Source organism: Gadus macrocephalus, chromosome 18 (assembly GCF_031168955.1).
Source record: "Gadus macrocephalus chromosome 18, ASM3116895v1".
Lineage (NCBI taxonomy): Eukaryota > Metazoa > Chordata > Actinopteri > Gadiformes > Gadidae > Gadus > Gadus macrocephalus.
In genome coordinates, this window is record NC_082399.1 from 18430481 (window position 1) to 18502569 (window position 72089).

The window sequence follows — 72089 nt, forward strand, 5'->3', positions numbered from 1 at the left end:
TATCGTACCCCAAATGGCCCGCCATTGGGTTATAATGCGCCGCCTGGAAAACCATTTCCCGGCGGCTCCTGGGTACCAGCAACTGGGTGACAACCTCCTCACTCTGGGCGTCACGACTCACCCGATAAAGCCTATCCCTAACCACTATAAAGTGTGGGTAAGTCAGCGCTGCGTCTGGCCGGACCTTACTCCCATCAATATCTATCACCTGGTCGTAGGCTGAGCTCAGTGTGGCGTCACGAGACTGCTCGAGGGGGAAATCCTCCACCGGCGGGAACCTCGGCGCTGGGACCTCGGGTTGGGGATCCCCCGCCTCCCCCGATTCCTGAGCAGTGTCGTCCGCCCCCGCCTCGGCGCAGAACACAGCACATGACCTACATGTCCCTACCGGTCGTGCACGCACCCCAATAGTCCCCCTAACAGCCTGTGGAAACCCAGCCCAATCCAACCCAAGAATCAAGGGATGCGTGAGGCTCGAACTAACCGCCGCCTTAACCCTATGCTTTTTCCCCCCACAACGAATTTCGATAGGGACCAAAGGATACTCGTGCACATCCCCGTGTATACATTTCACCAAAACGCTCGACGCCTCCACCAATGCCTCGGACCGCACCAGACGCTGGTGGATCATGGTCTGCATGCAGCCCGAGTCCAACAGCGCCTGGTGCGTACCCCGCTGTATCCTCACCGGGATACGGTACGCCTCGCCGGGACCGTGGGGAGGAGACGGGGCACTGGTGACGCGGACGACCTGGCCCACCTCCATTAGAGGGCAATCCCGCCGGAAGTGACCAGACCTCCCGCACCTCCAGCACCCCTCCCCTGCCATTTGAGCGCCCGTCTGTGGAGTGGGAGGTGATTCACATGCCCGCTCCGGAACGGGGACCCCCCCTCTTGCCCTCGGCGCCGGGCTTGGCCTGTCCCGTAGTAGGGCAGCTGCACCGGTGCGTGGGACCGGTGTTGGTGGTCGCTGGGCCGTTGGTGGGGGCTGCAGGTGGCTCTCCGCCAGGTCGACTGCAGCGGAGAGGCTCTCGGGCCGGTGGTACCGGACCCAGGCAGAGGGTCCGGGCGTTTGTAACATTCAGGCTGCATCTGAATACTCATACTTGCATACTATATAGTATGCATTTTGTAGTACGCAAAAAATATAGCGCGTCCGAATACTCAGTATGCATTCTGTAGTACGGAAGACGTTTCCGAATGCGTACTACCGCCAAAGTAAACCACGGACTTCACTACGCTATCCCACAATGCAACAGGAGTCTAGTAACGAACGAAGAAGAGATGGCTGACTCGTCACCACCAGAAAGACGTCGTAGAAAGCGGCGAAAAAAAGAGACATTAAAAAGAGTAAAATAGTAAAGTAAGTAATTAAGTAAAAAGAGACATTTTTAATTTAATAGCAACGATGACAAGACGGAAAACAGGTAACTTATCAAGGTAATTTTGCCGGCATCTGAGGGGAGATACGTCATCTCCAAACTTCCGGTGGAGTTTCGGCGATGTTCGGAAGCGTTCGGAGGCGTTCTACGCATAGCTGTAGACGTACTACACAGTCAAGTGTAGTATGGTCAAGTAGTAGACACTGGACAGAAATAGTATGTACTAAGTATTCGGATGCAGCCTCAGACTTTGGAACGACTTGGTAGTGTGGAAGCGCTTCCGCTTTTTAATACTGCGTGTCCGCTTGTAGACACATGTGGGCTTATGAATAAAACATGGCAGCAATCAAGCTGATCGATATTTATTTGACTTTTGTCTGTTATGAATGCGGTCATGTCTCCTTCGCATGGAGCCTCTTTGGGGAAGTCACAAAAGCTTTGTTGCGGTTGATCGAATCGTCTTTATTAAAAGGAAAATCCATTTAATTTTTATAAAACTAAGTGAAATTGTCTGAGAACTTAATTCATGCATCACATTTACAGTACGGTTGATTACTATTATGCAGGGGGGAAAAGACAAAGAAAGAGATGATAAACATGTATTTATTTGGATATATTATTTAACTGATCTGATTCATTCATTCATATATGCCTACAATCTACCAGTGCTTTGAACACATAAGTATATCATATAAAATACAATTATATACGTTCATTCAAAATTACAAACATTGCAAATGATAGGTTGTGCATTAATTTTACAACATTGGATAGTGGCACTATCCCTTCCACCGGTAAACAAATGTTTGTGCGCCACCCTAAGGCGCACAAAAGCCTCAGTTTGCTGGGCTGACCCTAAAAAAACCATTCAACACAAACAGGTATACCTAAATAATGTAATCTTGTGAGCGAGTAAATTGACATTGGTGACAGTGGTGTTTAACACCAGCTACGTCCATGCAAAATATAGCAACGTAACGTTTGAAAAGTGGCACAGGTCTTTAGGCTTGATTATTTGCATTAACATGATGAATCTATAAAAAGCAATACGGCACAAAATATTTCTGAAAGCTAATATAACTTCACTTCATTTGAACGTGTACTGCTCTGCCATTTTCAAGAACCCGCCCAGTGAACGCAGAGGATTGTGGGTAGTTTTGGCTCGTCTAGGATGCAGCGATGCATCCTTGAAAAATCTCGGAATTCTCAAAAACAAAGGACGCAAAAATGGCGCGGGTTTCGAGTGTCCTCAACATTGGAACAGTGCTTGTCGGCGTTCTATGACTTAGCGTCCTTAAAAGGGCGGCCGTTGAGCATGCTTCCTTGACATTGGGAAACAGCCTCGCGCTCACACATGTGCTCGCTGTTGCCTCGTTTAACCGGTGAACGGATACGAGTGGCTTGGCGCTTTGCGCAGAAATAGTTTCACAAACACCCGCGAAAGGAGATATACAATAATAAAAGCGTGTAATACAGCGATATGCATCGATGTTTGGGCGTTGCATCGATGCAGTTGGATCGTTCGCCAATTACGTTAAACCCCTAGTGTTTATGTATGTATAATAACTGGGTAGGTTATATTATGACTAAAAGCAGCACCAGAAAGTCGAAAAGGCCTTGAAATGTTTCAAATATGGATTGAATTGAACAGCTAATATTACTAATAGTACTTGGAAGGAAAAAAGTAAAGGAAGAGGGCTATGATAAGACACCCCAGACAAGATGCAACAGACAATATTTTCTATGACGTTCAAATCTAGGCTAAAACCTACTTATTTAGGATGGATTTTAGTACCCGGTAGTATGATAATACTTTTATTTTATCTTACATGCTACATTTATTTTGAAGAACTGTTGGAAGGTAAAGTTAAGTAAAGTTAATTCACACTGTGTGACTTACCTTTTATTGTGTATCTTATTGATGCCTTCCGAATCACTGCCTTTCTGCTCTCTGGTTTCGGGCTAGTGTTGGTTAAAGTGTGGTAAACACTCGTTTCTAGGAAATGCTTAATTTCTGCATAAAAGCTCTCCATAGCTGCTGCCATCTCCGGGGAAAAAAAAACTCTCCGACGTACAGCATCTAGTTACGTGGTTGCTATGACTACAGCCAGAGCTACAGCACAAAACAGCCAATCACAACTGTCCGACGTACAGCCAATCACAATGTACGCCCATTCAAGCGTACAGCCAATGATATTGTGTGACGTAATCAGCACACGACGGACCCCGAGCTGATCTGGAAGCCGAGCCGATATGGTACTTACACCCAACCCGGGCAGTGTTCCAATACCCGTACTGTCCGTACTGCGTACTCAAAATTTGAGTACGCAGTACGTTCCAATTCAGATCCGGCGAAAAGAAGTATACTTCAAGGACCCGGATGCCGTACTCAAAATGGGCTAATCGTGAAGTGTGGATCGAAGGACACTCTCCGTACTCAACGGCAGCCATCTTAGCTACGTAGCGGAAGAGGCGGAGCCAGGCTGAGCCAAAGTCGGCGCATTTTCCACATAGCCTGCATTAATAGTCATTTTGTAGTTTTTATAGCTTTTTATAGCTGCTAGGCGTAAAGAGTTCACCGTTCAAAGCGGGATGTTTATTGCGGGGGAGGAGCCGCGGCGGCAGTCGTGATCGTCATTTCCGGTAAGTGCACCACAGAGTACTCAATTTGGAACAGCACTCACATCTGAAAAATTAGCGTACTCAAGTGAGTACGGATAGTGCAGATGGTGTACTTCCTTTAAGTGTACTCATGGAAGTACGGGTATTGGAACACGGGTCTCACGAAAATACGTGACACTGTCACGTTATATAATCTATTGAAACGTGATCAGGGACACGTATTTTCAAAAATTTCGTGTCAAAAAGCACCAATTTCAAACCCATGTATTTCAATTGGAAGTATTTGTCGTGTCCCTAAGCACGACTTCCAAACTAAGGTTCTGTCCGGGAGCGTTCTCTCTAATGTCCCTTAAGGAGCTCCGTACAGAACATTTATTGTTAAAAATTGTCTGTGATTACTAACAATATGACAGCTTTTGATCACCCGTTTCTACTTAAACTTGTCTGTGAACAATATGACAGCTTTAGGCCACCCGTCTCTACTTTCACCTTTGATTCTGAGAAATTGTGACAATTCACGGATACATTAAATGCAGGTGCGCTTCTCTGTAGGCAAACCGCGAAGGAAAAAAGGGTAGCTGCTTCATCTGTTATTTTTAGAATTGTATGTCTTGATGTTTTGATGTAGCCATAGATCTATTGTCTTGTTTTTGGCTACATGAATGGAAGTCTGCGTCGATGCCTCGCAAGTCCAGTGTCGCGAGCGGACGTTGCCATGACATCTAGAAATCATACCGTATTTAATGGGTATCATTAATATTGATGTGTAGGGCTTGATTATAACTCGTGAATAATATTGCTTTTACCACAGTCTGGGGTAATACTCGTATTCTGATTGGCTGCAGGGTGTGTATTAACTCCTGATATAGGCCTACAGACACCTGCTAAGTAGTTCCAGTCAGTGTTTAGATTCTCTGCCCGAGCCCGACCCGATCCGACCCGCGGGCCGGGTCGGGCCGATATTTCCCACCACTATCCTCGGGCCTTTGATCGAGCGTTTTTATTTTTATTTTATCATTGGTTTATTGGCCTAATCTGAGGAGAATTAAAAAAAAAATTGGGTTGAAATCGGGCTCGGGCTCATAATTACAGTAAATCTGTCGGGGCGGGCCGGGCTCGGACAGAACGTGCACGGGCTCAGGCTTGATTTTCTTTATTAATCGAATGGGAAATGCAATGGGCCTATTTTAGGACCGAATCACCGTTAAACTTGTTTCTAATAACATTTCTAGCGAGAAATATACTTTTTACTTGCATAATCTTTAGTCAGTGATTGCGTCTGATCTTTAGTTTTATAGTTATTAGAAAGATTGTATCGGCTCGCTCGCATGTTTCAACGACGTCAGGTTGCTAGGGACGCTGCTTTCGCTAAACTAGCAGCTCTGTTTCGTTTGTGTTATTAAACCGTTACTGTTTCTAACAATGATATCATCTTGTTAGAAACACGTATATCTGGGAGCCAACCTAGTCGCCTGAAGCATACGTTGAGTACGTTTTTGTGAACACTGGATTACGTCGCATTTCAACATAAAATAGCGTGTTATACACACACACACACACACACACACACGCACACACACACACACACACACACACACACACACACACACACACACACACACACACACACAATGCATTTCGCTGCTAAAACAACAGCAACAGATATTCCCTCAATTATTATTACTTTCAAAACGTTGGCCAAAGTGGAATTACTTTTTTATTTGGGCTGCTTCTAGGACATTTTGGGTGGATTTTGAACGGTATGTGGGCAGGACGCTTTTTGCAGGACCTGGCAACCCTGTGCTGGTGCTGAAATGCTCTGGAACAGATCTGGATCCACTATGGCCAAAATACTTGTATGCCCCCCCCCCCCCCCTTAAATAAATACTATGGCAGAACAAAGAATAAATTCATGCATTATCATTCAACTTGAACATGTGTTTTTACAGTATTAGCGTGGTGGAGGGATGACGTATGTTGGCCAACCCGGAAGTGAGCGTCGCCCTGGTTTCCCTTGACAAAAAGCCAACGGGTTTTTCCATTGGATTTTGGATTATTGCAGAAAAATTTGCATCTTTGAAGCACCTCCTCAAAAACTGAAAATAAATAAATAAATAAAAATATCTGTGCTCCAAAGAACGACATGTAAACCAATGCATTTTGAATGGGAGTGTTTTTTCTGATTTTTCCATGCTACACAGAAAGAAATGTAAACCCATGCAAATAAAGACTTCATGTTCATAATAATTTAAATATCATTAATCTCCTGTGTATAGGGTGGTATTCGATTTTTTTCAACGGTGCTGCATCCAGTCACTCGACCGTCATGGTTGCTATGGTGGTTGCTATCGACCGCCCCCTCTAATCCTTACATGGTTCTAAAAACCACGCGGCAAAGGAGCTGCCTTCAATTGTGTTGTTTTTGTCGTAAACTAGGGTCCGATGGTTAAAAAATAGACAGATATTCCAAGGTATCCTTAAAAGGCAGCTTGGATGTTTTTATTTTCTGCAGTTTAGACTTCTTCTATAACCTATTTTTGAAAGCAAAACACCAAGCTCATTGATTTAACGAGGCAGGGTTATTTGAAACAATTTATTGAATAAATATTTATGAGAGGTCATTCCTTCTCCTGAGTTTGCTTCCTATTTATGTCTAGTGTACAACCCTACTGTCCACAAGCATCACCCCCCCCCCCCTCCCCATATGGATTTGGAGAATTGTTGCCACGTCCCAGTGGTGGAGGTATCATATATATGAAAGAGGGCATTCAATTATCCTACAATGATCAATTAGGAGGCCGAAGCCCTAAAGGAAGTGATGCAATAGGTGACTGCGTCAACAACATTAAAGTAAGCTGGGGTCTCTTATATACCAAAGGGGGTCTCAAAGGACGCATACGCTTCAACCTGTGGCTCCAGCCCTACAGGAAATGACTCAGCAAGTGATCCATCTCGTTGCACCTCACCCAGCGGCTCGCTTGCAAGATTTTGGCCTGAAGTTCTTCCCAGACCTACACCGTAGCCATCCAACCTGCATATCTGAGAATCAAGCCTCTCTTTAATAATGACAAAAAGTTATGAGAGAAATACACATTAACTTTTTTTGCCTCATAAGCGGCGTGGTGCCGGCTCCTTTTGACCCCAGACTTCTGGGGGAATAGCTGAATCAGTTCATTAGTCAATCAGAAGTATGTAAATATCTTCCCGGTGGCGTAAGAGGGCGAACAAGGTGTCATTCAACATCTACGCTTCCAGGCGATTGCAACGGTGCCATACATGAGCATATTCGAACATGTTTAATGGTAGTAATTAGCTGTCGAAATTGGAGGCCTTAATCAATAATGAGCAGCTATTGATTTGCTTCCCGATAGAAATTTGTGACAAATGACATGTTATTTAGCATCTAAACGTTGAGCTGAGTCCAATGACACCAAGCATGACACTCTAGCAAATGGTAACATGTATTTTACATGGTACACCTATGGTCTAGGACAGTGGTTTTCAAACTGTGGGGCGCCAGAGTTCTTCAGGGGGGGCGCGACGTGAGAAAAAAATAAACCCGAAAAAACCACTGAAAGTCGATGATTCAAATCATCAGTCGTACTTCAACTGTAGAAGTAAAATAACTAAATAAATTTTCAACCGTTTATCTTCGTGCAAACCATTTAACAAATCTACACACTTGTATCTTCAATAATATCTAAACAGAATTTCGATATCATTTAAAATTTCTTCAGAATCACAGTTTTAGTTTCATACCGCTTCGTTTACAGCTGTTTTCATTGAAGACGTCAGCCCATTCTGATACACCTACTTCTAGACATCGTAACTCATTCATTTGTCAACCGTTTACGATCGTTCAAACCATTAAACAAATCTACACACTTGTATCTTCAATACTATCTAAACTGAATTTTGATAGCATTTATACTTTTTTCAGAATCACAGTTTTAGTTTCAAACCGGCATCGTTTTCAGTTGCTTATCATAATTTAGGTCACCATAGCAACGCCGGTAAACAAACCCCGCCGAATAGTCGAATCTCTGGACTGAAAAGGCAGATCTGATTCGACTCAGAAAATTCAGAGTCGGGGACCCTGAATGAATCTGTGTAAACTGGCAGTTTACACAGATTAAGATGTTCAAATGTATTTAAAAAAGGTTAAGCTAAAACAGGCTTCGATAAAGTTGTCAAATTGTGTTAAGAAATGTGTTTAAAAACGCACAAAGATGTTGTAATGTTTCAAAAATATGTTTAAAAAATATGTTTCAAAGATATGTTACAAATGTTTTAAAATTATGATCAGAGATGGGGGGGGGGGGAGGGCTCAGCTGAATTTTTTTCTCTGAGGGGGGGCTCACTCTCTCACACTTTGAAAACCCCTGGTCTTGGACATGATCTCGGTGTGGCAAGAGGGCGAGCTTGATCTCATTGGGCAGCTTAACGTGTAGATGCTAAATAACATGTAATTTGTCAAAAATCTCCATTGGGAAGCAAATCTATAGCTGGTCATTATTGATAAAGGCCTCCAAAATCGACAGCTAATTACTACCCCGAAACATATTCAAATATGATCATGTGTGGCACTGTTGCAATCGCCTCGAAACGTAGATGTCAAAGGACACTTTGTTTGCCCCGTTACGCCACCGGGAAGATATTTTCATACTTCTAATGGATTGATTCATATTTTAAGGTTCTCGGAGTGAGACTTTAAGCGGCTGCAACAGAAGTGTTGTGACGAAAGATGATATCAAGACATTTATAGAATATTCCCATTCACATTATGATTCTTCATCACCCCAAAACTTGTCCCGGTCAGACCACGAGTGTAGGCCCCCCCTTCCTGCCCTCGGGGTCCGACCGGGCCATGTTTCGGTGCGGGCGTCCCAGTTAGGCCCAAGAATAAGGCATTCAAATTTCAGGGCGGTAGGACCTTCCTATCTCAAAAACAGTTTTTCCACCACATTCTGAACCATTAGGTCTTGAAGGCAACACTTCTGAGGGGCTTTGTCCAAATGACAGTCCATTTCTCTAAGGGCTAGAACTCCGAATATCGGATATGTTGTTCTCAGGGCCCTGGGAAATGTGTGTAAACATTTTAGCATCCCTAGCTATCTCGAAAAGGCCGGAAAAGAGACGTGACCTCCAACAGTAGAGTCAATGTACATAAGACAGAGGTTAGTTTTTAGTCCCCATTTTTTGTGGGATGGAGGTGTACATTTGTGGCTTAAGGTGTGTAGACAGTGACACAGCTGGCCTGTGGCCACGTTTTTGAAGTCTGGGGTCAAAAGGTCAAAAGGAGCCGGCACCACGCCCCTTATGAGATAACAAAAAGTTAATGTGTATTTCTCTCATAACTTTTTGTCATACTTAAAGAGAGGCCTGATTTTCAGATATGCATGTTGGATGGCTAGGGTGTAGGTCTGGGAAGAACTTCAGGCCAAAATCTTGCAAGCGAGCCGCTGGGTGAGGTGCAACGAGATGGAGCACTTGCTGAGACATTTCGTGTAGGGCTGGAGCCACAGGTTGAAATGTATGCCTCCTTTGAGACCCCCTTTGATATATAAGAGACCCCAAGGTACAACGTACTTCAAGGTTCTCGACTCAGTCACCTATTGCATCACTTCCTTTAGGGCTTCGGCCTCCTAATTGATCAATGTAGTATAATTGAATGGGCTCATATATATGATACCTCCACCACTGGGACGTTGCAACAATTCTCCAAATACATATGGGGAGGGGGGGGGGATGCTTGTGGACAGTAGGGGTGTACACTAGACATAAATAGGAAGCAAACTCAGGAGAAGGAATGACCTCTCACAAATATCAGTGACATATTAATAAAAAAACTGGAACGTTACGGCATCAAGGGTATAGTGGGCAACTGGGTGAGGAGTTATTTGAGTGACAGATATCAATTTGTGACACTTGGTGATTGTTCCTCTGCGTGTTTGGCCATTGCTTGCGGTGTCCCACAGGGGTCAGTGTTGGGCCCAAAATTGTTTATTCATTACATAAATGATATATGTAATGTATCGAATGTGTTGAAGCTTGTTCTGTTTGCTGACGATACAAATATATTTTTTTCAGGTGATTTATATCAATTAGTAGAGGCGATCAATTTTGAAATTAGTAAATTAAAATGATGGTTAGATAATAATAAATTATCGTTAAACTTGAGCAAAACAAAATTTATGTTATTTGGAAACTGCAGAACAAATGAACAAATAAAGATACAGATTAATGGCGTAGACATTGAACGAGTTAGTCAAATAAAATTCCTTGGTGTAACAATTGATGAGAAATTAAACTAGAAATCTCACATAAAACATATACACTCGAAGTTGTCAAGAAGTATTGCAGTATTATATAAAGCTAAACAGGTTCTGGATCATAAGTCATTACACATCCTCTATTGTTCACTGGTTTCACCTTATTTAAGTTACTGTGCAGAGGTTTGGGGCAATAATTACAAAAGTACATTACATTCACTTTTTATTCTGCAGAAAAGAGCTACACAGACCATTTTCAATGTTGGGTATAGGGATCATTCAAACTCATTATTCATGCAGTCAAAAATACTCAAATTACCAGATCTGGTTGAACTTCAAACAGCACAGTTAATGTTTAAAGCAAAAAATAACAAACTACCGGCAAATATTCAAAAGAAATACACACAAAGAGAAGGGAGTTATTTTTTACGGGGATTGTTTAATTTTAAAATGAAAAAGGTGCGTACAACCAGAAAAAGTTTTTGTATTTCTGTCTGTGGAGTAAAATTGTGGAATGGGTTAAAAGAAGAGCTCAAACAATGTCCTAACATAAAACTATTCAAAACAAGGTTAAAGGAAATGATTCCCACAGGGTACAAGGATGAAGGTGTTTGATTTTCTTTGGGTGTTAATTGTTTAGTTATTTAGTTTGTTATTTATTCTTCATTTTTTTGTATTTAATTTCTTCTTTTTTTTTTTTTTTTTCGCTCTCGGGTTACAACCGCCACCGTCTTACAACACCCGCGAGGGCCCGCGCCGGATGACCGATCTCTTCCAGGAGATCATGGGTGAGGCGGCGGCCCTCAAAGGGATTCCCATGCCGGCCCCGCCTCTCGCCCCCGTATCTGACGATATGCAGGGCGAGTGCTTTCGCACCCCATCATCTTCCCGGCGGGTTACCCAGTGCCCCTTGTTCCCGCCTGTGCAGCACTTGTTTACTGCTGCAGGTGGGGACCCTTCGACCCTGAAGGCTCCGGTAAGATCCTACACGGATTTCACCAACGAGGAGGGGTGGGCCGATACTCAGGCGAGGGGGATCCCTCGCCTGGAGCCTCCCCAGGCAGCGCTTCTCTGTTCGGGCGCCAGATGGCGCCCTAACGAAAAGCCGCTGCCCCCCGGCCGCCTCCAGAAGCAGATTGTCGGCCTAACGGACAGGGTGTTCGTTTGTGCCTCTCAATCCGCGGCGGCGGTCAACAACATCGCCCTGCTCTCCTCTGCCATGGTCTCCTTGCCGGCTGAAAGGGAGGCCTACGGCCCGGAGGAAGCCGCGAGATGGCTGGCGGTTTCCCGCTTTTCCAGCGCCATCCTCCAGCTATGCCAGCCGATAGCCGTTTCTGCCGGCATATGACGTGGGCTACCATGATTCAAAGGGTCATATGGCTCTCCCACACTGCGGTGCCGGAACGAGAGCGAGCCAGCCTCGTCCAGGGTCCGCTAGCGCCGGATGGCCTATTTGGTCCCCGGTTCTCCGAGGTGCTCGCGCACCAGCAGTCAGTCCGTGAGAATCGTTCCCGGTTCGGGGCGATTCTCACGGGCTCCTCCCGCCAGCAGGCCGGGAGGAAGCGGTGTCCAGGCCGGTCCCAGTGTTCCAGGGGGCCGCCTCCGACTCCAGCCCCGGTGCAGCAGCAGCAGCAGCCGCCGCAGACGGGGAGAGCAGCGCTACGGACTGGGAAGTTCCGGAAGCTTGCTCCTACTTTTTCTTTCCCTATTAAAGAAAAAAGTAATGACTGTTCGCCGGAACGGCAGTACATGGTACCTAAAGAGCGTTATTCCTCAGGCCACCTGCGGCCTACGCTTGTGGTGCGTTCCCCCATGTTGCCTCTTTCCCCCTCTCAGCCCGGTGGCTGTAGGGTGGCGGTCGGATGGCGTGTTCACATGGCCTCTGGTTCACCTGCTTCTAAGAAGCGGCGTCCCTTGGAGCCTCGTGGACGGATCAGAGACTCGTTGCACGAGCCCGTGGATACGGCCGCTTGTACCGGTCTCCTGGTTCCCCCCATTATCCCCTCTACACGGTGGCCGGGCGGCTCGCTCCCTGTTCAGCGGGCACGAGCGCGACGTCTAGACAGCTCGTTGTTTTTACTGCGGCTGGTTCTGGTACGTCTCCTACGCTCGCTGAGCCTCCTCCCCTTCATGGGAAGCCCCCCTTGGTTCACACGCAGTGTGGAGGCGGTAGGGGTAGAGGAATACGTGTTATTCCTGGACGGTCTTCCTCAGCTGTCGGCTCGGCCTCTCCGACCGCTATGTGTGTTTGCAAGAGCGGTGCGTTCTGCCATCGTGGTTGGACACCACGTTGAGATGGGGCCATCCCATACAGTTCAAGCGTCGTCCCCCACCCTTTATGGGGTTGGTGGAGACCACGCTACGGGAACCGGCTGCGAGCACGGCTCTGGCAGCAGAGGTGGCACGTCTCTTGGTAAAGGGGGCCATCATTGTCGTTCCCCCCCACAAGTCTCACCTAGGGTTGTATTTCCGCTACTTCCTGGTTTCCAAGAAGTCAGGGGAAAAGAGACCTATTCTGGATCTTCGCGTGTTCAACAGATTCGTTGCCACAAGGAAGTTCAGAATGCTCACTGTCGGAGCGTTGTTCCGGTGTGTGAGAGAGGGCGATTGGTTCACATCCCTGGATCTCAAGGATGCTTACTTCCACGTCCCTGTTCGGCAGGCGCACAGGAAGTTTCTCCGCTTTAACTTTATGGGGATGGCGTACGAGTACCAGTGTCTGCCGTTCGGCTATTCCCTGGCTCCGCGCACCTTGTGTGTGGAGACGGCGTTGGAACCGCTCAGGCGTTAGGGAAAGAGGATTCTCTTCTACCTAGACGACCTGCTTATTCTGAGCAACTCAGAAGAGACTGCGAGAAGGGACACCATGTTGGTGATAAACCATCTCTCCTTCCTGGGTTTTGCCATCAACTGGGAGAAGAGCTCCCCGCTCCCCAGCCGGCAGACAGTCTACTTGGGGCTTTGCCTAGACTCAGCCACCATGACTGCGATGCTTTCGCCTCCTCGGCGAGACGCTATCCTGTCGGCGCTCTCCCGTTTTCGTGTTCGCACAAACGTGACCGCGCTGTCCACCATGCGCCTGTTAGGGCTGATGGCAGCTGCCCACCCCGTGGTCCCCCTGGGTCTGCTTTTTATGCGCAGACTCCAGCGGTGGTTTGCTCGCCAACGGTTGGACCCCAGGCGACACAAGCTCAGGGTGCTCCTCGTCCCTCGTTCGGTGTCGCCAGACCTGGAATATTGGAAAAGACCCTCCGCCCTTCTCAGGGGTGTTCCCCTGGGCAGGGTGGCGTCCTACGTAGTGGTCTTCACGGACGCCTCGTTGACGGGTTGGGGAGGAACGTGCCTCTCTCACTCGGTCGGAGACGAGTGGCGCACGCCCCCTACAGCACACATAAATGTGTTGGAGCTCGACGCTGTGAGGAAAGTGCTGTTGCATTTCTTTCACCGGGTGCGCGGCCGCCACGTTCTGATCAGGACAGACAGCGTGTCGGCGGCGGCGTACATCAGCAGACAGGGGGGAGTCCGCTCCCCACCGCTCTCCACCGAAAGGCGGTCGAGCTCTGGCTTTGGGCTCATCAGTATCTCCTCAGTCTGAGAGCCCTGCATTTCGCGGGCGCCCAGAACTTTGGGGCGGACCTCATGTCTCGAGGCGGTCCCCGCCGAGACGAGTGGCGGTTACATCCCGACATTGTCAGACTGATCTGGCAGAGGTTCGGGACAGCGCAGGTGGACCTCTTCGCGTCCAGGGAGAACACGCACTGCAGGTGGTGGTTCTCCCTCAGCCCTCGGGATCTTCCCCCGATGGGGGTAGATGCGTTGGCACACACACCTTGGCCGCGGGCTCTCTTGTATGCGTTTCCCCCGCTCCAGTTGATCCTTCCTCTTCTGGAACGGGTCAGACAGGAGAGACTGTCCCTGATATTAGTGGCCCCGGAGAACCGTTCAGCTCTGTGGTTTCCAGAGCTGGCCGCGCTCTCGCGGTCGGTGCCGTGGCCAGTAGCGTTCAGGCCGGATGCGCTTTCACAGGCCCACGGGACGGTGCACCACCCGCCCGATGTCTCGGGACGGCTGTTGGTTTGGCTCCTGAGAGGTTGATCCTGCAGGGCAAAGGTTTGCCTGAGACGGTTATCAACACTATTCAGAGTGCTCGTGCGCCTTCTACTTCTTCCCTCTATGCGGCGAAGTGGTGCGCCTTCTCTAATTGGTGTGAGAGGAACCACGCTGTCCCATCTCAATGCGAGGTGGGAAGCGTGCTTTCGTTTCTGCAAAACCTATTGGAAAAAGGTTTGGCCTTCTCCACTATCACCCACCTTTTTTCAAATGAAAAACAGGCTAGGGGGGTTTTCTATTGGCTCGCCAATTGTCAGGTGGTTTTGTTTGCCAGTGTGGTACTCCCGCCGTTTTCTTCTAATAAGAAACGGCCGAGAGAGTCCCATTATTGGAGAGCCGGATTCCGTAGCTCCGCCCCCGGTAGTAGCGGACCTAATGGAAACCGTGTTGCTCTGGTTTTTCTTTTCCTTTTCATGGGTTCCATGAAGCACGGATTAGAGCCGGAGTCTTTACAGACTCACTTTTTTTTCCCTTGATCATTGCCTTGCTTGATCTAGGAGGAATTCGTTTTTTATTAAGCTGTTGTGTTTTACACTTCCTTGGCTTTTTTGAGTCTTAATGTGCTCTGGTGACTTAGGTCGTTTTTTGACTGGGGTCCAGCAGGAGTACATTGATCGGGCTCCGCTCGCAGCTTCACCTTAGCCCATAAGGCGAAGCCTAGACGGCGTAGCCTACATGAAATAGAACGATAGTTATGTTATTATAACTCTAGTTCTATGATTGTAGGCGTAGCCGTCTAGTTTCCCACCTGCTGTACCCTCCAAATGCTGAAAGAAAAGCGTGGAGGATGAGCGACGGTATACACCGCGTTATATAGACACGATACCGTGGGGAAATGTGGGCGGTGCCCACGCTGATAGGTGCATAATTAGAATTTTCAGGGCCCTAGCCCATAAGGCGAAGCCTAGACGGCTACGCCTAAAATCATAGAACTAGAGTTATAATAACATAACTATCGTTTCTAACAAGATGATTTCATTGTTAGAAACAGTAACGGTTTAATAACACAAACGCAGGAAACACGTGAGCTGCTAGTTTAGCGAAAGCAGCGTCCCTAGCAACATGACGTCGTTGAAACATGCGAGCGAGCCGATAAAATCTTCCTAATAACTATAAAACTAAAGATGAGACGTAATCACTGACTAAAGATTGTGCAAGTAAAAAGTATATTTCTCGCTAGAAATGTTATTAGAAACAAGTTTAACGGTGATTCGGTCCTAAAATAGGCCCATTGCATTTTCCATTCGATTAATAAAGAAAATCAAGCCCGAGCCCGTGCACGTTCTGTCCGAGCCCGGCCCGCCCCGACAGATTTACTGTAATTATGAGCCCGAGCCCGATTTCAACCCAACATTTTTTTTAATTCTCCTCAGATTAGGCCAATAAACCAATGATAAAATAAAAATAAAAACGCTCGATCAAAGGCCCGGCCCGAGGATAGTGGTGGGAAATATCGGCCCGACCCGGCCCGTGGGTCGGGTCGGGCTCGGGCTCGGGCAGAGAATCTAAACACTGACTGGAACTACTTAGCAGGTGTCTGTAGGCCTATATCAGGAGTCAATACACACCCTGCAGCCAATCAGAATACGAGTATTCCCCCAGACTGTGGTATAAACAATATTATTCACGAGTTATAATCAATACTGTCACGATCCTACTGTTGGGTAAGGTTAAGCTGGTTGGTAATTGGTGGTCATGGTAACGGTGGGAGTGGCTCCCTTGATTAGTTGATTGTGGTCACCTGGGGGATCCAAGATGGTGGATATACACAGCATGGTGGCCAGTGGTTACAGCCCCGGCAGGATAAGACTTTGTAAAGCCATTCATCCAGATGCCAGTACACACCAGAGCTAAGGAGTCCAACGGGGGAACGTGACCGCCCCTTCACCGTCTTTGTTTGTCAAGTGTTTGTCTAAACATGTAAACCATAACTGAACGAGACAGCTACCGTTCACCACAACGCTTGGGCTATCTCCATAGCAAGAGAGAGAAGGACCAGCGCTCACCAGGAACCCGGGTGAGTCACTACACACGTGCCCCGGAAGCTAGTTGCCTACCAGCTGTGGTTATACCACGTATGTGTCTCGACTCCTGCCTAGACAGAGAGCCGGTTTTCCCTAGATACCAGTGGGGTCGTGACATAATTGGGTTGCTCGTCCGAGGATTTTGACTAGCGAGTATTACAGGCAGGCAATCTGTTGGCGAGAGAAGCGATACGGGAGTTGTATTCAGCTCATTAAAAGTTATGTGCTGTTAGCATTTGAGGAGCACATGGCTAAGGGTGGATTAGCCACTCTGTATCAGGTTCTCATGTAAACAAATGCTTGAGTATGTAAAGAACGGTAGTTAGCCAGCTTGGATAGCCAGCTTGGAAAGCTTGGGCTGTGGTGATTTGTGATGATTTGTGGTGATTTGCAAACTAGCTTAAGGATTGTGGTTGTTGGCTACATGTAGCTAGGTTTAGCATTGAAGAGATCACGTGTGGGTATTGTTTGTAGTGGGTTGCTACAGAGGAAACTATTGTTTGGTTGTGTCAGGGTAGTCAGTATGGCGTCCGCACAGGTGGATCTCTCTGAAGGGTGCTTGGGTCTGACGCGTGACCAGTTCAGGAGGCTAACGAAAGAGCAGCTCATCTCCTTGGCTGGAGTTGAGGATATTGAGTTAGCTAAAGATATCAGGAAACCAGCAATAGTGGCATACTTGACTAGGGAGTTAAACCTGGAAGAGCTGTGGTTGGAACAACAAGGGCAAGCTACACTCCAGACTGAGAAAGAGGAGCGGTTAGCTACCCTTCAGAGTGAGAGAGTGGAAAGAGAAGCAGCTTATGCACACTCGGCCTTCACTTCCGGTAGGCATGCTGAAAACAGGGGCTCAGGTTTTGATTTAGGTAGGGCCCGTACATTCATGCCTGACTTTAAGGAAGACGCAGTGGATATCTTTTTCGAAATGTTTGAGAAAGTGAGTGGCCAGAGGAAAAGTGGCCTCTGCTTGTACAGAGTGTAATGACTGGTAAAGCACAGAGGGCGGTAGCTGCTCTAGACTGTCGGTTGGGTCTGGAGTATGATTCACTCAGGAAGGCTGTGTTAGAGGCCTATGGAAGTGTGCCTGAAGCCTATAGACTTAGGTTTAGGGAGCTAAGGCGGCAGCCTGGCGAAACCTATCTAGACTTCTGGCGGAACCAGGAAATAGCTATTGATCGCTGGCTTAACTCCTGGGAAGCCTTTGATTATTCAGAGCTAAGGGCCTTAGTCTTGTTGGAACAGTTTAAAGCTAGTGTTTCCAGGGAAATAGAAATTTATCTTAATGAACGGGCAGTGAAATCTCCACGAGATGCGGTTGAGCTTGCAGATAACTATGAAGTGATTCAGGTTCACAAGTGAAGTAGGCAGGAGAAGGCCAGTTGACTCATTTAGTGGTGAACAGCAGTCAAGGAGGGCCCAATCTTTTGGTCGAGGCTATACATCCCCTTTGGAAATGCTGTGTTTCCGGTGCAATAAGAAGGGTCATAAGAAGAATCAATGTCCTGGTCTGAGGTCCCGGTTTGAGAGCTCAGGTAGGCCGGTGGCACTGATATCTTCTGGCAGCGGTATTACCAGTGACCTGGAGGGTTATGAAGGGTTCACTTCGGAAGGGACAGTGGCAGTGTCTCAGGATGGTCTTCAGGTGCCAGTAACAATTCTGCGTGACACGGGGGCAGTTCAAACCCTGTTGTGTAAAGGGGTGGTGGATCTTCCACCTGCCTCATTCACAGGCAGATATGTATTGGTGCATGGTGTAGGTGGTGGCTACGTGCATGCACCTATCTACCATATATATCTCAAATCAGAGTTAGTTTCAGCATGTGTTGAGGTTGCTGAGGTGAACAGTCTCCCAGTGAGGGGTATTGATTTGCTGCTGGGAAACGACATAGCAGGGACTAGGGTCAACCCAGAGGTTGTAGACTGCCCAGTCTACCCGGTTGAAATGAAGGAGATGGAGGTAGAGTTTCCAGAGGTTTTTACCTCATGTGTGGTCACTCGAGCTCAGGCTAGGGAAAAGCTAGCTGTTGGTGCACCAGCTCCCGGTGCCCTGTCATCACCCTTGGTTGATGAGGAGCCAATGGTGGATCTGTGTGACACTGTCTTCCCTCAGTGGTTGACCTCTGGCGTTCTAAAGGGGGTCAGAGAGCCTATCAGTGATATAGCTGGCGAAATAGGGACGTCCCAGAGTTTACGGAGTGCTGAGGTGACAGAGGTGGTGTTGCCATCTGAGGTCGGTGGTGATGATGTTGCAGAGTCAGATGCCAGAGGGGTTGTTAGCCGTTCTGAGATGTCTAGGGCTCCAGAGGTAAGCCAACCCACGTTCGTTCAGGAGCAGAAGGAGGATCCTTCCCTTGAGTATGCAGTTAAAGTGGCAACGTCTGCTAGAGAGAGTGACGACGTGGCAACAGGTTACTTTGTGAGAAAGGGGATTCTGTTTAGGAAATGGAGGCCAGCCAGTAGACCTGCTAGTGAGGCCTGGGCCAGTTATGAACAGATTGTGCTACCACAGTCTTACCGTGGAGAAGTGCTCCACATGGCACATGGCCCTTTATTCGGGGGTCATTTGGGTTTTAAAAAGACCCTAGCCAAGGTAAGCAGGCAATTTTATTGGCCAGGGTTACGCAAGGACGTAAAGGAGTTTTGTCGTCGGTGCCACACCTGTCAGGTGGTAGGGAAACAGGGCAGTAAGCCACCAGTTTCTCCTTTACAACCTTTACCCGTGGTACGGGAGCCCTTTGCTGAGATAATGATTGACTGTGTTGGGCCCTTACCGAAAACCAAGAAGGGAAACGAATACCTGTTGACTATATTGGATACCACCACAAGGTATCCGGAAGCTATTCCACTACGTAACATTAAGACAAAAGTAATCGTGGAACATTTGCTTAAGTTCTTTGCATGGGTTGGTTTGCCCCGCTCTATTCAATCTGATAGGGGCTCCAACTTTACAGCCAAACTTTTTCATCAGGTTTTGTCCGAGTTGAATGTGGTGGTCAAGCATTCTTCACCTTATCACCCACAGTCTCAGGGGGCCATTGAACGGTTTCATGGAACCTTAAAGACCATGATACGGGCCTTCGTTGAGAGTCAACCTAAAGAGTGGGATGAGGCCATCCCGTTTCTGTTGTTCGCAGTTAGGGACGCCCCCACTGAATCCTTGGGTTTTAGCCCATTTGAATTAGTTTTTGGACATGAAGTTCGTGGGCCATTACAGCTCTTGCGGGAGAAAATTATTCGGCCAGCACCTGGCGTGTGAGGTTGCCTCCAAGAATTTAGCTGGGGCTAAAGCTCGCATGAAGGCCAGGTATGACCGCAAGGCGGTGTGCCGTGTTTTTGATCCAGGTGATTTGGTCTTAGTTTTAGGAGCAGGACCACGGGGACCGTTAGGTCCTATGTTTGCTGGTCCTTACAGGGTCTTGAGGAAGGTCGGGGACCTCAACTACGTTGTTAGTACCCCAGAGAGGCGGTCTAAGACCCGACTGTCACATTACTGCCATGACAGCTTATAAGGGAGAGGTGACTGAGGCAGTAGTGACTTGTGTTCAGAGAGACCTCCCAGAAAGTACAGAGGAGCTTAGTGATGTGGACTCGTCCCCTGACGTGGTTAATGCTAGGTTGTATAATACCCAGGCTGGTGCTGAGTTGGAAGGGAAGTTGGGGTACCTTACTGATTCCCAGCGGGGGGATGTAGTGCGTCTGATTGACCTTTTCCCTTCGCTTCTCAGAGATACTCCCGGTAGCACACATAGGGCGGTACATGATGTGGATACAGGGAAAGCTGACCCTGTGAAACACCATCCATACAGGCTCCCTCCATGTAAGAAGTTGGTGGGTTCTCTTGTTATTTACAAGATCCTCATGTTTTCAACATAATGGTTGAGTTCTATTTTAGGTTAGAAGTTATTTTTGGGGAAATGTAAAAATGAAATGTAAGATTAGGAAAAAAAAAACACACAAAAGGGTAGGAGAAAAAATAAATAAATAATTGTGGTGTTTTTGTTTTGTTTATGGGGGGAGGAATGTCACTACTGTTGGGTAAGGTTAAGCTGGTTGGCAACTGGTGGTCATGGTAAAGGTGGGAGTGGCTCCCTTGATTGGTTGATTGTGGTCACCTGGGGGATCCAAGATGGTGGATATACACAGCATGGTGGCCAGTGGTTACAGCCCCGGCAAGATAAGACTTGGTAAAGCCATTCACCCAGATGCCAGTACACACCAGAGCTAAGGAGTCCAACGGGGGAACGTGACCGCCCCTTCACCGTCTTTGTTTGTCAAGTGTTTGTCTAAACATGCAAACCATAACTGAACGACACAGCTACCGTTCACCACAACGCTTGGGCTATCTCCATAGCAAGTGACAGAAGGACCAGCGCTCACCAGGAACCCAGGTGAGTCACTACACACGTGCCCCGGAAGCTAGTTGCCTACCAGCTTTGGTTATACCACGTTTGTGTCTCGACTCCTGACAAAGAGACGGTTTTCCCTAGATACCAGTGGGGTCGTGACAATACCTACACATCAATCTTAATGATACCCATTAAATACGGTATGATTTCTAGATGTCATGGCAACGTCCGCTCGCGACACTGGACTTGCGAGGCATCGACGCGGACTCAAAGGTGAAAGTAGAAACGGGTGGCCTAAAGCTGTCATATTGTTCACAGACAAGTTTAAGTAGAAACGGGTGGCCAAAAGCTGTCATATTGTTAGTTGTCACAGACAATTTTTAACAATAAATGTTCTGTACGGAGCTCCTTAAGGGACATTAGGGAGAACGCTCCCGGACAGAACCTTAGTTTGGAAGTCGTGCTTAGTGACACGACAAATACTTCCAATTGAAATACTTGGGTTTGAAATTTGTGCTTTTTGACACAAATTTTTTGAAAATACGTGTCCCTGATCACGTTTCAATAGATTAAATAACGTGACAGTGTCACGTATTTTCGTGAGACCGGGTTGTTACACCAGCACCAGACCCCCGCCTGCCTAACTTCCCGCCTTGCTTTGTACCAATAAATCCCATTGCCCTTACCCTGTCTCCGCCTCCCTGTGTCCAGTACTTGGGTCCCCACGTTCTGTTCCTTGACAATATCAAGGATATTATTTTAAGTTATCTACTTTTCTGTACATATATTATAAACATATTTATTTATATTATCAATGTATTTATCTATTTCTCTAAACAGTAATAGCTAAATGTTATGGGATAACGTGAATAATTATAAAAAAAACTTTTACCAGTTAGGAAATGCCTGCTCACCTATCTACCCATCTATCCATCTATTGTCTATAATCTATCTATTATCTCTAAATTGAATTAAGGAAATTAAATTAACACAAGCTAGCTAGACTATGATACACTTTAAACACTCAGTTTACTAGCTAAATTCGATAAAAAAATTAAATAAAATACAAATATAAAGTAAAGAAAAGTGTTATCTAGCGATCCGTTATCTGTATTATGTTATTTTGTCTTTGGCAACATGAGCGCAAATGTTTTTTGAAACCTACCTGGCAACGGGCAACCCGAATTTGTACCGCCTACGTAATCAGTTGTCCGTTGCCAGGCAACGGACAACTGATTACGTAGGCGGTACAAATTCGGCCCCCGGTACAAATTTGGTGTGACAGTGCAAGTAGGATATGGTATTTACCATTTTACATACCATATCCTAGTGGCATGCCAGTGGAAAAACGGTAGGTGCCATTATGAAATGGCGATTACCGTTTTACATGAGTGGCATGCCTGTGGAAAAACAGTGGTTCCAGTAGGAAATGGAACTTCCCATTAACATAATTGGCATGCCAGTGAAAAAACATCCGGCCTCTATGCCATGATACCACTGGATCACATCGGTATAGACAGGTTTATGACACTGGATCAGTGTTAAATGATAGGAACCTGCTTTAATTTTTCGGTCAAACACCAATAAGAACAAATGCAAAACCATAAATTTGGCCTATTGAATAGTTTTGAGCTGAAGCAGGCATACAGTAGGCTATATTGGCTATGCTATAAGGACACCTTGATAAAACATGAGTGGAAATATTGATGAATGTCTAGCCATAGGCTACATGTGCCACCCCATGGTAGATATACACTAATCCGGCGAAACAGGAAGTAAAGCAGCGCCGACATTGCTGAGTTGCTGGAATCACGTGACTTGCCGTGTTTTGCTACGGAAGTAGCGTGTTGGTCCCCGTAGACGGTTGTTGCTAATGCGAAATGTTCTCAGTTTTCTTTTGTTTTTTTTAGTACATAAGCTGTTCAATTATGCTGTGAAGAACATGCTGTGTCTGTGCAGGCCAGGCCTGTGAACTCTCTTGCTGTTGCATCTTTAATTTTGTACATAGGCGGCTGCATATATGAAAAAAAAAAACACCTAACCTCAAAAAAATTCGAACAAAAGGTTTCTCAGCTATTTCTTGTAGTATTAGGTGTCCTTAGTAACATACTAAAAGTTTACCAAAGGTTGACCACTAGAAAGTTGTACATTTCAAGATGGCGTCCAAGATGGGCAGGAAGTCCTTGAAATATCCTAACTGCTTCATTTTTTTACCTAGCAAAGTAATCTTGGTGTCTAATCCCATGTTTTTTGGGTGTAGGAATTCATTGGACTTGTTTAAATTGCCCTGGCATAATTATATACCTATGGAATACATGATTTTATGAGATTACTAGGGCTGTAACGGTACACCAATCTCACAATTTGGTTTGTATCACAATGTTTGACCCACAGTTCGATACATAGGCTTACCGTAATGTTTTTTTTTTTTTTGGGGGGGGGGGGGCATGTGCAATACTTTTAAGTCTGGGAAAACGTTGATTGAGATGACCAGTCAACTTGAACGCAAGAGTTTTAAACAAATGCTAATGATGCTAACCGGATTTAATAGCAATTTAGCTAGCTGTCTTCTATAGCTATGTCCAGTGGCGGTTTTAGGCACGGGCGAACCAGGCAGCCGCCCGGGGCGCCATCTTTGTGGGGGGCGCCAAATCACATGGGGTGCGCCACGAGCAGTTAAAAAAAAAAAAGCGTTGCGTAGCGGTTTTCAATGAAGTACAAAATATTGTGTGGGGAATTGGTGTTTTGGCGCCCCCTCTGGCTGCAGGCGCACACCTGCTCGTTGAGAAGGTGCCGTGCACAGACGGAATGAAACCCCCACTGAAGTCTGTAGGGTCATGATACAACCCCCCCCCCCCCCCCCCCCCCCCCCCCCCCCCCTTGGAGGAAGTCTTGCCCGGGCCGTAACTGGACGTAGAACCGCCACTGGCTATGTCCTTGCTTTCACGATTGTGAATGTTTAAATGTGCATGCTGTTTAAGTTTCATGGTAATAGTTTTTCTTTCTTGGAAAACATTGGTATTGAGGTGATCAGTCAACTTGAATGGAAGAGTTTTTAACCGATGCTAATGATGCTAACCGGATTTAATAGCAATTGGCTAGCCGTCTTCTATATGTCCTTGCTTTCACGATTGTGAATGTTTAAATGTGCATGCTGTTTAGGTCACAAGGTAATACTATTTCTCCTTGGGACAGGCCCAGTCTTGGAAAACATGTTTGTTTGGGGTGAACCAGAGATGTAAACGATTTAGCCTATGTCATGTAACTCCTACTCAGTACGTGTTTTTAGACATTTACCTTTCTTTGCTAAAACACAGACTTGACATTCAATGTAAAAAACACTCAGTCCATCAAACAAGCATTCAGAAAAAAACAGGCAATAAAATAACAAAATACGGTAACACTTTATTTGAAGGTGACATAAGACTGTCATTACACTGTCATAACCATGACATGACACCTGTCATGAACATTATGAATAGTTATGACTGTTGTCATAAAGTGTCATTCGGTCAATTATGTCACGTTTAATGCAACATTGACATTGTATGAGATGTCTTTGTTATGACAACCTGACATAAGCTGAGACAAAATAACTTGTCGATGTCTTTGTTATGACAACCTGACATAAGCTGAGACAAAATAACTTGTCGATGTCTTGGTAATGACAACCTGACATTAATGAAGACAAAATATCTTGTCGATGTCTTGGTTATGTCAACTTGACATTAACCAATAACATGACCTGTCATAAACATGTCATAGTAGGCTTAATAATCAAATGTAAAGAAACTATTTCGATTTATGTAAGATTACATTAAACTGTCATATGCAGAAGGTTTTTACATTGACTGTCATGAGACCTTTATTATACTGTCATGAATGATTCAGTTTGCCTCAAGTAAAGTGAAACAATTAGGACATTTCAATAACATGTCATGAAGCGTTATTACACTGTCTAATGCCTTTACAACAGGCTCATGAATGATTCTGTTGGCCTCAAGTAAAGTGAAACAATTTGGACAGTTCATTAACATGTCATGAAGCGTTATTACACTGTCCACTCTAATGCCTTTACAACAGGCTCATGAATGATTCTGTTGGCCTCAAGTAAAATGAAACAATTTGGACATTTCAATAATATGTCATAAAAGATACTACACTGGCTAATATTGACATTGACTGTCATGAGACCTTTATTATACTGTCATGAATTATTCCCTTTACCTCAAAGTGAAACAATTTGGACTTTTCAGTAAATGTTATTACACTAAATTACACACACGACAGTGTGCAGTAGTCACAACTTCATAAATGTAACATGAAGCATGTGGGTATTACATGAGGAAATACCTAAACAAAAGCAATATAAGTCAAGACAGTCTCTTTTATTTACATTAAGACACAAAACAAAAAATGTATACAGTGGTGGAAAAAATTATCATCATGTGTTTACCGAATCCGAATATTAAATCAATGCTCTGCTGTCGTAGAAAACACTACCGCTTCAGTCAAAAGGTGCTGCTCGAATCAAAAGAAACTTCCATTGAGCTACTTCAACCTAACAACCCTTACACTTTGACCTAAGCTGTTTTTTCACATCATGAAAAAGTCTGCCCAAGACACCATCATAATGGCGGACACCTAACCAGTTGTGCCACTCAATCATTTTGAGGTGAATCTTCAGGGACTCAGGAGTCCGATTACCTCTATGACGCCATATTTCTAGTTTGTATTTCTGCCATGCACGCTCAATATGTTGAGTATGAGCACCACTGACTGGGTCGACAAAGTTCCTTTTATGGCAGACAGAATACTGTTCAAAACCATAGTTAGAAAGCTGCCCTTTGTAAGCACGCCATTCATCAGTCAGGATGGATGTTCTTGGTCTGACGTGTTTTTTGATTTGGTGGATAAGGGTTTTCCGTGTGCGGTCCCTGACGAGCCTCAGAATGGGTCTTCTGGAGGTCCCATCTATCTCCAGCATGCCGAAGACCCACTGGCGTTCCCTTCTCCAAGTGTTGCCACATCGGCCACGATGGTACTGCAAAGTAAACAAAAAAAGGAACAATGAAATATACTTTAATAAGGGTTGGGCTATTTCATTTTTAACACATTGGTATCCATTCCACTTACACTACGGTATAGAGTATTTTCATGCTATTTAAAAAATAAATAAACAACATTTCGGACCAAAGTGTAATCAGCACTGTGGAAAAACAACATACTTCTTATTTAACACATAAACTGCACACACAGTATGTTACATGGCCAAAAGTTCTGCACAGTCAAGAAGCAAAATCTAGTCACAATAACACAATATTTATAAAATAAATAAATAGAGGAATAAGAATATTCTAAAAACACAGGTAATGATACACACAGAAATAAACAATAGAAAAAAAAAAAACCTCATGCTGGGTTAAAGCCAATGAGCCAATCAAAAATTAGTCTTAAGATGTGATTAAAAAACAGGCAGTGTGGGGGCCATCCTCACATGGAGGGGCAGCTTGTTCCACAGTTTAGATGCTAAAACTACGAAAGCTCAGTCCCTCCTGGTCTCAAGTGTTGTCTTTGAGACTGAGACTGGTCAAACGACCTCAAAGACCTGGAGAGGACATACTTGTAAAAGGTCTGTAATGTAGTGTGGTGCTAGGCTATTTAAAGATTTAAAAGCATATAATAAAATATTAACATTTATTCTAAAATGCACAGGGAAACAATGGATGGAGGCCAGGATTGGAGAAATGTGTTCTCGCTTTTAAATGCCAGTTACAAGCCAAGCGTCAACTTCCTCACTTCATTAGAGCCTCAATTGATAACAATCTTGATTTGAAAACAGAGTTCACTTGTTTATCTATTATGTTTTTATTTATGTTAATTAAAGCCGGAATAAGTGTGCACACAAGGAAACGGTGGACATCTGAATTATTCTCCTCAAATTAGTAATAATTATAAATGTGAACTTTAGTAAAGATATGGTACAGCTGCATACATTGACAGCCTACCTTTCGTTTGTGGGCAAATTTGCTCTCATCAATGATGACAAATCGATGACGACCACCAATTTTCATTCCTCTCTTACGCATTCGAGTGAGGGCAGCAACACACACCTTCAAATGTAGAAATATTAAAGTTAACCTGTAACAATGCCTTAGTATGGAACTAAATATTCTGTATGCACAATGAATTAAGTTTGTTTTGCATTTTCGCACACAAGCCATCAATGTACTGTATTTTCATTGAATGAGTACCTAAGTTTGTATCAATGTTGAACCCATTTGTTAACAGTGGGTTGTGACGATAGACTGTATAAAACAGGTTGAGTATGGTAATATCTACCTTTCGGAATGTTTTTGTCATGTTTTTGTCAGCGTTTTGGAGCTTGCTGCTATCCCATCAGTGACCATGGCAAGCTGCTTTAATTGTAAACCTTGTGCAAACCTAAAAAAAAAAAATTAATGGACCTAATTGGAGCAACTCAAAATTGTACTGTTGTTACAATAAAAGCCTGGATAATTGGTTGTGTAAAAGCAAATAGTACTATGCTTAAAATTTGTTTAGCTAGTACCCAAGTTTAATTCCAATTTTATTTTAATCAATAGAAGAATAACATTTGAAACTTTTAACATTTTGAAAAATGAAACTATACCGGAGCATGAACTCAAGCCATTTCTTCAAAGGGGTGTGAGACCTGGTGAATATTGATCCTTTACGCACTGAGAGTGTGGAACCTTTGTGATGCTTGCAGACCCTGTGAAAAATAAGGCGTTATTGTGAATAATATCAATTATTATTAGATTTCAGGCGGCTAAATTGAAAAAATTAAAGTGAAGCGAATCCAATGATCCACTTAAAAGTATCTGCTATGTTCTATGACTTCATAAATACTTAAATTAAAAAACGAAAGCTAAAATAGCTAGCAAGTTAGAGCCGCTTACCACATTAACCCATCGCTGCGATTGAATTTGACCAAATGCATTCTGCGATGGCATTTTGCACAGTTAATCCTTCTCCTTAGGATACCCCACTTCTGCATCCATCGAACTATTTTTCTTTTGTTTTTCTTATCAGAACGCCGCATATTTTTTAGAAGTCCTTGTAATAATCGTGTCATTGCAACAACAACTTGTCTCTCTGATGGTCTTATTATAACAACTCTTATCTGGACAATGCGCAAATTCAAATTTGTGAGGCAAGTAATGGTGGATTCAATGATTCGTTTACGTGAACCAGTTCGCGTCAGTCAGTTCGCCAAGATGAGTCGTTCGCGAATCGTTCGTTCGTTCGTTCAGTCCAGTATCCGTTTCCGGTAGCGGTGAATCGCATCATGGAATGCACCCATTGCATGGTTCTCAGCTGAGTCAGTCAGACTCAGTGCTACCGGAAACTCGACTGAACAGGTTCAGTCGAGTTTCCGGTGAATCGAATGGTGAATCGAATCATGGTCATGGAATGTGTTTGTGCACGGTTCTGCTGACTCTGAGTCTGTTAGACTCAGACTCTCAAAGGATTGTGGAACTTAAGTCGGTCATCAGTTGCTGACTTTATCCTGAAAGGTGAGTCAATATCGTTAATTGTATATATTAAAAAAATACCCGAGATAAACGAACAATGTGTAACCCGAAAATGTAAACACCAGGCTACTCGACAAGAAAATGTAACGAACCACCTGAGGCTTTACTTTACCTCAGAGATAATGCGTTAGTTAAAGGTCCCATGACATGAAAATCTCACTTTATGAGGTTTTCTAACATAAATATGAGTTCCCCTAGCCTGCCTGGCCCGCCCAGAGACGTTGGCCCGCCAATAGACGTTGGCCCGCCAATGGTGTGTGTGTGTGTGTGTGTGTGTGTGTGTGTGTGTGTGTGTGTGTGTGTGTGTGTGTGTGTGTGTGTGTGTGTGTGTGTGTGTGTGTGTGTGTGTGTGTGTGTGTGTGTGTGTGTGTGTGTGTGTGTGTGTGTGTGTGTGTGTGTGTGTCGCAAGTGTTGTGGGGGTTATCTGAGCCATGGTTGAGAAGGAATTGGGGGAAAGGAACTTTGGCTTTGACTGGCTGAAATACATGAACTGCGACATGCCGCCGGTTGCCGCGAGGCACCATCGCCGGGCAGCCGGCAGCAGGCAGCGCCCGGTTCAGTCGACTTCAGGTTGATGTGAAAGTGGAAGAACCAGAGACGTCGCAGAACCCGACAAAGTCGTTTGTGATTCATAATATCGTCTGGAGGCGCACACAGCTTTTGGCCGTGATAATATGTATTAAATGATATAGATTTCTATGTATTGTATGATATTATTTAGATATAGAGCTCCAGGACTGTAACGCAAGTGTTGTACACTTCCTTATTATTTGGACAACCGTTCTGCTTTTGGCGTTATGGCGCATAACACGTCGGACTCTCGTCTCTGGTATTTCTACAACGAGACTCGTATTGGGGGTTATGTTATCTCAGCCATGGTTGATAAGGAATTGGGGGATAGGAACTTTGGCTTTGACTGGCTGAAGTACATGAACTGCATCATGCCGCCGGTTGCCGCGAGGCACCATCGCCCGGCAGCGGGCAGCCGGCAGCAGGCAGCGCGCGGTTCAGTCGACTTCAGGTTGATGTGAAAGTGGAAGAACCAGAGACGTCGCAGAACCCGACAAAGTCGTTTGTGATTCATTATATCGTCTGGAGGCGCACACAGCTTTTGGCCGTGATAATATGTATTTAATGATATAGATTTTCTATGCATTATTTGATATTATTTAGATATAGAGCTCCAGGACTGTAACGCGTGTGTTGTACCTTGTTATTTGGATAACTGTTCTGTCGGACTCTCGTCGGTATTTCTACAACGAGACTCGTATTGGGGGTTATCTCAGCCAAGGTTGAGAATGAATTTGGCTTTGACTCCCTCAAGAACATGAACCACGACATGGAGGAGAAAGGGATTGTTGGCGGCGAATGTCTCCAGCTTGAGACCCGCTGAGGGACCACCGCCGGAGGCGGAGGTGCCTAGACTTGATTAGCAATGATGGAGTTTAAAAGTAATTTGTGTACAGTTGTGTTTATTCTGGGCAGATTTAATTTTTCTGGGGTTAACAGTAACAACACTATTGTGAAGATGGCCACCCCCACTCAAGAATCGATCAAGATCCACCATGGTGGGGGTCCCAGGTCGCGTGCAGCAGAAAGAACCATGAAAGAACAAGACAGATTGACGAGACATTCAAATATTTTATTAATCTGGCATGACACAGAAAATACAAAGACAACATGCATTTACCATTTCAATGATATTTTATCGTACGCTCACTAAGCCCTTAGTTTTTTTCCCCAAGGAATCGGTTTATTTCTGGCTTGCATACGATTGTCTGGCTCTCGTGAGTCGCCTCGGTCTCTCGTCTTCACCACTCACACAGTGAGTGAGTGAACGAACTGTCAGCGAGTCGTGGGTCTGGGAGGAGTCAATTCTGAGTCACGAACGAGACGAACGAGAGAGAAGAACCAGTTCGGTTCGTTCGTTCGAACGATTCGTTCGTTCGAACGAATCAGTTCGCGACCGTACCACCACTAGAGGCAAGCATGGATTTACACAAGCATGTGTTCATAAACGGAAACGGAAGTATCTTATGGCGTGTTTCCACCAGAGGGTAGCTAGTGTTTTAACCACATAATCCTCAAATCCCGCCGGCGGGCACGTTTTAGTTACACACCACCCCTTCCCCCCATCATGCTGGGTCAATTTTCGGCATCATTCAGTTGAGTGATATAGTCATGTCATACACCGTTTGAAAGCTTAGAATCTCAGGAATGTCATCCAATGTCAACCATTCGGTGGAATAAATATGTTTAGCGAATATAGATCAAAAATAGGGAGGGAGGGAAATCATGTAAATAGTTATTTTTGTTTATTTTCACATTGTTATTGTAATTTTACTTATTTTTGTTTATTTAGTGTATCATAGTCTAGCTAGCTTGTGTTAATACACTCAGTTCACTAGCTAAATGCGATTAAACAATTAAATACAATACAAATATAAGGTTAGCAACGCTAATAAATGTCAATTGTAAAATAAGTGTTATCCCTTTAATGTTATTTCGTCTTGTGACGCTCAATGAATGAGGGCGAATGTTCATGAACCTTCCTACGTCATCGTTCGATGCGATCGTCCGTTGCCAGGCAACGTTCGACGCAATCATCCGTTGCCACTTGCCAGGCAAGTTTGGAATGTTGGAACCACAACTTTTTGCTTTTTACTTTGAATACAAATGCACATGACTAGCGTAGAAGTGGAAGTGGAAGGGTCATCAACGAGTAGTTACGAAAGTGTTGTAAAATATCTCTTTTGCCAGCAGGGTTTAACATTATTGGACAATAGTGAACTTGTGGTATATGTGGAGTATTACACACTTAATTAATTGTTGTCACACTTAATTAATTGATGGAAGTTAAAAATAAACTTCAATAGCTGAATAGATGTCAAAGTCAGCTTTATTGTCAATTGCAAAATATGTGCCAGACATGTAGAGTTATCGAAATAACGTTAGTATCTGACCCAGGGTGCAATAAGAACAAATGGATAAAAATTTTCACAAATAAGATAAGTAATATTTACAATAAATTAATTAATGTTTCAGTGGAATACAATATACTTATTTCAACTAACTGTACTGTGTAGGCCTAGTGAATTGGTCTCGGAGTTTGTTCAGACGAACACAATCTTAAACTGATATCAGTTATAACAATTTATAACAATTTAAATGTGATTCATAAAGACTGAATTCACAACCTATGCATGTAACAAAGTTACAGGTTCTGAAAAAAATCCTGCAACACAGTTTATTTATTTTTCATTTTTGAGTAATAGGAATTTACTTTGTTGTAATTTTCTGGATATTACCATCCTTTTGGGGGAGCTTAATTGAAATCTTTGTTTGCCCATAATGTACAGGGTCACCAACAGGGGCAATGGAGTTTAACAAACTTAAACAACAAACCAAGATGGACAAACAGAAGATTGAACACCTAGAGAGCAACATTAAAAACCTGGAGGAGGCAAACAGGGAATTGAAAAATGATAAGGACTTCCTAATTGCCCAAATTCAGGGAGCCCCCAATGTCCATGCCTCTACTAGCAAGTCAGTTACAAAGGCAATACAATTAACGTTATTCATGCAGTATTATAGTATTGCGTCGTATAAATATGTGCTAGATAGATGGCAATAAGAACACATTTTCATTATATTGTTTCAACACCTGAGATGTCCAATTGTTTGGTAATGTGTTCGGGGAATTGTGGGGAAGAAAATGTGATTAGCTGTCATACAGTTGTGTGCTTTCAAAAACTCAAGAGAGTACCCAGAGTGAGCCTACATTGAGTCAGCTTCTTTCTTTTATTGAGTATTGTTTACTTAGAGTTTTTCACCGTTTTTTTTTTTTTTTTAATCTATCGTATAGCCTACATGTAGCCTACGCTCCAAATCCCAAACACGCACTGTGACGTAGGGAATGAGCAAGGCCCAGGCCCGGAGTAGTGTGAGCACAGGCCAGTGGGGAGGGGGGCCAATCGTGCTTGAGTACGGAACAGGGCAACTTTGCCTAGTGTGAGTGCGCCCTTATACATCTCTCTGCTTGTCTACTCCTCAGCCCCTCTTCTCACAGGCTCTAAAAGGACTGCAAAGATCCTGTCTTCATCATCATCATCTCCCGCCTCCTCCTCAGACTTCAGCTCATCATCCTCTGAAGAAGTGGAGAGGAAGAAGAAAAAGACCAAAAAGTCAAAGAAAAAATCGGATTCATACAGCCGTTCAAGAAGTAAGCACAGGTCATCTTTATAATCACTTACACTAAAGTTGGAGTTTTACTGTTGATATTTTATATTTTGATTGCATCAAATGTTTTAAGAGATCTTCTATCACGGTCATTCAAGATTTTATCTGACCACATTTCTTCCTCAAAGATGACGGTTCACCACTATTTATTCCGGTTTAAATAATGCGTTGGACAGATCTTAACCCGATTTTAGTAGTTTAATCTTCTCCTGAATAGTTTTCCTTGTTTGATGCAGGCCAATAATTTAACAGTTCTGAAACAATGACATCTTTTCCACAACCACAGCATATGTCTTCTGACATGGTTGTTTAAGAAATAAGAAGCTATTCACTGCATCAGTTAGGGTTAAATAACTTGTTGCCAACTGAAACATAGCACTGCAGTTTTTGACTGATGGAAGGCTCTTTCCGATTTGCTTAGTAAAACCCAGGTGGTGACTTTCTTTTTGGCCGGGCAGTGTAACTAGCCTCCAAAGCAGATTAAGGATTCTACTTACCTTAGTGGTTCAATCTGCATCCTCCATCCTGGCTGGTTATGTTAGGTAAAGCCTCTGAGGCAGTTAAGAAAGGACACTACTTTTCTGTGCTGGTACTTCCAGGCTGGCAATGGCACCATTGCTAGTCACGGGCATATAGAAAAGGAGCTAAATCTAATATAACCAGCCTGAATGGGGGATGAACAATGTACCAGGAGAAAAGTAGAATCCTTTCTTATCTGCTTATATTACCTACATTATAGGGTGCAACTCAACAATGCATGTCTGAAAATGGATCCTGATAAAAAAAAATTGTTTTTTGTTTTTTTCTTGTTAAGTGACCACAACAGACGGAGTTATTCGGCGGTATGAAAGGGCAATGAAAAGATTCTCGCAATATGGCTCGATGAAGAAGGCTTTTGAAAAGCTGAAGGTTGACTGGAACACAATTGCCAGGACTGCTGTGATTGCAGAGCTGTTCCTCACCTTCCCGGATCGTTTCAAAGAGCTCAATAGAGAGCACGATGATAAGATAGCCGACTTCGCAGAGCGCTGCAGGAATGCTATTACAAAGGATATGGCAGAGGTCATAACTGAAAACAAAAAAAAGGGCAAGCTCCTCCCGATAATGTACAAATATACTTAATGGTTTGGGTTTTAGGTTCAAAGGGGCATGGGTTCTAGGTTCAAAGGGGCATGAGCAACACTGAAAGTTTGTTCAAATCAGTGAATATCTCCTCACAATCCCCTCAACAAAACATCTGGTGTTTATGGTTTTTAATCTATTTTGAGCAGCCGTTTAAAATATTATTTATTTTAATGTAACTGTTTTGTTCTCATACTTGTTCATTTAAGGACGGGAAAGTGCTTTTTTTTTGGTGGTTCTTATTTCATTTTGGCCACAACTGTATACATTTTTTGTTTTGTGTCTTAATGTAAATAAAAGAGACTGTCTTGACTTATATTGCTTTTGTTTAGGTATTTCCTCATGTAATACCCAAATGCTTCATGTTACATTTATGAAGCTGTGACTACTGCACACTGTTGTGTGTGTAATTAAGTGTAATAACATTTACTGAAAAGTCCAAATTGTTTCACTTTGAGGTAAAGGGAATAATTCATGACAGTATAATAAAGGTCTCATGACAATCAATGTCAAAATTAGCCAGTGTAGTAACTTTTAATGACATATTATTGAAATGTCCAAATTGTTTCACTTTACTTGAGGCCAACAGAATTATTCATGAGCCTGTTATAAAGGCATTAGACAGTGTAATAACGCTTCATGACTTGTTAATGAACTGTCCAAATTGTTTCACTTTACTTGAGGCCAACAGAATCATTCATGAGCCTGTTGTAAAGGCATTAGACAGTGTAATAACGCTTCATGACATGTTAATGAACTGTCCAAATTGTTTCACTTTACTTGAGGCCAACAGAATCATTCATGAGCCTGTTGTAAAGGCATTAGACAGTGTAATAACGCTTTATGACATATTATTGAAATGTCCAAATTGTTTCACTTTACTTGAGGCCAACAGAATCATTCATGAGCCTGTTGTAAAGGCATTAGACAGTGTAATAACGCTTCATGACGTGTTATTGAAATGTCCAAATTGTTTCACTACTTGAGGCAAACAGAATCATTCATGACAGTACAATGAAGGTCTCATGACAGTCAATGTCAAAACATTCCGCATATGACAGTTTAATGTAATCTTACATAAATTGAAATAGTTTCTTTACATTTGATTATTAAGCCTACTATGACATGTTTATGACAGGTCATGTTATTGGTTAATGTCAAGTCGACATAACCAAGACATCGACAAGATATTTTGTCTTCGTTAATGTCAGGTTGTCATAACAAAGACATCGACAAGTTATTTTGTCTCAGCTTATGTCAGGTTGTCATAACAAAGACATCGACAAGTTATTTTGTCTCAGCTTATGTCAGGTTGTCATAACAAAGACAATCGACAAGTTATTTTGTCTCAGCTTATGTCAGGTTGTCATAACAAAGACATCTCAATGAGATGTCTTTGTTATGACAACCTGACATAAGCTGAGATGATCTCATACAATGTCAATGTTGCATTAAACGTGACATAATTGACCGAATGACACTTTATGACAACAGTCATAACTATTCATAATGTTCATGACAGGTGTCATGTCATGGTTACGACAGTGTAATGACAGTCTTATGACAGTCTTATGTATACACCTTCAAATAAAGTGTTACCCAAAATACTAATTATACTGTATTACAGCACACATGTCTTATTGTCAGACAAATGCTTAGTGTCATTTTATGGGCGTGTCAAAAGAACATTGGACAGATTTCCAACACATGAAAAGGGCCAGTGTGTTAAGAGAGGATGGCATTGTTGAATTAGTTTCAAAGAGTTACACTCATTACATTGCATTACACTCCAAATGCAATTTTGACCATGAGTCACATAAATCAAGAAACTTGCCCCATTTGCAGTAAAAACTTAAGCGATGGCTCTGATGTGTTTGAGGTTCTCCAGAAGGGAGCTGATGGGATCAACAATGCAAGTGTACAAAGAGGCGACAATGTACACATTTCCGCTGGTGAAAAAGTCAGAGGTAGGGGTAAGTCATCCATGTGCAAGTCACAAGCAAGTCTCAAGTCATAACCTTCAAGTCTCAAGCAAGTCCAAGTCACTGTGGCGAGAATCAAGCAAGTCACAAGTCAAGTCATTGCTCAGGTCAAGCAAGTCACAAGTCAAGTCATACAAAAATCTGATGATCTAACCCAGTTTCCACATTTAAAAATAGGTAAAGAGAGTGGTTCATAAGTTGAGTTTTATTTCAACATTAACAATAACAATGTCTTAACAATAACAATAACTCAAACTATTCCAAAACCATTATGTGCATAGTTTGAAAATATTTTTTATGATCATTACCTCCAACCTATGAACAGAATCAAATAGAACCTCTAGGTAGCTGTATACGAGAACAGTTCAAGTCAATCACTCAATCTCCCTACATGTTGTAGAATATTATTTGCAACACATGGCATCAGACATGAAAAAAAAGAATATTTTAAAAGTAATATCACACATACTGTAGGAAGGGGAAATAGTAATACACAAGCCTGAAAGCTGGTAGCAATCTTGCTGCCTCGCAACACACATCGACTTACAATGCATTGCATTTGCAAAAAAAATAATTTGACAGTACTTTGTCACTGAGTTCTGAATGATGCGGTCACATTATCACCCCACCATGGCTGAACACACGTTCACCAGGTGCACTTGATGCAGGGACTGCCATAACTCTTACCTCCACCTTGAACAAAAAGACACTTACAACCACTGAGTTAGAAGTAGCCTACTGTCATGAAAATTAAACAAGTTAATCATCTGTGGAACGGGCAGGGCTCGAAAAACTCCAGCCAATGATTTTCAGAACCACCGAGTGGCATTGGACAGTACGTCAATCAAACGGTCGTACTGCACTCCCCTACCCCCGCGCGTGACCTCTTCGTGCACGTGCACGTACCCAAAGCTCGTGACCCAGAGCAAGCTTCTGTTTGTTGTTATCCTGCGGTAGCTACTGGAGCTAGTTTACTAGCTAATCCACATTTGGACCTAGCACTAGAATACAACCCTAAACTCCAACCTAGCTAGCCTGGCTCACTCTCGCGCATCTGTGTTCGCGATCGTGTGTGATTGCGCGTCCATGTACTTGGAATGGGTGGAGTCAGAGTCAGCGTTGAAGGAGAGGGGGTAGGACCATTTGAGTTGCGTATTTTCAAAATCTGCTGGCGTATCGCAAATCACATATCCAACCGTTAATCTAACTTTAAAAAAGTCATTTTGAGTAATCTGTCTCAAGTCTAAGTCAAGTCTCAAGTCATGAAGACCAAGTCAAAGTCAAGTCGAGTCTTTTATCAGTGTTAGTCAAGCAAGTCTCAAGTCCTCAAATTTGCGACTCGAGTCTGACTCGAGTCAAGTCATGTGACTCGAGTCCCCCATGTCTGGAAAAAGTACACTCAAAATGTCGACAAAAGTACATAAATAAGAAAGACATTAAAATCCAACAGGAGATTAAAGCTGAGCCACCAAAAAGAAGTTCCAGAGTAGCAACTGGTCCTTTCAGTAGTGTAAAGGCTCGCAGAGTCGATTCTTGAGTGTTGTGACAATCGTGCAGATCAATGGGCTTTCACGGTGAAAGGCAGGATTGAGTATTATGGCCGTGATCTACATGCTGCAGACTGTGTTTACCACCACTTATGCAGTAGTAGTTTCCGTAACGGATATAACATACCGATACAGTTCCATAAAGACCCAGAGGCAAAGCTCAGAAAGTCTGGCCGGCCCATAAATGAAGATCAGGAGCAGGCATTCATGAAAGTTTGCTCTTACCTTGAGAGTAATGATGAGGAACAGTTGGCAATTACACATCTTCGAGACATAATGAAGGAATCCTTGACAAACCCAGATTCTGAACCATATGGAAATCAATACCTCAAGAGAAAATTGAGAGAACAGTACCAGGACAATGTACATTTCACTGGAGGGAGCGGCCTACATGACATTGTGACAATGAGAGAGAAGACATCACAAATACTACGATCTTATTTCAGCAACCAAGAAAAGGATGAGGAATCCCAGAAACAAGCAATTATTCAAACAGCTGCACGATTGATCAAAAGTCATATCAAGTCCAATGTTCAGTCCATTACGGATCACTATCCGAGCACAAAGTCACTTGAGCTTGACTCTGCCCTTTCGTTTGTTCCTGAGACTCTCCGTACACTTTTGAATGGTCTTTTTGTGGGTGAGGAGACAAGCCGAAAGATTGCAGGAATAGGACAAGCAATTGTCCAGGCAGCACGACCACGTGCTGTGGTAGCTCCATTACAACTTGGCCTTGCAGTGCAGGCACATCATATGTATCGATCACAATTCCTGGTGGATACCCTTCATGGAATGGGATTAGCTTCATCATACAAGGAAGTTTTGCGTTTTGAAAAGAATGCAGCAGATTCAGTTGCCCCAGTTATGTTAGCGGATGACATAGATGTGCTGGACATGACACTTCTTTTTGCTGGTGACAATGTTGACCACAACATCCTTACTATTGATGGTAAGGGGACCTTCCACGGAATGGGAATCATAGCAGCAATCACTCCAGGGCGAAAAAAGGACCATATCATTCCAAGGAGACACATTACCAACATAGATTTTGCAGGGCAAAGTAAAATCCCAATCATCGAATATCGCTTTGCGAAACATGTGCGCCAAACCATCGCGTTCAACAACCTCCCAACACTGATCAACTGTGACAGAACAGTTGATGTCCTGTGGGAGCTCTCACTGAACTTCAAACAAGAAACCCCTGGGTGGCAGGGAATGATGCATATCATTCATCAAGGACTAGAACATCCAGGCCAATCATCAGTTGTGTTCCTGCCAATGATTGACCTGTACTCTGGAGACAAAACGTGTATTTTGTCCACCTTGGATTTTGTTTGTGACCTGGCTATCAAACACAAAGCTCCAACCATTATTACGTTTGATCAGCCATTGTACTGGAAAGCAGCAGAGATCATCATGGATGCACCACAGAGTAGTCCCCTGAAAAGCATAGTCTTAATGCTTGGAGGTTTTCATACTTTTATGAACCTGCTTGGTGCAATAGGCACACTGATGGAAGGAACAGGACTCAGGAATATTATGGAAGTTGTCTATGGATCAAATGCCGTCCAGCACATGATGACTGGAAAGTCAGTGCAAAGAGCTTTTCGTGGACATTTGCTGGTGGACAGATGTCTCAATCACATGGTTGTGTCAGAGCTGCAGGAGGATGACTCACAGTTTGAGTCCTTGGTGAACCAAGCTGAAGAGATGTTTTCATCCATGGTAGCGAAAGAAACAACTTTGGAGAGTGCTGCAGCATCAGATATGCTGAACAAAATCAAGGAAAAGGTGGACACGAAGAGGTCAGACCTTAGCACAAGGTCAAAAACCAGCCGGCTGTGGGTGAACTATCAGAAGATGCTGCAGACAGCCCGAGCTCTGATTAAAGCAGATCGTACAGGATCTTGGAAGATGCACTTGCGCACAATGTTGGACTGTCTGCCAATATTTGCCGCCGCTGGGCACTACAACTACCTGAAATCAGCATATTTCTACCTCCAAGAAATGTGCCAACTCGACACCAGACACCCTGATGTACTTCACAAGTTTTCCAGGGTTTTTTTTCCATGTGATCCGCCGCAGCAACCAGTTCTGGGCAGGCCTTAGCTCTGACCTTGTCATTGAGCAGACACTGATGAGATCCTTGAAAAGCAGTGGAGGCTTGACCCATGGAAGTGGAATGACTGACGAAATGCGAGCATTGTGGACCATGTCTACACCCATCACATCGGAATACAACCACGCCATGCAGGAATTTAATGACCTCACATACACGACCAGCGAGCAGCACAGAGAATCCTCTGAAGCAAGGATAAAAAGAGATCATTCTGATCTAGAAAAGATCAAGGAAAAGCTTAGCTCTTGCACACCATTCTCTCCAGACCCATCCCTGAGAAACATAGTAACTGGTGTTGTTGCCAAAGAGGAGGTGAATGTGCATGAGTTGGAGACTGTTGGCAATGAGATCATTGAAAAGATTATTGGAAAACCTGTTTTTGGAATATCCTTCAAACGGAAAGACCGGGCAAAAACCCTTGCAGATGACTCCAGTGTCAAAGTTGCCCAAGACCGAACCATTGATCCTGCTTTGCTGTTCCAACGGTTCCTGATCATGTCGAAAACTGGGCAGTTTTCACTGGAAGATGTAATGAGCTATGAGCTCTGCTCATTTCCTGCAGCCCTGTTTGAAGGCAGGGAAATCTTCCGTAAAGCCAACAAGCCCCAACTAGCGCAGGCTATCATTGAGTTCTCAAGCAAGAAATCAAACAAAACGGTCCTGGATTCCATCCCAGCAACTGAGCATTATGTCCTTGATGGTGGTTCCCTGGTTCACCGCTTGGCATGGAAAAAGGGTGACAGTTACGGTGCCATTGCACAGTAACTGTCATATGCAGACTTTACCATACGCCTTTACGGTAAAGCAAGTCGTTTTTGATGGTTATAGAGAAGGTCCATCCATCAAAGACAATACCCATGAGAGACGTGGTGAAAACACTCACCCCATTGTTAACTTCAATGCAGAGACTGAGTTTGTGGGAAGAAAGGATGATTTCCTTTCCAGATCTTGCAACAAACAAGGACTTATCCATCTTATGACCGTGGAGCTGGAGAAGAAGGGCTGCTCTGTTATCAATGCTCCAGGTGACGCAGACGTGGACATTGTCAAAGCTGCAGTCAAGGCCTCAGAACATCAGCCCACAACCTTGATAGGGGAGGATACAGATTTACAAATTCTTCTCCTCTTCTATGCTGGGACGAAAAATAGAGGCCTCTATTTTCGTTCAGACAAGTCCAAAGCTACTAAGGTGTACAACATCAGTGAGATGAAACAAGTCCTGGATAGTGACTTGTGTTCCCAGTTGCTGTTTGTTCACGCCTTCACAGGATGTGATACAACTTCACGCATTTTTAGTGTTGGCAAACAGACAGCATTCCAGAAACTCGTGAATGGCGAGTCAACCATCCAGTCCTGTGCAAATGTGTTTCTGCTCAAACATCAAGCAAGGAATGTCATAGAGGACCATGGGACCAAGGCAATGGCAGTGTTGTTTGGCGGAAAGAGTAGCGATTCACTTGCCTCTTTGCGTTACAATCTTTTTAGCAAGAAAATCGCCACTGCCAAATTATTTGTTGGCCCAGAACGTCTGCCTCCAACTGAGTCCGCAACCAAATACCACTGCCAAAGGGTTTACTTCCAGATCATGGTGTGGATTGGAAAGGAAGGTGACCTGAACCCAGTGGATTGGGGATGGAAACTGGTGGACAACCGATTCCTGCCAGTTATGACTAGTAAGACTGCTGCCCCAGAAAGCCTCCTGCAGATGATACACTGTAATTGCACAACTGCCTGCAAAACACAACGGTGCAGTTGCAGGGCATATGGACGACCATGCATGCCTGCTTGTTGACCATGTCAAATTGGGAATTGTGAGAATCACTATAATCAACCTCAATGGGAGGAAGAGTGTGACGACTAATGGTGAATTAAGGTCACACTGTAAGGTGTATAAATAAGAAAAGTATTTAAAAAATATATAAAAAACAAAAGACAAAAAAAAATGCATTATAAAAAAGCTAAAAAATATATATAAAAAAATAAAACACACAAAATGAAAAGGGGTTAGCGGTACTGAGCCTTCACGTGGCAGCCCTGTTTTGACTAATTTTACAGTACCACACAGTTCTTATTAGTTTAGTGTTTATTGGAATAAAAAAAATGGTTATGTACCACAGAAACCACCAACACAAGGCAAAACAATATGAAAAAAGAGAAATATGCAATTACTTAAGGGGAATTTTACTTATTTTTCGCATATATATGCTTGTAACCAATTACTTTAATATATAAATGGGGCCTTTCTTGGAGTCAAACTTTGGTAAGCTTTTAGTATGTTTTTAAGTACATCTGATACTACTGTAAACCACTGAGAAACCTTTTGTTAGAATTTTTTTTGAGGTCAAGTCATATTTGCAGCTGACTAACAGTAGTCCTGCTGTATGGCTACAAAACTTCCCTCGGCCGGCCACGCAGTCACACACACATTCAAGAATTTTGCCATCTTCTCTCTGTATGGTTACTGACACATTATGGTAAGAGTTCACTGCCTGTGAAAACCTCACGACACATTTTAACCTGATGAGCTGATCTGCGATGCTGGTAGTATCTGGCCAATCCATCCGGAGCTCATATAATTCTGACCTTCAATCAGTGCCCTGAAGTTTGCGTTCTGAAGCTCATCGCATGCCAGACGATTAATAAAATAATCCAGAATACCTGTAAGAACATGTACTTTATTGCTACTACTGGTCGTGGTTAGCTATTTGCAACTTGTGAACATATTAGCAAACAGAGCTAGTAATGGCAGCTAGGTTTTATTGTTGTCATCAATTAATACACATCTTAATATACGTTGTCAATAAATTACCTTCATCGGTACGTTTTGGACAGTGCCTGACATCATCTATCCAATTTTCCATGTTGTTGTTTATACCTGTTACTACGAAAAGTCTGCGAGCAGGATGCTTTTCACTGAAAAACCATTAAAGGGCAGCGGCAAGTAACGTTTCAGCAACGCAGCGATGTCGACAGGCAAAGATGGCGGCCCCCATAGATTTTGCGGCGGATTAATGTATAGGGACCTGCCTCTGTCGTCATAGACTGTATAGCTCTAAATCTCTGTTATCGATTAGTCAGACCTGCTTCGGTGGCTAGTATGGAGGTAGATTTGTGTCTTTATTATGCAAACAAAAATATGAGAGCAAAACTTTCCACACTGCAATCAAAAAATAGATTTGAGAGCAAAACTATCGACACTGCAATCAAAAAAAATTCTATTGCAAGATAAATTAATGTGATAAAAAAATTATTAATCGGAATCCAAAAGTTTTGTTTGCAAATCCAAAAGTTTTGTTTGGAAATCCAAAAGTTTTGTTTGCGAATCAAAAAGTTTTGTTTGCGAATCCTAAAGTTTTGCTTGCGAATCAAAAAGTTTTGCTTGCGAATCCAAAAGCTTTGCTTGCTGTTCAGCTGAATCTCGTGGGCGGGACCTACGCCAAAAGATGTAAGACCCGTCTCTATTGGCCAGTCTCGATCGGAGTGACAGCTTGGCAACATCCACAGTTAGTAACGAGAGAGGGAGTTTTGAAGTCCATGATGAGACAGAGCGGGAATCGGGAGCTGAGAGGACAGAAAATCAATGCGCAGGTATGTCTTCCGTCATGGTAATAGCAAGAATGTTATGTTTGAACTGGTGCATGTAGATTGCTTTTGTTTAACGATCTGTGGATGTTGTATTGGGTTAAAAAACAACAACATTATTTTGTCAGCCTGTAGCTGCTAGCTTAGCTCAATTACCTAGTTATAGGTACGTCACGTGCCCAGGCTGCCTATTAGCCTGCATGACGTTGTGCATGTAGCTACTAGTTAACAGGACTAGTTGTGTTCAACGATCTAACGTTAGTTTATGTTATATTTGTGATGTGCTGTATTATTTTATCAGCCTGTAGCCAGCTTAGTTAGCGTTAGTCACTTTCTCGTCTTAGGTGTGGTGCTAGCTGAGCTGTCTGGGTTTCCATCCACATGTTTTTACGTGCATTTTCAATGTTAATAATGGCGGCAGACGAAAACATCAGATCTGTGTGGAGCGACGAGGAGACTGTAACCTTCCTCAAATTAATACATGAAACAAACATCAATGTCATATTTTCATCGTTTTTCAACGTTTTGAGGTTTGATTGGCGCTGTGCCACCTACTGCTTATCTCGATGAACCAACCTTTGGGCCACCAACCGAAATTAACCTTTGGGAATATGGCTTTATGGTTACTTAGCATAAGTATGGGAATGTGTAGTGACATGGTATTATCTGTGTTACTGCCTGGTGGTGAAAATGGCTTAAAAACCTAGCTAATAATACTTTCCCTGTTTCCCAGAATGGAAAACCAACCTGGCAGATCACAGGCCCAGGTAGGATATTGGCTAATTTCTTCAAATTTATATTTGTTCATGGTGTTGTCATTGTGGGAAATAAGAGATCAAATATTACTTGTTTTCCAGTATTATCCTGTAGTATTGTACAGCTTGTGCTTTACCGGAATCAATTGTTAAAAACATTTATGCTATGATCACATTACAATGTTTTGCGCCTTAACTCCCATTCCAGTATGACTAGTGTTCAGCAACTGAAGCTGCTCAGCATTTCATGTCCTTGCTCACCAGAGCAATTCCTGAAGATCGTAGACAGGGTCAGAGTACGAGTGTGGAGAAACCTACTGTTGCGTTTGAGATGGCCAGGTAGAAAAGCATAAGGGCCAGTTCAGGTGTTACAATGTTGCTAAACATTTCCATATGCCATTGAGATTCAAGGCACCTGCAAACATGTTTCTTCCAAAAATAACCATACACAGTTTCTACGTATTCATATGATTTGCAAATTGAATTAATTCATTACATTGAATGACCTAATCATCGCTGTTAGCACTAGTGCTATCAGTATGTCACAAAGTGGTATTGTAAGGATATTACATCAGCAATTCAAATTCTGTTCTTAATCTGATTTCTGTTCTGACTGCGACTTAGTGACATTAAGATTGTTCTAAAAATCATATAGATCCTTCCCTGGATTTTTCAAACGCAATGGAAAAAACCGAAGTCATCCCTTTAGAAGACCAGCAAATGTTTTGAAGACGTCGAAGCCACTTGAAGTACCATTTTTCTTGCTTGGTTCAAAAACGGACACAACCCCATCCATATCTGCCGAGCTGGAGCTCATGCAAGCAGGGCTGGGAAAGAGGGCGTTGTCTGTCACATCTGACTTAACGCATGCAGAGGTGGGTTGTCTGATGAACTTAACCACACATATTTTGTTCCCAAAGTGTATCAACAGTATTGACTGTGTGGCAATAGAGATATACTGTCTAAATTCAAGCTGTTGACTTTTTTTCTTTCCTATTTTTATTAGTTATCCAGTTCACTAAGGACAACATATCCGAAGATGAATGATCTTCAAGACAGATGGCTTCTTTTCAAAGCAGCAGGTGCACTTTAAGTCACCACTAGTGACATTTCCCAACAGCAAGTTATTCATCGAATAGAGAAAAAATAAATGCACTATGCTTTAGGGTTATGCACCATTTTAATTGTTGTGTTACTTGCTTTAAAAGGCGGAAATGGAAGGAGAAAACTGACTGCAATCGCATTAGAGGCAGAGGGATACACTGGTTCTGTCATCAAAAGAGCTTCAGGTGGAGGAAAACAGCTGTTATATATAGTGCCCCTCCAAGATGAGCTAGATTTAACACCACTACCAGCAGATGCACCGGAATTTGCTCGTATGCCAACAGCAACATGCAAACAATGCAAGACAGTGATGCCATTGCAGATGTTGGCTCTGCACATTGACCACTGCAACAGCACATCAAACTCGGAAACTGAGGTAAAACTGTCACTTATGCATGTGGGATCAAAGCTGTAAAAGTCCAGCTTCCAGTTCTAACTTCAGGGTTAGAACTGTTGTGATGAACTCCACCCCCAACCTCAGCTTATCAGTAAAATGGCATCAATGTACATGTACAGGAGGCAGATGTGGTATTCCTGGAAGAAGCAACATCTCCTAACCCAGTCCTAGGACCTTGTACAGACGCACCATGGTCAAATGAGCAACATGGCTTTCAGCAGGTACAGCAACTGAGTCAAAAAACTGAGGATGGCATGGAGGGCAACAGCCAAAAAATGTGTCATAAACATAACGGATACATTCTATGTTCTTTACAAAGTTGTCAGTCTTAGTTGCACTTCAAAATTATCCCCCGATATTAATGCCTTAAAGCTGCCTAGTTTAACTTATTTTCATTAAAATACACTTACATTTTCTGTAAGAAGAAGAATGTAAATGAGTTAGGACTTAGTGGGCGGGGAAAGCTTTGTTTTGAATCCACCGCTTATTTTAAAAATTCGCTCCTGCTTATGACTCTGACGTAATCTTCCACACTGCAGGTTTAACAATTTTGTTCTCATTTTCCATGTGCCTGCATATAGGCAGGTGAGGTCCAATGTCCAATATGCACAAGAACATTTCCAGTGTCAGACATAGAACTACATGCAAGCTTCTGCGGTGAAAGGTGATTGTGGGTCAACTTGCATTATGTATCTTTGTTTATAGGGTTGCTCGAATTCATAGGCAGTTCCAAGATGGCTCTGTGTTCATCATGGTTATGATGGATTTTTACATAAACATACAATTATATTTATCTCACAGGTCAGATGTGAGGTAATAGACAATAATCTAGAACTGTATGTTTAAAGGACAAGTATAAATGTATTCCTTTTGTTTTTACAGACGGTATGGTTGAAAGTGAACCCTTTGAAAGTCTCCTTCCTGGGAGAACCAGGGGTTGACACTGGAGCACTAAAAAAAAGAGTTCCTGTCCAGTGAGTAGTATGCTTTCATCATTAATTTAGCAGATATGTAGAGGATGTTGTAGAATAGCTGACATTTTTATTTTTTACAATTGCTATACCATTGTCAAACAACTGGAACGAAAGCTCTGCTGTTGGGTGTATTTTTGCTGCATCCATCCATTTCCCAAAAATAGAACAATAACTGCCTGTGGGCTTCTGCAGGACACAGTATCAAAGTGGTCAGAGCTTGAGAAAAATTTGGCTAAATTCTTGTTTTTTAGATGTTTTCCCTAAGGTAGTCTAATGCTGTTTTATCATTTGTTTTTGGCTGTAGCGATGGTTGCTGGGATCGAGAAGCGACTATTTGAAGGCGATAGTGAGAAGGGCAAAGTACCAAAGTATTCCCTCAACGATTTGGACAATGAACTGTTCAAGTATGTTATTCTTATTTCTAAAACTTATAATTACTGATTATTGTTATTATCTGATGGACACCTTTGCAAGAATACTTTCATGTGTGAAAATATGTAATGATACTTGGGGTCCTTTACAGTTTGCCTAGAGGGGAAGTCAGTGCCTCAATCTGTTTTTCTTTCAAACTTTCATGTTCATGGCAAATTGTTAGAAAAACATTCAGAACAGGGCTTGAAATGTCCCAGCTATTTTAAACATTCTGTCATATTTTAAAGGTATAATCTCCTTCAGTGTATGTGTGACAATAGATGATAGAGGTAATGCATAAATTGAAGTAAGCACCTGAGATAAGTCTTCTAGCTGGGGTGTAATGTCGATATTGGTACTTATAATTGCCAATTTCTTTGTTGTCTTTCATCCAGAGTTGCGGGTGAAATATTTGTGAGCATTGCCCAAGGAGGACCAGCACCACGGTTTATGCAGGAGTGGTGTTACCACTACCTCGTCACTGGGAACCTTAAAACTGATGGTGTGCATGACACAGAGTTGTCACCATTAATCAAAACGGTACGTTGGGTAAATCGCTTCAAGCCATCTTAATGAGGCCAATATTTTTCCATAATGTTTGCGCTCTTTTGACGTTTATGGTACATAGAATAAGTTCAAAGTAAACTGATCCAAGTTTAAAACTTTGCCAACGTTGTTGCAGCTGTGTTAGGCAGTATCTCAATATATCCTAAGGTTTACTAAATTCCAATTCATCAATAAGTTAGTTTCTTGCAATAGCTTATTTCCTGTTGACATCAAGCGACTGACAGACTAGCCTCACTAAAATAAGTATCTGATATAGCTGTAAACCAATAATGGTAAATGTGTGAGATGTGTGAATATGTATGACAGTGTAGATGTATAAAATAACAGTTGTGAATACATAACAAATGAAAGCTTAATTATTTTTGCTTCTAAATCATTATTTTAGATTGAAGATGCATCTGACCTGTCCCTCTACATCGAAGAAATCCTGGATTGTGGCTACACTGGTCAAATCAACATTGACCATAAGGAAAGCATATTAAGGTTTGTTAACTTGTAAGGAGTAATATTACATTATGGATGAATTATGTACAGGTCAATAGTATTTTAAGCCATGCAGTAATGTTCATTCATTAAGCAGGAAATTTGAAGCCGATTAAGGTTTTGTGCTGCAAATACTTTGACGGCTTTGAAAGGGTTTTATCATTATATCATACAAACATCAGTGTTATGGCTAATTTTACAGTTGACATCATAATTTTAAATGGCTGTCATGAAATTAATTATATTCCTTTTGAAAGGGCTATCGTACTGTATGTGACAACAAAACGTACACCAATGCTGCAACAGATGCGTGAAGGCCTTGAGGTGTACAACCTGATCAAGGTCATGCAGATAAAGCCGAATGAGTGTCGCAATCTCTTTGTCGTAGGGGATGATGACAAGGTATGTTGTAATTCAGCTCTGGGTATTTTCTTGATTTTTTGCCATTTAATGGCATAACATCTCCTCAAGTGCTAAATTGTATTTCCATATCATCAATACCCAGTGGCGATTTTAGGGGTTTAAAACGGGTAAAAAAAATAGTTTTATTTCAATTGTTGACATTTATTTGAAAATAGTAATATTTACATCCCAACAGAAGGGGGTACAAATGCACCCCCTGCACCCTCAGTAAAATCGCTACTGTCAGTACCTATGTATGAGTGATGTTGGATCAGTCTTGATCTGTTGGGCTGTAATTCCCTTTTGTTCTCAGGTGGACTCGCATTATGTTCTTTCACACCTGGCCCCAGAAATGAGCCCACATGGTTCGACTAAACACGTGAAGGAGTCCAAAATCTTGGAATACTTCCAAGATTACCTTATTGAAATTGAGGGTATGTAAAACCTTCCATAAAAGTTCTGATCCCCTAAGAAAGTTTGATATAGCTTAGGAGATCCTACACTGATATCTACGTCATAGATGTATGAAATCTGGATTTTATGCCTGAATGTGAAATGATATATGATATCCAGATTTGAATACGTTTTCTTGGCTACTAAGTACACTGGTACAGGGAGTTTTGCGACTTTTTCAAGTGACCATTGAAAGAAAGTGTATCTCGGCAGTAGCGCAACACATTTTCATGATCTGGATATCAAACTGTCAGCAACAAAGAACTGGTTCCATATATATGACGTGCTCATCAGTGTAGGATTTTGTTGGTGTTTTTTGTCTTGAGAGATTTATATATAACAAAATATTGCTCTGCACTTACCTTGTTGGTATATTTAAAAGCTTTGAAAGTTTCCCCTTTTCTTTCAAAGACACACAACCAGAAAATGAGGTTGAAGGAGAGACACCCTCTGTGCCCATGGTGATGCAATGGATGACTGGGCAAGCACACAGGCATTTGCTTGTCTCAGAGAGACAGAAATTCAAAATAGCAATAGTATTTGACCACAACTGTCTAGAGCACATGCCAGGTCACACTGTATGTTATCCGATTGTTAGTGCTTGCACCAACACAGTTACACTTCCAACAGCTCATCTGGGGAATTATGAGTCCTTTAAAACCAACTTGCAAACTGCCATTAAATATGGTGCAAGCTTTGACAGACTCTAGCTTGTAAACTCTACTCTGCTGTAGTCTACTCTGTTCTACTTAGTTTGTTCATCTAGTCTTTTCCTAGCCATGTCTAATTCTCTTGTCAGTTCAGTTCCTGCCACTCCCCCTTGGCCCTTGTCACCTCGTGTTTGGGTTCAATCCTGTTCTAAGTAAGCGTTTGTAACAGACATTAACAATCCAAACATAATGTCTTAGCGTTTGAAATAATGTAAATGTTAAGTCCAATTGTCATTGCGAAATGTATATTAATGTGGTTCAAAACAATATGGCACACATTTTGAAAAATTTTGTTCTGATTTAATAAATAAGAAAACATTGCACTAAACTATTTGAGTTGTATGAATACATATGTGAATTTCTAAATCTCTTTATTTTGCCTTATAATGCTGTTTTTAATTACAGGCAAGTCAAATTTAGATAAACCAAAACACTTGAATTGGGCTTTATTTGTGTATAATTCACATAAATGCTGGTTGAGAAAGTGAAAAACTAGTTAGAATCAGAGGTAATTATGGCGGGTTGAAAATATGCATTCATGTATATCAGAATGTTAGAGTCCGAAAGCTGTTCTAAGAGCATGCAAGTAGATGTCCCGACCAAAGGATGAGGACTCGGTGGTGGGGTTCACTTGGTGCTGTAGTGCAGCAAGTCTTTCAGCTGACAGGGGGCATTGGATGTCTGGTACGATAACTCCATGCTCAGTGTTTTCACTTTGCTGTTCCTGAGAGGGTTGCTCCTCAGCTTGCTGGATCTGGAATGAACAATAAAAGCCATCAATACATCAGACATCAGATTACTGGAAAGTAGAATGATCATCTTCTACACCCATATATCAGATCAGAGATCACAAATGGTCTTCATGCCCTGTTTATATTAAGATGCCGTGTTTTCATTGAAGTATTGCTTCCCCCATCTGACCCTTTTTGCAGGTTAGTCTCATATGACCTTAAACATACCTCTCCCAGGTCTGGTTCTGACACAGGTGCTTGCAGCATCCCGATCATCCATAGCTGATTCGGTGTCAGATTTCCCTCTGTGCACAAGGGGTGACAATTCCAGCTCTCCGTAAAATGCTGCAAATCTGATCGTAGTCGTGGTATGAAGACATACCCCACACAGAAGAGGTGGAAAGCAATGGACAGGTCAATAAAGCCCTCTTCCTCCAAACTGTGGAGCACGTCGTAGTACTGACACGTTACACTCCAAACATCTCTCCATAGGCGTTCCACTCTAAAAACGAGCGAGGGGATACAGATGAGACAAGACCGTGTAAGGCTTTCACTACACTGAATTAAAACCTGAAAATGTCCACTATTAAAAAGCAGCAACACCTGAAAACAGTTATTACAATCAACTTAGAAGCATTTCCCATCTGTTATTTTTAGATCAATTTAGAACTGCAAAATGACTTCATGGCATAGAAGATTTTGAAACTGATGGGATTTAATATTAACATTCGTACTTTTTACCCGAGGTGTTGGTTTATTTGTATTCTAATATTTTCTGAAACAGTTGAGCTCTGGTATTCAATTACCTCTGGTTATGGATGCTTTTTCCAGCAATAAAGCTGCCACGGGCTGTTCCTCGCACAGTAAACATGCATCTAGCGATGTCTACATTTTCAACCCCTTGATCGGCTCGTACTCTGAAAGAGAAAGACAAGGTACAAAATAATATATTTTACTGTGTTCGAAACAAGCATAATTTCCCCTTATTGCTTTAATATTACAACAGGTCTCTTCTATGCCACTGAATTAACTGTAAATGAGTGCAGGTAAGCCCCAAAATATCATTGAATTGAAGCAGAGAAGTGATCAAAGATTCACTACCAGTGACCCCAGCTGTTGGGAACATGGATTGGTATTTTGTTTGTATTTTAAATAACTCATTGCATATTATTTAAAAAATTCTGTGTGTTGACATTTTATCGTCATCTTTCTTCTGAACACTAATTTAATGCGCTTGCCTTGAAAAAGAGCGTTGCTATGGCGGCGCGTCCAGACGCAGCGGCTTTGAGCTCTCCTTTTCGGTGCTTTTTCTTAGTGTTTTTGTACATACATTTGTTTTTCAATTGTAATGTCAGCTGGGGAAATCTTGTCTACAGTCGTCAGGATCTAATCCGCATTGGATTTCGGGCCGAACAGGCTGTAAATAAGGACTTTATTCACTCCAACGGCATACGAAGCAGTGTTCCAGTAATAGACTATTTTAAACAGACGCACAATATACCGCACAAAATATCAAGGACACCGGGGTCTCCATGGATTGTTGTCGGCTCTCAGAAGCTGCGACGACGGCGGAGGAACAGGAAGCAAAAGAGAGGTTGTCGAGCCGGTCTGCTTACGAGGCTAAAGAAGCACCCACACAAGCCCCCGCTACCAAGTGTCTTTCTTGCAAATGTAAGATCCATCGTTCCCAAAATGGATGACCTCGAGCTGCGGATAGCAATCGACAACTTTGTCAGGGATTGTTGTGTGATGATTCTGACTGAAACCTGGCTCCATCCTGCTATCCCCGATAACGCTGTGCAGTTAGCCGGCCGCACTATCCACCGACACGACAGGAACAGAGACTCCGGAAAGAGCAGAGGAGGCGGACTTTGTATGTATATAAATAATAACTGGTGTTCACAGAGCCAAGCAACCCACAGCTACTGTTCCCCACACATAGAGGCATTGACGGTCATCTGCCGCCCTTTCTATTTACCTAGAGAGATAACTGTAGTAATCATTATGGCAGTGTACATACCTCCAGACGCCAACGTTAGTATAGCTCTAAACTATCTTCATGGCGCTATTAGCAAACAGCAGCAGGCGCACCCAGATGGGGTACACATAGTCGCCGGAGATTTCAACCGGGCTTGTTTAAAGGCTGTCCTCCCTAAATTTATACAGTATGTGAAGTGTGCCACCAGGGAGGGCAGAATACTCGACCATGTCTACTGCAACATTAGGCATGCATACAGAGCAGTACCCCAGCCACACATTGGCCTGTCAGACCACCTCTCACTGCACCTCATACCAGCCTACACCCCTCACATTAGGAAAAATAAGCCCACTACTAGAACCATCAACACCTGGCCAGAGGACGCCCTCTCCCAGCTCCAAGACTGCTTCTCAACAACAGAGTGGGGTCTATTTGAGAGTTTGGACCTGGAGGAGTACACAGAGTCTGTTTTATCCTACATCACATTCTGTGCTGAAAATGTCACCATCAAAAAACAGACCAGGGTCTTTCCGAACCAGAAACCCTGGATGACGAGTAAAGTGCGGCCCCTTATCAAGGACCGCAACACTGCTTTCAGGTCAGGAGATAGGGCTCAGTACAGCACAGCCAGAGCGAACCTAAAAAGGGGCATAAGGGCTGCTAAGTTAGCATATAAAAGGAAAATAGAGGGCTACATCATGGACAAAAACCCTCGTCAGGTGTGGCAGGGAATACAGCACATCTCTAACTACAAGGGCCACAACATCACAACTACTAACTCTAATGCTACAAGGGCAGAGGAATTAAACAGTTTCTTTGCCCGGTTTGAGGCGGATAGACAACCAACGCCCCCCCCAGCCTTCACCAACACCCCACTGACCCTCCAAGAACATCAGGTTAGAAGGACACTGAGGAAAGTGAACCCGAGGAAGGCGACAGGACCCGACGGCGTACCGGGGAAAGTACTCAGAGCTTGTGCAGACCAACTCACAGGGATTCTCACCAAGCTCTTCAACATCTCTCTGTCCCTAGCCACCATCCCATCCTGCTGGAAATCAGCAATTATCATCCCAGTTCCAAAAACGTCAGCTGGTAAAAGCGGAAATTACCTCAGGCCCATTGCACTCACGTCAGTGGTGATGAAATGCCTGGAGAGGCTGGTTGCCCAGCACATCAAGGCCTGCCTCCCAGCATCATTTGATCCCCACCAGTTCGCTTATAGGGCTAACCGCTCTACTGAGGACGCCATTGCCATCACCCTCCACTCTACGCTGAGCCACCTCGAACAACCAGGCACCTATGCAAGACTGCTCTTCATAGATTACAGCTCAGCCTTCAATACAATAATCCCGGACATCCTGATGAATAAATTACTGGGCCGACACCTCCCTGCCTCCACCTGCGCTTGGATAAAGGACTTCCTTTCCAACAGACCACAACAAGTGAGACTCGGCCCCCATCTCTCCTCCCCCCTCACACTTAGCACTGGCTCCCCCCAAGGCTGCGTGTTGAGCCCACTTCTGTATACTCTATACACATCTGACTGCTCCCCCTCCCACCCCTCCAACCTCATTATAAAATTTGCTGACGACACCACTGTGGTCGGACTCATCTCTTGGGGCGACGAGACGGCATATAGAGATGAGGTCCAGCAGCTGTCAGCATGGGGTTCAGCAAATTACCTCCAACTAAACACATCCAAAACTAAGGAAATCATCATAGACTTCAGACGACACAGCCCAGCCCATGCCCCTCTGCACATCAACGGGGATTGCGTGGAGAGGGCTCCGTCCTGCAAGTTCCTGGGAACATACATCTCTCAGGAGCTTTCTTGGTCCACAAACACAACGGCAATAAAAAAGAAGGCCCAGCAGCGACTACACTTTCTGAGAATTCTCAGAAAAAACCATCTTGTACAAAAGCTGCTGGTGTCCTTCTACCGCTCAACCATTGAAAGTGTGCTCACTTACTGCATCACAGCATGGTATGCTGGGAGTTCGGCGGCAGACAGGGCGGCACTTCAGAGGGTCATAGGCACAGCTCAGAAGATCACAGGCTGCCCACTGCCCTCCCTGGAAGAGCTGGCCAGCTCCTGCTGCCGAAACAGGACCAGTGCCATTCTAAAAGACGCTGCGCACCCTGCTCACCACCTGTTCGATCTGCTTCCCTCTGGCAGGCGTTACAGTTCAATGAAATCACGCACCACCAGACTAACCAACAGCTTCTTCCCCTGGGCCATACGTACGCTAAACAAAAATAACCCCTATGCAATACATAGACAACCACATAAACGATCACCACTACCTCTGGACATTCCTCATCTTGCTTACCTTCCTGGACCTGCTGCTTTTTAGATACATGTGGGCAGAAGGCGTTGTTGTCTGGGAGGGAGGGGAGGGTGTAAGACACTTTAATGTGCCTTAAGTGGAAGGCAGGGGGAGGGGTTATATATATTATTGTTGTTACTGTTATATATTTATTAATATTTCCTACTGTATTCTATTTATTTATTTAAAGAAAAAGCACTGAACAAGATCTGCACCTTAATTTCGTTGTGTAAATACTTTGTATTTAACCCAATGACAAATAAAGATTCTATTCTATTCTATTCTATTGATGGCCATCCATTTTTCTGAACTCCATCCATGAAGAATCCAAAAGCCGTCTCTGCTTTGTTATTCCCAGCTGTGTCCAGGTAAAAGATCTGTAACGAAGTGGGACACTTGTGTAGGGCTGCAACTAACGATTATTTTAATAATCGATTAATCGGTCGATTATTTTTTCGATTAATCGATGAATCTGATAAAAAAAAAAACATTTTTAATTGCCGCATCTTTATTCAAAAACTGAACATAACTTCAAATTCACAGTGCAGACTGAAGTGTAAAAACACCAGGTTATTGCTCCAACGTCCCGGAACTATTAAAAGTAATATTAAATAATAAAACAATTAAAAAAACATAACTGGGATAACACAAAGAAAAAACATACAATGTATAATATACTTTTATATGTATATAAGGGATGTCCATGGTTAACCGGTCAAACCTATTGATACCATTTTTGAGACTCCTTGAAATAGAACTTGTAATATTGCTTTAATTGCTGATAAGATGATGATAGTTCAAGATAGGACATTAAACAGGTCATAATTCTATCTTTACTATCTATTTTATATTACTGGGAAAACAAGTTTTCACCAAAATCTCAATTATTATTATTTTTTTTCTGTTGCATTTGAACGCATCAACCATATTACTGAGCCGACGTGAACACATCACATTTAACACTGTTTGTGACCATTGGTCAGTTTTTTATTTTAAGCTAACTAGCTCTATATCCTGCCAATTTTAACATGGATTTAAAAACTGCATCACTATTTTTAACCGACGGGACTTTCTACACCGTCCAGTTGTGTGATTACTACCGCTGCTTTGAATGACTGTTGATGCACGCGGTGCCGACTCCGAGCCCGTATGCACAACGTCTGCAGCAGCAGCAGCTGACAGTTTTCGGTTGGACTACTAGACGGATACTGAGTTGAAGGAGTTTTTTTTAACCCAAAGACAGTGAAGGTACAACACTTTTATGTAGGCCTACAGTCCGGTGTTAAGATATGACCAAAATACAAGCTGTGGTCGCTCACACTAAAGCTCGATGTGGACGTGCATGAACCATGATCCAACATGTCGGCGGCTGGCTGTAAAGGGAGCGTGTCTATGTTCCCCGGGTTCCCCTCTTTGTATGAGACTGGGGCACATAGGACCCTTTTTTTTTTTTAAAAGGGTCCTATGTTCCCCGCTTTTCCCAAAAAGGGTCCTATGTTCCCCGATATGTATGTGAGGAACATAGGACCCTTTTTAAAAAAACAAACCCCGAGAAGCCCAAGCCCTAAGAGAGCTCCTGTGGTATTATTGGCCGTGGTATTATTATACAATTATATTATATTATATACTATTATATAAAGAGCTCCGGGAGTCGCAAACGGCAACAATCACTTTCTCCTCCATGCTGCAGTTCACCCCGGACTGCGCTGCACTGAGTTGGCCGGTTGAACGCTGATTGGCTGTTACGTTACACATGTCACTCAGTGGCCACGCTGTTGAACGCCGATTGGCTGTCATCACGCGAATGTCGCGTCAAAGTTTAAATATTTTTAAAGATTGATTGATTTTCCCAAAAAGGGTCCTATGCTCCCCGGTATGTATGGCTACAGGGGAACATAGGACCCTTTTTGGGAAAAACGGGGAACATAGAACCCGGGGAACATAGGACCCGGGGAACATAGGGATGACCCCGCTGCAAACAGTGCTGCGCCTACGAGTAACTTATTAATCGCGCGACACAACGAATTGACGACCAAATTCGTTGCCAACGCATTTAGTAATCGATTTTTATCGATTTTATCGATTCGTTGTTGCAGCCCTACACTTGTGTAGTAGTTCTCAAGATAAATAGTGAATGTGGGATTGAAAAAAGAAAGAAAAAAAACATTACCTTCCTTGAAAAGCCACCAATCGCTCCAAAAATCACAATGTTGTACCTAACAAAAAGGTAATTGTTATACAGCACTGATATTACGATTGGGTGACATAAAATCACCAATGATTAGAAATAGTTCAGTAGGAGAAATAACACCTTATCAACTTGTGGTTTGTGTCGATGTGGACAAGAGACAAGGGAGCGGGAACAGAGTACGTCCGTCTTGCAATGCAAGACGGCTGGACCATCCTGGCAATTATTCCTGCACCATCCACACGCTGCAATGACATCTATACTCTTCTCCACGAAATCCGATGCCCCATTGCTTGTAGCGATCCTTTCACTAGCCTGTAGCCAGCATGGGGCATTCTTGCCTTTATAGACCTAACTTTCTGATCTAGCACATCATCTGATATGTCAGAATAGCATTTTCTGACGGAGAGGTTATGCTCTTGCATCCGTCTATACAGAGTTGACCTTGAAATCCCATGGAGGTCACTCAAAGAAGTCAGTGGTAACCCAGTGCTGAGTAGATTCAGGAGGGTTTGACTTTCTATGTTTAGCCGGGGTCGCGCCACACTCCCACTCCATTCAACCACAGCTACGTCATCCAATAGTGGAGGGACAATACTCTGTGAGAGATAAGCGCTGATAACTTCAGACAGCTGTTGTAGACTGTCTACCACACATTCAGGAACGTCAATATAGGCTGCCCCAGCTCGAACAAACTGCAACTCCTGAGAGCAAACAAAGTGCAGGTATTCAAAGTCAATGGGTTGCCTGTTGATGACAGAAGTAAGTCTATCACTGACTCTCTGCAGGAGCTGCCATCGCATGGGTTCCTGCAACAAGGTAAAACAAACCTAAGATAACATGAAAGTAAAATAACAAAAAAAGAGTGGTTTCACGCATACAATTTTAAGCGTGCACTTTTGAGTATAAAACTTGATTGACTGCAAGAAATTTCATCTATCATTTTTTAATTCATAATGTGCTTATATTAAGGTGCATAACATTGTAATGTGATCATACAGAGCATAGCATAAATGTTTTTAACAATTGATTCCGTTAAAGGACAAGCTGTACAATACTACATGATAATACTGGAAAACAAGTAATATTTGATCTCTTATTTCCCACAATGACAACACCATGAACAAATATAAATTTGAAGAAATTAGCCAATATCCTACCTGGGCCTGTGATCTGCCAGGTTGGTTTTCCATTCTGGGAAACAGGGAAAGTATTATTAGCTAGGTTTTTAAGCCATTTTCACCACCAGGCACAGATAATACCATGTCACTACACATTCCCATACTTATGCTATGTAACCATAAAGCCATATTCCCAAAGGTTAATTTCGGTTGGTGGCCCAAAGGTTGGTTCATCGAGATAAGCAGTAGGTGGCGCAGCGCCAATCAAACCTCAAAACGTTGAAAAACGATGAAAATATGACATTGATGTTTGTTTCATGTATTAATTTGAGGAAGGTTACAGTCTCCTCGTCGCTCCACACAGATCTGATGTTTTCGTCTGCCGCCATTATTAACATTGAAAATGCACGTAAAAACATGTGGATTGAAACCCAGACAACTCAGCTAGCGCCACACCTAAGACGAGAAAGTGACTAACGCTAACTAAGCTGGCTACAGGCTGATAAAATAATACAGCACATCACAAATATAACATAAACTAACGTTAGATCGTTGAACACAAATAGTCCCGTTAACTAGTAGCTACATGCACAACGTCATGCAGGCTAATAGGCAGCCTGGGCACGTAACGTACCTATAACTAGGTAATTGAGCTAAGCTAGCAGCTACAAACTGACAAAATAATGTGTTTTTTTTTTAACCCAATACAACATCCACAGATCGTTAAACAAAAGCAATCTACATGCACCAGTTCAAACATAACATTCTTGCTATTACCATGACGGAAGACATACCTGCGCATTGATTTTCTGTCCTCTCAGCTCCCGATTCCCGCTCTGTCTCATCGTGGACTTCAAAACTCCCTCTCTCGTTACTAACTGTGGATGTTGCCAAGCTGTCACTCCGATCGAGACTGGCCAATAGAGACGGGTCTTACATCTTTTGGCGTAGGTCCCGCCCACGAGATTCAGCTCAACAGCAAGCAAAACCTTTTGATTCGCAAGCAAAACTTTAGGATTCGCAAACAAAACTTTTGGATTTGCAAACAAAACTTTTGGATTTGCAAACAAAACCTTTGGATTTGCAAACAAAACTTTTGGATTCCGATTAATAATTTTTTTATCACATTAATTTATCTTGCAATAAAACATTTTTTGATTGCAGTGTCGATAGTTTTGCTCTCAAATCTATTTTTTGATTGCAGTGTGGAAAGTTTTGCTCTCAAACCTATTTTTTGATTGCAGTGTGGAAAGTTTTGTTCTCAAACCTATTATTTTTGTTTGCATAATAAAGACACAAATCTACCTCCATAGGCTAGGCTAACTACCGTCACCGGAGCAAGTCTGGCTGTTTTCAAAAGTATGTCATTTCAAAAGCAACAACAAACAGATCGCACATATCCTAACAACAGAATGGACAAGAGAAACGCATAAATCCCTTTAATTACGGCGTTATGTTGTGATATAGTGTCAATAAAGACCAAATATATATAGCTTTACATTTACGGCAATATGGCAGTTACCGTTTCTGAACGGCATATGCCATGGTCATTTGCCTAGTAACGGGGACGCTGGCGAGTCTAACGCCGCTCTGTATGGCTTGTTTTTATTCAGTATTTTCAATATTTCTCACGATTGCATTGAACATTTTGTCGTTTTTTTTGGTCTTTAGTAGTTTAGCTAAGTTTACTAGTTATATATAGTCACTTTTCGCTATTGTAAGTGCGCCAGTTTTCTTTATTTTTACGTGTTTTATACATGGAGTCGTACAGTTGGTGGACGCTGTTGACTTTTGAACGCTGCTGCTGCTGCTGCTCACCGGAACGTCATTCTGAACATTATATTTTCGCGATTTTCTTTTTCTTTTACTTACTAGTCTTTTAACTTTTTATCAGTTTTCTTTTGCTTACTTTCAACACCTTCTGTCTGAAACCCTTCTGGACCTCGGATCGGACTACAAAGTTAAGTTAAGTAACTGCGTCAGTTTTCTTGATTTATTTATTTATTTCTGAACGTTAAACGTCTGCGTGTTTTGTTTTGTGTTTTGTGCGTGGAGTCGTGCAGCTGTTGGTGGATGACACCTGCTGGCCGGCAAGACTGCTGCTAACCCCCGGCGGCGGCGCCGTCCAACTGGCTTCCCCGTCTCCAGCATAGCTACAACCGGCTTGCTCCACTCCTCTGCCTCCGCTGTGCTGGCTCTGTGGCTTCACCATAATCGCCTGGATCTACCGCTGGCTTCTTCCGACTTGACAACCTGTGGATTTTTAACCTGTTCCTCTGGATTGCGCTATGTTTGACTCTCACGTAACGAGCGCATCTCTGCCGCTCCGTTACTCGGTAACGGAGATGTTACGTCTATGGATCTTCTCAAGGACCCCCCCACCTCAGTTTGCATCCCACCACGACATTCTCAAACGACCAAAATACATCCACGAGGCTCTGGACGGAATTTTCAGTACACTCACACCAGCAACAAAAACATCCGCTCCTTCTGGTCCACTGGGCCCCGCCCCCCTCCTCGCACAGCCCGTACGGTCAGTCCCGTCAATCACAGTGTACTGTCCCCTCTGCTCAAAGCAACCTGCTACACTCCACTCACCTATCTGAAACTCTGTCTGCTGAACACCAGATCCCTCAGTAATAGGGCTTTGACTTCGAACTTCGTAATTCGAATATAATTCGAATATCAAAAAATAAATCAAAATTCGAACGAATATTAGGCAGCCCTTAATATTCGAACCTGTTATGGGCAGGCCAAGAGGGAGAGACGTCGGAGAACCCGACGCAGTCTATTCATAATATTGTAATGACCACGGAAGAGGCAGTGAATGAAGTATTGATTAGACAGCGATTTATCAGAGAAACCCTATAAACCGTTGGAAGTGGAACACGCAAGACCGGTAACCATAGCAACGCTGGTAAACAAACCTCGCAAAACCCAATCCAGGGCTGAATCCGAATACTCATACTTATAGTATGCATTTTGTAGTACGCCACAAATATAGCGCGTCCGAATGCTCAGTACGCATTGTGTAGTACGGAAAACGTTAAAGAATGCGTACTACCCATTGGTACTACCGCCACAGTATACAACGGTAGGTCACTACGCTATCCCACAAAGCAACCGGAGTCTGGTAACGAACGAAGAAGTGATGGCTGACCCGACATTACCAACAGCGGCTTAGAAAGACGTTGTAGAAAGCGGCGAAAAAATAGTCATTAAAAAGAGTAAAAAAGTAAAGTAAGTCATTAAGTAAAAAGAGACATTTTTAATTTTATAGCAACGATGACAAGACGGAAAACAGAGGCCTGTTTCAGGTAGCTGGTTTAACATACTCTGAGTTTAATCCTGCGCTCTGAGTTGGTTGACTCAGAGTTCAGGGTTGAAAAGAAACTCTGTGTTTTCGGTTTCAGAACAGGTGATCAGCGTTGGGTTAATCAACTCTGAGTATGTTCACTCTGGGTTGAGGGCGTGCCTGTTGACTCTAAAGAGCCATCATCAATGGATCTCTGATAACATGATCAAACATGGACCAAAAGCGTAGATCCACTTACTTTCTCCCACGGAATTGGAAATTCTAATGAACGTGTATGCCGAGCAGTTACCCAGAGAGAGCTTGGCCTGAAATAGCTGAACAAGTCAATGCGTGAGTAAAATAAATTAGTAAAATAAAAAAAAATAAGGAAAGTTTAATATCTTCCACTTATTCAATATGTAAATGGTGTGTATGTGTGTGTGTGTGTGTGTGTGTGTGTGTGTCAATTTACGCAACCCCGAGTTGCCCCAAGAGGACTTGGCAGCAAATGAAGCTGAAGTACAAAAATATAGTTCAAACAGGTAAACTAATGTTGAATTGAAATCAAATCAATTGTGCGGTTTTGCCTGCTGTACCTAATTTAACAACTATATTCAACATGTGATGGGCCTATATTTAAGCAGTAAATGTAAGTAGTACATTTCCCAGCCACCCCCAACACTGCCTATATATATATATATATATATATATATATATATATATTGTCTTCAAAATAGCGCTTACTGAATATTAGGGTAACATTTTCCTCCATGTTAGCAAATCGAAAAAAAAGCAGAGGCCACCTCTGCAGGCCTCACAGAGGCTGAGGAGATGGCCCTCAGACAACAGAGTATGCGTCCTGTGGCTGAGGGCATCCCTGGGGAGAGCTCCTCTGATTCCCCCCCCACCCCCCAGGATAGAAGTGCCTTTATAAGAGGTTGGTTATTCAAAATAATTAAATATGTACACGCAACCCAGCATGTTGCAAATTGGATGGGGCAATATTCTGCGCTCAAGTAATAATTTCACTGTCTAATCATCTTCTTCCATGGCGTCATCGCCCTACTTGAACCAGATGCCCTCACCAACCTCCATGCAATTGTAACAATTCAAAATATGCAAAAGGATGCTTTGGAGATCCAAATTTTGGAACATAAGTTAAAGGTGAGTGAGGTGCAAACTGGGATACTGTTCCCTGCTCTAAAAACATACCCGATATGAATGACTTTTTTTGTGCTTTCAGGAAATAAAGAAATCCTCATAAAAAGTAGATTGTATTTATTAGAACACGGGCTGTGGTGGGAAAAGTTATTTTGTTGAACAGTTTACTCAAAGGGTTTTACTTCAGTGAACAATGCAGATGATTATGTGGAGCATGTGCATGTAGAGAAGATCTGGTTAAAAGCAGTACCAGGGTCTTTTCTGCCTTGCATTCTTAAAATTAGTTTCTTGACTTGCAGCAGTTATAGGTCCGTGGTTAGTCAGCTACTCTGATCATGGGAAAGCCACAACGTTAAAGTGAATGTAGTACAGAGCGGGCGGGAAGCACGGGGCGGATCATTCTGCATATGTGTTAATTGCGTAAAAAAAAACAACTTAAACTTAAAGCATGCCCCCGGTGCGTTTGACAGTTAACATGGGGACTGAGAAGGTGGACTAAATAAATGATAGATTGCGCTAAAAAACGATAGCGCTCGTGAAGAAAATTATCAGGAAAAGAAAGTATATCCAACCGGGTTCTTAATAATCGTTCCTCACGGAGATTCCTTCTGAGGATCGCAGCCTCTACATCCACAGGCTCTCGTAGAAAAGGACATGCCATTTCTAACACTTCCTTCTGTCGGAGAGCTGCCTTCAGCCTTATAGACAACAAACTCAGAGTAGGTCTAACCACCTCCCGAGCAGGTTAGGTCCACGGCGTATGTTGCCGCAGCAACTAACTCTCGGTTGCGCTGAACCTGCTACCTGAAACGGAAAACCCAGAGTTTCCACTAACTCGGAGCGAACAAACTCGGGGTTGCCTCAAAACCAGCTACCTGAAACAGGCCTCAGGTAACTTATCAAGGTAGTTTTGCCGGCATCTGAGGGGAGATACGTCATCTCCAAACATCCGGTGGAGTTTCGGCGGTGTTCGGAAGCGTTCTACGCATAGCTGTAGACCGTACTACACTTGTGTAGTACGGTCTTCAGCTATGCGTAGCTAACGCTTCTGTTCAGTAGACACTGAACAGAAATAGTATGTACTAAGTATTGGGATTCAGCCCAGGTCTTACTGAAGGCATTTAATGGTCAAAATATTATTAATAAATATTCGAATATTAATATTAATAAACAAACAAACTTCGAATATGATTTTTGGGCAAAAGTCAATGCCCTACTCAGTAATAAGGCCCTTTTGACAAATGACTTTATTGTTGACCAGAGCCTAGACATTCTCTGCCTCACTGAGACCTGGCAACAACCAAATGACTTCTCCCATCTAAATGAGGCTGTCCCACCAGGTTTTTCTTTTATTAGTAAACCCCGGGTTAATGGGAGGGGGGGTGGCCTCGCTCTCCTCCATCGTGATAACATCAAAGTCACCACTGTCACAGTCCCCCTTCACTCCTCCTTTGAATGTCTAACTGTAAAACTCTCAGGCCCCAAACCCACTATCATTGTCACCATTTACAGACCACCAAAACCCTCCGCCGTTTTCCTCAATGAATTCTCATCACTACTTACATCTGTATGTGCAATGTCCCCCACTGTTATCCTCCTTGGTGATTTCAACATCCACATTGACAACCCATCCTGTACTTTTGCCAACGACTTCACATTAAGGCATTGACTTTTGCCCAAAAATCATATTCGAAGTTTGTTTGTTTATTAATATTCGAATATATTCGAATATTTATTAATAATATTTTGACCATTAAATGCCTTCAGTAAGACCTGGGCTGAATCCCAATACTTAGTACATACTATTTCTGTTCAGTGTCTACTGAACAGAAGCGTTCTACGCATAGCTGAAGACCGTACTACACAAGTGTAGTACGGTCTACAGCTATGCGTAGAACGCTACTGAACGCTTCCTCATCCAACTTCACTGGCTCCCAGTACACTACCGCATCCAATACAAAACCCTACTCCTCACCTACAAAGCTCTCCACAACCTAGCCCCCAGTTAACTCTGCGACCTCCTCCAAGAATACACTCCCTCCCGCTCCCTCCGCTCAACCTCTGCTGGACTACTATGTATCCCCACATCAAGACTCACTACAATGGGTGCCCGGTCATTCAGCTGTTCAGCACCCAGGCTCTGGAACTCCCTCCCCCCACACATAAAACAGTAAGACACCATTACAACCTTCAAGTCACAACTCAAAACTCACCTGTTCAAACTCGCACACAACGTCTAACTGATCACTGTTTTGATTGTTTGTTTGTTTTTGTTTTGTCTTGTTTTTGTTTTATTTATTTCTTATTAATTATGTTTATTTATTTATTTTTTCCACAATGTCGTTTTTTTTAAACGATTTATGATGACTGTATGCTCTGTAAGGTGACCTTGGGTGTCTTGAAAGGCGCCTATAAATTAAAGGTTGGGTATGCGATTTGCGAAACGCCAGCAGATTTTGAAAATACACAACTCAAATGGTCCTACCCCCTCTCCTTCAACGCTGACTCTGACTCCACCCATTCCAAGGAACTGGACGCGCAATCATGCACGAGCGCGAACAGAGATGCGCGAGAGCGAGCCAGGCTAGCGTAGGTTTTCGTTGAACAACATGGCACTACATTCAGCTGTAAGTTGCACCCAGTACCGCGGGAAGTAGGGGTGCTGGGGGTGCTGGGGGTGCTGCAACACCCCCTGTCCGAGGCCCTGTCTCATCACAGAAAACGATCATTTCTAAAAACTCCGGCCAAAGTGGAGATTTCTGAAAACGCCGGTTATGTGTTGTCGTGTCAACGGGGAGAAACGGGATTTTAGGTTCTGAAGCGTCACATTATGCACCAGGAAATGCTTAACGTCATGTGAGCGCCCGCTGTACCGTATTGGTCCGAATATAAACACAAACCCCATTGTAAGACGACCTATATTTGGAAAAAAGATTTGAAGACCAGATCTTGTTTTTATGAATAAATAAATTGTATTCATTGAAATAATATACGAAAATAAAAAGGCATAGAATAAAACACTGCATTGCCACTAAACAGTAGCCTAGTGCAAATAGGCCGTACTGATGTGTACACCAAAGACTATTCCTGACACTCCTCTGCCCCGCTGTGTTCGCTCTGGCCGTGGTCGCTCCGAACTGTTTCGGCCCGTGGCAAAGCGAGTCATCCTCGCTGCTGTCCAAGGCATTTTGAGACGCAGCATTTATTTAATGCTCATATGACCTAGTGCTGAAAAAAGGTTACATGAAAAAGTGTGAGGGTAGCGGTGGTGCGCTAAACTTGTTCTGTGAGCAGCTGGATGTGAACCATGGTGTGAAGAAAGTGAACACAACGATCGATTTTCAACTGTGCGCGCATGCACTGGTGTAATTGAGCTGCGCTGCTATATATCTTTTTTATCAATGTACACTGTAAACCCGAACTTGTTGGTTCAACTTAAAAAAACTTGTTTGCATGCTGCCTTGAAATTGTATGTCAAGACAACTAAGACAATAAGTTAACATAAATAGATATTGCTATTTGACTCAACTCCATCTTCAGTCCATATAACTTGAAACCGTTAGGTGACATAACTTAACCTTGAGTCCATACTACATAAATGTAATAGTTGATTAAACTTAAATAGCATTATAAGTAACATACATTTTTTTGTTGATGTAACTACAAAACTAGTGAGTAGTACTTACATTTATGAACTGATTGAATATAAACCGCAATCAAGATTACTTAAATGTATAAGTTGATTTAACTGATATACTAGTGAGTTGTACTTACATTTATGAACTGATTGAATATAAACCGCAATCAAGATTACTTAAATGTATAAGTTGATTTAACTGATATACTAGTGAGTTGTACTTACATTTATTAACTGATTGAAAATAAAGCCCAATCAAGATTACTTAAATGTATAAGTTGATTTAAATGATGAATCCTTGCTCAGGATTTTTCTCAAAAGAATGACCATCCTTTACACCAGAGATTTTGGCAGTCACTGACCAACAGTTTTATTGTATTATTTTTTTGCAACAAAACGCAACAAAGAGGGATATTGATGAGCGATTATCCCACACACTGACACTTTCAGGAACACTCAGTAATTAGCTCAACTTCACCTCAAAAATAAGTGAAAATGTGACGTATGAACTTCACATCAGAATCAGTTGAAAATCGAACAGAGTTTCAACATCACACTTGAAGTGGATACTTCACCTCTCAAAATAAATGTCATGCACCGTTTTCAAAATGTACCGTAAACAAAGATAAGGTTGATGGACGCCCACTGAATACAAATAGTTTAGAAATCTCTTTCGCTCTATCTCCATCTCCTGCTACCTCTATCCTTCTCTCTCCTGCTACCTCTCTCTTTAGCTACCTACCTACCTACCTCTCTCTAGCTACCTACCTCTCTACCTACCACTCTCTCTCTACCTACCTCTCTCCAGCTACCTACCTCTCACTCCAGCTACCTCTCTCCCTCTCTCTCTACCTCCCTACCTCTCTCTCCAGCTACCTCTCTCTACCTCCCTACCTCTCTCTCCCTCCCTACCTCTCTCTCCAGCTACCTCTCTCTACCTGCCTACCTCTCTCTCCAGCTACCCCTCTACCTACCTCTCTCCAGCTACCTACCTACCTACCTCTCTCCAGCTACCTACCTCTCTCCAGCTACCTACCTACCTACCTCTCTCCAGCTACCTCTCTCTCTCCCTCTCTCCAGCTACCTACCTACTTACCTCTCTCCAGCTACCTACCTCTCTCTCTCTCTCTCCAGCTACCTACCTACCTACCTCTCTCCAGCTACCTACCTCCCTCCAGCTACCTACCTCCCTCTACCTACCTCTCTCCAGCTACCTACCTATCTCTCTCTCTCCAGCAACCTACATCTCTCGCAACTGCTCTCCCTCTATGAAATCTTCTCAAAAAGCAGTAAAATGTTAAAAAAAAATTAACTTTTTTAAAATGTTAAAAAATTACAAATAGTGTAAAACGTAAACGGAACAATGTGCATTTAGAAAAAATGCATCAAAACTAACAACAATGTAAAAAGCAGCTTTTAAGCTTACTTTTTCTTTCTCAAAAGTCGGTTTTTTTAACCCATGAACTAATGCAGAGCATTGCCCTCCACCAATGTCCATTAGCACCTTCTGAATCACCTCAAAAGTGTACTTGAGGTCTCTGGGGTAGTCTATGTTGAGGGCAAAGAGCAGACCCATTAGCAGTGCCACAGCAGTTGGAAAATCACTGATGCTTGGAAAGATGATTTCTTCCTCGAGGACCACTGCGAAACCGACCCGATCATTCTGTTCCACCATAAGGATACCGACTGCCATCCCCTTTGTCCAGTCCTCCTCTGCATCTGTGACCTACACAAAGTGGACAAATATATCAAAAAATATTAACCTTTATTTATACCCATGGGGAAATTCAGGTGTCATAGCAGTAAGCATGAAACACAGGTTAAGTTCAATTTTATTTTATTTTTTGGTTTTACTTTACTTTTCTTTCATTGAAATATGAGCTGGGTGAAGTATTACAAATTAAATCACGAGGGACATTTTGAAACAGATTAACGGCAGACTATGCAACATTTAGGATAAAACAAAGTAGAGTCACACATAAATCTTCTGCCCCACTAGAATGTGTGGTGCTGGTTTATCTGGGGTGGTCCGTTTAGCTTACTTTGTTTTATCGTAAAAACATTTTATAGTCAGCCTTTAAGCATTGTTCTTACCGCAATGCATGTTCACATGAATATAGTTTAAATGTACATATTAATTTAATATTATTTTTACAACAGAAAGCATTCAGAAAATATTGAAAAACATACCTGTACTTTCTTGTAAAGTTTGGCCACATCTTTTAGATAGTAGGGGAGCCCCATCAAAACAACTGCCCTTTGCCTTTGATTGGAACTCTGTAAAAAAATAAGACAATAACCAACAAATGGGATATATTAGGCCAGAAATCAGAAAACAATTCCAAGTGATGTTATATTCTAATAATGTCTGCATACTTGTTTGAGTTAAAAAATAATCAATATGTTCTGAAAAAATGGATATTGGACTAGAATGAAATAAATAACTTCATTATAGAAGTATGCAAAAAGCATTCTAGCTCAAAATGAGAGTCTACAAGGGGTTTTGGAACTATTGCTCTATGATCTGTAACACATGGGCAGGTATGGATTGTGTAAAACAGACTTATATCAACACACGTACGTCATTATCCAGAGTACTCAAAAGGCTGTTCAGCTCCACCAGCCCACTCCTGGCTCTGTACACCTCAAGAAACCTCAGCAGATACTTGTCCAGGCCAGCGAAGAGGGAGCCTTTCAGGTCAACAGACGTAAGGCGAGCAAACTCTGCTTCAATCTGGTAGGCAGAAAACAAGCAAAGGAACACAAGGGATTGGCTGTTAATTCAATTATATTGTTGCATGAAACATTTTTTTTTTTAATCAATGTATGCTTTAGTCAGTGTACCAAATTATTCATGACTCATATATTATTCTGAAATAAATTATCTAGCAAATCAGTTTAAAATCTGATCCTCCTAACCTCATCTGAAATAGAAAAAATACTTTTACCTGACGTTCAGAGAACAGTGCTGGCCATCTTGCTCTCACGTCGGCCACAGGTGGCTCATCCTCCACAATTTGTTTTCTCCGTAAAGAAAAGGTGCTGGTCATCATTTCTTTTCTTTTCTGCCCATCAATTTTCTTCTTCTTCATTTCGGTGACCATCTCCGTTCTTTCGTCTTCGAGGGAACGTTGTGTTTTTCCCTCAGGGAGGTCTGGCAGGAAATTTACTTCTGATTTTCTGGCCCTCTTAAGTTTTCCTTTCCCAGGTGTACCTGGAGAGCGCAAGTTTATCTTGAGCTCTGGGCATCCAGCCAATCGTAACTTCTGTCTGAAATTACCCATTTTAAACTTCAAACTAAATTTCCAACAGTACCGACCATTGAAAGACCCTGGTTCCCTCAGACATGGATGTTTTTCGACGAGAGCTTGTGACACCAAATCATATTCCTCACGTGTTGGGTATGGGTTGTGGACATAGATGGCTTCTGCTATTTTATCCAAAATGTCAGATTTTGTGTCTTTGGAGATGTCAAGAAGGGTTCCATCTTTGTGGAAGGCTTCATTTCCGTGCCTCAACTTAAGTTCCACATCAAATGAAAAAGTAGGAATAGGAAATGGCTGTGGCAGCTGACGAGGACGACTGGCAGGGGGGATGTGGCTTTCCTCAGAGGATGTGGTTAGGCTTGCCGTGTCCAAGGTTGAGTCCGTTTGATGGGATTCTAGATTCTTGCTGTAGACCTTCAAAGTGACTTTGTCCTTAGGCAGCTCTGACATGCAACTCAAGTTGCAAAGCTCATTATCGAACTCTGGATCTTGGAACTGCACCACCAAGTCACCCTCCAGTCCAAGCATGTTTTTTAGCATCAAGTGAAGGCCAATAACAGTCTCTGGCATGCTGCCAATGGTGATCCTCCGGATGTCATCTTGGCTAAGGATGACGCGCAGCAACATGGTGAATCCCAGCTAAAAAAAAAAATTGTTACAAAAATGGTTGCGTCATGATCAAATATTTTAGGTACGCCTTATGCATATCATATGAGTAACTTCAAATTGAAATCAAATTTTCAATTGCACCTTTGCAGTAGAAGAGTGCACTGTAAGGTGTTGGATTTTTGTCCTGCCAGATTATAAATGAAATGTCTTATTTAAACCCTATGTAATACTGAAAATAGGTTTTAAATTTCGTCTATTTTGGTAGCTATGGTGGCCCCTTTGATAACATTCAAGTTTACAGAGCCTAGGCAGGGTTTCGGCCGCCTTATCAACACACGGCTGCTTAATTCTAATTTTTTTTAATGGTGAATATTCTAGTTTAGTATAAAACAATCTAAACTATATTCACTCTTCGTGTAAAGATCAGGCTTCAGGGCAACAGTCCGACAGCTTGCATGAAAATAAGCATGGTCTATACCGTAATACCACCTTTATAAAATAGTTGCACCCCCCCACCTAAACTAACACATTTTCTGCAGGAAACCCTGGATTACCTTTAAGAGGAAAGTACCGCACACATCTCGTTTTTCGCATATTTATTAAATGAAGGCAACGTTTTGGCAATCAGACCATCATATGGCATGCCTGATGTGATTATGATGACCAAAATGTTACCAATCATGGAATGAATAAGCTAGAAAACAAGACCAGAGATCATTTTGAATGTTTATTTTGGCGGTGAAAGATGAGCTTTAGAAAAGTATAAAACATAAGGTAATCTTATAATCAAAACAGGCTTCAGGGTTAGTTCAGGGTTAATGCACAATTATAATTATCCACAAGACAATCAGCAAAATTATTACCTCAGTGCAGTAGGGATGCCTTGGGAGAAACCAGGTGTCTTCCTTGCAAGAGGTAGGCTGACAGGGGGGCGTAGTGGTTCAGCTCTGCAGGTTCGACTACAACAAGTTGGAGATCATCAGTGCTGCAAACTTCAAAACATCTGAAGTGGTCCAGGTACCAGGTGGAGAAAGGTTGAAGAATAAAGAATGCCTTGCTGTCCACTACCACAATGTACAGGATTTGACAGAAGTCAGGGAGTCCACTCGTGCTTCCAAATGATACAAACATGCCCTTTACATATTTGGTCCCATGTATAAAGGCTGTTGTGGCAAGTGATACAGTGGTCAGATGACAGAATTTGTGCTGAATAGCTTGTTTGACTAAGGTCGACAGATTTTCTAGGGAACTGTATGTTGCTCTTTCTACTTCCACTGCTGGCTTGTACAGGCATGGCATGTCCAAAAAGTATGCCAACATAAGTTGGTGTTTGTTGGCCAAGGACAAAACAATGTTCTTAATGTTATTTAGATCCCGGGCTGCTTTCTTGAAGAAGCTATGTTTAGCTTCAAAGCGAAATGTCCAGAAGTCCACCACGGGTCCAAAGCAACGAATTAGACCGGGATAATGTTCAAGGAAATTATGTTTGGGTTTGAGTTTCACATCAGGAAACACTTCTATTAAAAGTTTCCTATGTTCAAAGATCTTTGCTTCCAAGTAAGAGAGGCTTTCTTCTGTGAAACTGGACGATACCAAGATTTCAACAATGTCTTTTAGTTCGAGAATCACAGACCAAGCGTTATCATTTTCAGGAACAACCTCACCAATTAATGGCAACAACCTTAACAGAGTCAAATTCTCATGGCCATTCCCTCCTATTGTTCCGACCAAATGAAAATTTACTGGAATTTTCTGAGGACAATTGGTTTTGTCTGAAAACTTATAAGGGAAGTGCTGTATGGCAGTATTTAAATGATCTACAGTGAAATATTTTTTTTCAATAATTTTTTTCAAACACAAGCACAGCTCAAAAGGTACAATGCCTTCCAAAAGATCGTGCAAAAAGTCAGGTGGAAACCCTGTGATGCAATGAAAGTACTGTAGTTCATTTAGAACACAGTCCCTTTTTACCCCATTGAAACTTTTCAAAGTCACATTGTCCTTAAGCTCAGAGAGGTCTAGGTTATGTGACTCTCTTGTTCTCAATACAAATGCACCACTTCTTACAGAACAAGTTTGAATATCTTTTCGACCGGCAAGGCAAAATCTGCAAAACTTGTCCACATTAAATGATTCTTGAAAGCCAGCAAAAGAATGTGCCCTCAAATTATCTGATGAAATGTATATTACTGTGCCTCTCACACTAGTTCCTAATCTGTTGATGTAAATTCCTTGATTTTCAAGCAATTTTAGGTCTCTCAGCAATGGTTCAAGAATTGGACTGTAACCAAATGTTTTAACATCTTGACTTTTGCATAGGGCAGCCAGATATATAGTACATAAGGATGATCGGTCTCTTACAGGTAAATTAGCAATTACCCAATAGATGGCACACAATTTATGTTTTTTCCTTGAAGTCCCTAACGGATTACAGACTTCAAAATCATCAATGTACAAGCCCAGAGAAATACTTAGATCTTCACCAGAAATAAGTGGATTTTCCTTGCAGTATGATGCATCAGAAAAAGATGCATAATGCCCAGATTGAATTTTTTGTCTTTCTTCTAAAACTCTGTCAAGTACATCACCCCTATTCAAC

General features: G+C 42.8%; 2 protein-coding genes and 1 long non-coding RNA gene across 3 annotated transcripts; 2 read left to right on the forward strand and 1 right to left on the reverse strand.

Moving 5' to 3' along the window:
- Positions 1-44188: 44188 nt before the first annotated feature.
- LOC132446021 (uncharacterized) lies at positions 44189-45150 on the forward strand. The gene is made up of 3 exons (XR_009522763.1): positions 44189-44551; positions 44683-44758; positions 44885-45150. It is a non-coding gene; the product is annotated as an uncharacterized LOC132446021 (long non-coding RNA).
- Positions 45151-46209: 1059 nt separating this feature from the next.
- LOC132446799 (uncharacterized) lies at positions 46210-49488 on the forward strand. Its single transcript, XM_060037262.1, has 6 exons — positions 46210-46555; positions 46958-47102; positions 47515-47612; positions 47870-48014; positions 48328-48448; positions 48879-49488. The coding sequence occupies exons 1-6, from the start codon at positions 46425-46427 to the stop codon at positions 49175-49177; spliced, it is 939 nt and encodes a 312-aa protein (XP_059893245.1). The 5' UTR covers positions 46210-46424; the 3' UTR covers positions 49178-49488.
- Positions 49489-66948: 17460 nt separating this feature from the next.
- Positions 66949-68919, reverse strand: LOC132446675 (uncharacterized). The gene is made up of 4 exons (XM_060037090.1): positions 68564-68919; positions 68197-68349; positions 67806-67892; positions 66949-67341 (listed from the first exon to the last, which is right to left on the reverse strand). The coding sequence occupies exons 1-4, from the start codon at positions 68897-68899 to the stop codon at positions 66949-66951; spliced, it is 969 nt and encodes a 322-aa protein (XP_059893073.1). The 5' UTR covers positions 68900-68919.
- Positions 68920-72089: the final 3170 nt, after the last annotated feature.

What these genes read in the sequence shown, in the direction of transcription:
- LOC132446675 (XM_060037090.1), bottom strand. Translation starts at nt 68,899, where the DNA reads ATGGGTAATTTCAGACAGAAGTTACGATTGGCTGGATGCCCAGAGCTC. An exon ending in TGAGTACTCTGGATAATGAC is followed by an intron (nt 67,893 to 68,196) that starts GTACGTGTGTTG and finishes ATTTTTTTACAG; the next exon opens with AGTTCCAATCAAAGGCAAAG. An exon ending in AACTTTACAAGAAAGTACAG is followed by an intron (nt 67,342 to 67,805) that starts GTATGTTTTTCA and finishes CACTTTGTGTAG; the next exon opens with GTCACAGATGCAGAGGAGGA.
- LOC132446799 (XM_060037262.1), top strand. Translation starts at nt 46,425, where the DNA reads ATGCTGTTTTATCATTTGTTTTTGGCTGTAGCGATGGTTGCTGGGATC. An exon ending in TTGGACAATGAACTGTTCAA is followed by an intron (nt 46,556 to 46,957) that starts GTATGTTATTCT and finishes TCTTTCATCCAG; the next exon opens with AGTTGCGGGTGAAATATTTG. An exon ending in TTACCTTATTGAAATTGAGG is followed by an intron (nt 48,449 to 48,878) that starts GTATGTAAAACC and finishes TTTCTTTCAAAG; the next exon opens with ACACACAACCAGAAAATGAG.